Source organism: Nelumbo nucifera, chromosome 2, assembly GCF_055504915.1.
Source record: "Nelumbo nucifera cultivar China Antique chromosome 2, China Antique-T2T, whole genome shotgun sequence".
NCBI lineage: Eukaryota > Viridiplantae > Streptophyta > Magnoliopsida > Proteales > Nelumbonaceae > Nelumbo > Nelumbo nucifera.
In genome coordinates, this window is record NC_142650.1 from 19,307,039 (window position 1) to 19,379,127 (window position 72,089).

Below are 72,089 nucleotides of genomic sequence, written 5' to 3' on the forward strand. Positions count from 1 at the left end.
TTGCAATTTATAACGTATAATGATGGTACATGGTTTGGTCGCTCCTAGCTGGATGGTAGTTCAGATGTCGTTCATTTCAGGTGGCCGATCGAACTACAAGAGAGTATAACCAAAGGACCTAGGGTGTTTTACTCAGTGTGGGCACTTCGATGCTTAAATTTGCGAAGAGTAATTACGAGTTTGAAAGCTTTGTAAATGAGAGAGCTAGAGAGTTAAATCACACATATGCCTTTATATAGGTGAGTTGCTGTAGGCCTCATAAAACACACCCGAGATCCTCGATCTACATTACCCGGAGATGAACCGATAGGACTTATCGAGTCCGTCGATTCGGGCGGGATAAGGATAAGGCTCCTAGATGTGTGGTATGATCCAACAAATTTTATCCAACAAACAATTGCATGTACAAATCCTTTATTTATTTATTTATTTATTTCTCATCCAAAGTGGGGAAAAGAAGAAATAATATTCTTTGTTCTATCCATTTTTGTCATTTTAAAATATCATCACTTTATTCATGCAAATCTTAGAAAGGGTATTTTAATAAATTAATCTTTTTTGTTCAATCCAATTGATACAGAATGGATGAAGTATTAGAATCTGAAAATTCAAGAAGTATGGCCGTCAAAAAAAAAAAAAAATTCAAGAAGAATTTGCGTCAAATAAAAATTTGAGGGGTTAAGTATCATTATTCCAAGCACAGGTGTTGTAATCTGTAATTTAATTGCAACGTTAACACTAATAATAATATCTCGTGGACCTGCTCGCTCGCTCGCTCGCTCGCTCGCTCGTACACGTTGATGATGGTGCCTTCTCCGAAGTCCGAACAAAGTTGAAAGGAAGAGAGAAGTTGCAGAGATTTTGCGAGAGAGAGAGAGGGAAAATAGAAAACGTAAAGAAAAAGAAAAAAAAAAAGACTGAGAACGGCCATGACCAGGACTAGCCTTGACCTACGCACAACGGCGCAAGTTATCAAGCAGTCCTCTGCGTCTTTCCTCTCCGGCTTCTACACATTCCTCTTCCTCTCTTTCCTCCTCTTCTCCTTCCGTACTGTTGTCGAGAGCGGTACCCTATTCGTTACCTCCTTCATCGATCGGGATCCCTCCTTGAAGTCATTACTTTCCCGCCTCGATCTTGCCGGCAAGAATGTTCGATCGCCGGAGAGTTTCAAATCTCCGACCACCATGAGCCGTCGTCGCCGGCCGTTCCTTCACCTGAGCCGCGTCGGTACTCTTGACGATGATTTCTTTTCTGGAGACGATGATGAGGATCGGAGTCTGTTTGGATTGGGTCGTCCTGCTCCTGTAAATCGCAGTTTTTTGAATCTGAGTCATTTCTTTCGTGGCGAAGGGAAATTAGGGTTTCTGGATTCGGAGAAGGGCGATGGGATTAGGTTTTCGGAGATTGTTGGTTCTGGATTTCTGTTCAAGGCGGAGGGTTTCTCTTTGAATGCTGATATTGAAAATGAGGGTGAGGATAATGGTGAAAGGAACATGACAACGATTGAAGAGAAGGGGGAGGAAGGGGATCGGCCTGCAGATTTTCAGTTACTTGTTAAGGGTCTCGAACTGGGTCGACGTGACGCGGCGACTTTGTTTTTTCTGGTGAGTTTCTTGTCCGCAGCTTATGGTTGGGTGATTCTAGGGTTCTTGATTACGCATTCTTGTGTTCTTGGTATCGTGTTCTATGCTGTGGTTAATGACTATCTGAAGAAACATTATTTATTTATGAAAACGATCTGGGCTGGTTCGCGGCTGGGAATTCGGAGGCTTTCGGGCTTTATACTCATGAGATGGGCTGTTAGGGATGCTTTGACCCAACTCCTCGGTCTGTGGTATTTTGGTGAAATTGAAGACCAGTACTCATTTTTTAAATTGTTTGTGAGATTGAAATTGATGCCATTCTCCATATCTTCTCCCTGGACCCGGGGGTTTGAGACAGAGATCTCGGGCTTTCTGTCTACGTGGTTTTTCCTGGATGTTTTTGTGGCTTTTGTGTTTGCAGTGGACTGTTGGGTTGCAATTATGGATACAAGGAGGAGCGGGAGGGAAGTCATACAGGAAGGTTGTTACTTGATATCTACGATGTTGATACAAGCAATTCAATTAAAATGTTTGGAAATCCTTTCTGGCTCTGTTCCCAGATGGGTAGTGGCTCGGTTTTTTGGGGAATTATGTGCTTCTTTTTTCCAATCGATAGTGGAAGTCTATTTTATGGTGGCTTGGTTAATATTATACTTTGCTGCAAGGTGCAAGAATGTCAATCCAGAGGGAAGGAGGTTTGGTCGAAGAGATTTAGAGGACTATATTAATGGTCTCAGATGATTGTGGCTATGCTAGGGTGATGGTTCACTTGGGGTCTTTGAATGCAACTGTAAAATATTGATAACCTTTTGATGCTTTGCGTGGCCCTCTCTTGAAGTCCATGTGGATTGATCTCTGCCAACTTTGTTGGTGTACTCACCAGGACCCTCTGCCTTGTATGTACTTTATCAGTGAGTATATGAAATTGTGTATATTTTCACTGGAAGACTTCCCTTTTTAAAAGGTTCTGCCTTTTCTCTTGGTGATAGTGGCATAACACATTGAGAATGGCCATGATTTACGCAACTGAAAAGATAATCTTCACGTCATCTTTTGTTACAATGTTTTTTGGGTTCTTTGTCAGTTTTTAGTGTCTTTGGTTCCTTGTACATTTCTTGCAGAGATAAACACATTTGTTGAATGCCAGGCTCAATGGGTTGTTTTGCTTCTATTAACATCACATTCCATGTGGTTCATGTTTATTTGCATTGTTGCCTATGTGGACTTGAAAGCAAACTTTCTCCATTATCATTTATTTGAACATTTGTTCTGTTGTGGGATGTGGTGGTACTTAAGTCTCTCACTCTATCTAGTTCAACTTAGCACTGGATATCAATTAATCCATCCTGGCTGCTAAGATATTTTTAATTGGGGCTTCTATTTGGTTTTATCTTTCCACAGGTTCCAGAAAAGTGTAAAGGGATCACTTAGAGAACCTTTGCAGGACTTTTGCTGCCCTAAGCACACATAATGGAATATGAGCTAATGAATGAGCTAGTGAATCTCATAGGGAGCGCACTTGGGGCCATTTGGGAGGGCTGAAGCTTTTGAGAAGTTACTAAAAGAGGCTTTAACAGAAAGCTGCCTTTTTTGGCTGAAGCTTGAAGGACAGCAAGTTTGGGTTTTCCTAGTTTTTCACCAAACATTGCTTATAAAGTGTTGGGGTGGGGTTCGCCTTGCAAAGCCATAGGTCACCATGGGAAAGCCCTCCCAAACAGGCACTAAATACCTAAAAGAGCTAAAATGTTTCTCAGATATCTTTCTGGCTCTTCTATCTATTTAGAAGTGATTGACATTTTTGATGAGTGAAAAGTGAGGGCTTTTGGAAGGATTCATGCTCCTTTATCTATAATTCGTGGAAGATCAACTAACAACTAATGAACAAGACTGATAAAAAAAACTTGTGAATGAGAAATGCACCTTCTTGGAAGCAGCACTCACTATCACAGTATTACCAATAATACCAGATAATCTGTTTTGGTCCTTTATTGTATCTAGACGTGATTAAAATTTTATGGTTTCCTTGTCTAACATCCATTTGTAAAAAATTAAAAAAATGAAGATTATTAAGTTTAACTCTATAAACTAGATCTTCAGCTAAAGAATGGAATTCAACCTACCTGTTTGAAATAAAGATTTTTACTCATCAAGTTGGAGGTGCTGGCATCTCCAAGGCCCCAATGAAGATCTCCTGATAAATATATGATTTCCCTCACCCTAGTTTTGCGGAGTTGATTTTCTTTTATATAGTTGGTACTTGGTAAAGACTCCATGAAATTCTAAAATAACACTTTATATTAGTAAATGACATGTGCAATCTGGGAAAACCTAGCGGGCGTAAAGTTTCCAGAATACTTGCTCCCTCCAAAAAAGGCTTCTATTCTTTTTAGTAGCTTGTTATTATTCCAGTTCCTGGTGCTCAGAGAATAAACAACGAAGACAGTTCTTGTCAGCCCAGTGTGTTCTGTTCCAAATCTTGGAAGGTTAAAAGTATGACGAGAACAATTTTTTTTTCTTTGAAATACATTTACTCTATTACATTGTTGCTGATCTTTTTCTGGTCAGCACTCAGCATTCCATAGTTCTGTTATCTTTTCTTTTCTTTTTTAGCTGCATTTGGCAAGAGTGCAAAAGCAAAACTGAAGGAAATTTGCACTCAAGTTCAGTTTTGTGGGCATTTGGTGAGAATGTGTATTCATACTGAAAATGAAAGCAATTTTATTTTATCAACTGATTTTGTGTTCAAAATGAGAGCAATGGAAGCAAACTTTGCACTCAAAGTTGGTCAATGTAAAATTAGGTTGGTTCCAGCCTCAGATTTGTGATTGCACTCTTGGAACCAAACAAGACTCTGTTATGAATGCAAGATTGCAGGAATTGCATCCTTTTATTTGAACAAATTTGCATTTACATCAGTGCATTCACTTTTTCCACTCTTACCAGATGCATCCTTTGGAGTAAATATGATATTGTATTGATATGTGTAAGAAGTAGCCAAGCTCTATTACAAATTTATTATCTTCTTTGACTAATGTAAAATAGTGGATACATAAATCGGTAAAAGTTGTGCTGCATCAATGACCAAAACGTATGCTACACAGAATTCTGTTCTTGGGGAACCAACCAAAATCCTGGAGCTCCTAGCAGTGAAGTTGGGGATAGGGTTCAGTAGTTTCTTTGGTTTTGATGCCCCATCTTGAAAGGTATATCTTAGCTTGTTTAGGTGTTCTGACAGAAGGCTAGTTACCAGAAGCAGCAGACAAGTTGGCAGAAGGAGAGGAGACTACTTGTAATTAGGTGCAAAAGTATTCAGGATCTGAGTGATGTACATTTTCTATGTGCTCCTGCTGCTAATTCTGGAGGCAACTTTCATCAAAGCATTACCCAGCTGAGAATGGTATTCAATTGCTGCCACTTGACCTTGTTTTTGACTGTCTTGTTAGATATGACTTTATCTTCTCATATTTTTTCTGCTTGGGATATTACTATAGCATGCTGAATATTCTCAACTCTCTCTCTCTCTCTCTCTTTTTTGGTTCTGACTCTCCTTTCTTGACATGACTAAAGTTTCGCTTCAGGATTCTGTTCCTGCACCTCTAATGGTGAATATAGTTGCCTCTAGTTGCCCATGTGTAAAGATGATGCTAAATCTAGTTTCTTTTTTTCTTTATCAATTACTCTTCAGAATTTTATTAATGTAAATTAAAATTAAACAGTGCATCAGTACAGTATCATCACCCGAATGTTGGATAGCCTTAGTTAACTACTTCTAATATATTAATTGCATTTCACCTTTTCTCAATGCCTCTCCATATTGATGCTAAATCCAGTTCTTGTGCTGTACATTGTTTTCAGTTGCATGTGCTATCTAACAACTTCTGGAACTGTTATGGGATATATCTTATGGTGGGAAAAGAAATCTGAAGATTTTGCATTGTGATGCCAATGTTATTCATACATCTTAGTCGATTTAGGACTACAGATAAGGTCCTTAGCCAATTAAACTAGGGTTTGTCCTATTCCTAGTTGGTTTATTAGTAGTGTATCTTGGTTTTGGAGTAGGAAAACAAGGGAAAAGAGCTGGGCAACCTACCCTTCAGCTATGTGTTCATGCTTTAGTATGGACTTGGATACAAGTTTGGCAATGTGCTTGTGCTTGGACCTTGCTATGCCGCTATGTGCCTGTACTGCTATGCAGGCATGCCCTCCTACGTGTGTGACTGTAGTGCTAACATTCCTCTCCCTAAGATTCCCTGGCTGTACCAGTCTCTTGGGAAGCTCCCAGGAGATTTCCATCATATTGCACTCCAAAGATTCCTTTGTGGGCACAGGTAAGTAAGGGTGTCAATGGACCGGTTTTGGACTGGACCCCGTCCAGTCCAAATTCAATTTGGACCAATCCAGTCCAAATTATTTATTAGATTGGATTGGACCTGGTCCTTCTGTGATAAATTTATATTGGATTAGGTTGGATTAAGTCAATATCTGGTCCATTGCTATAAGATAAGAATATAGGTGTCAATGGACCGGATTTGGGTTGAAATCAATCTAAATTAAAATAAATTTGAACAGATTGGACGGTCCAGACATTGAACTGGACCGGTCCAAAATGGTCCAAAATATTTCATTGGATTGAATTGGACCCGGTCCACTTGTAATGGACTCACACTGGACTGGATTGGATCGGACCAAATCCAGTCTAATTGACACCCCTACAGGTAAGATCTCCAAGAAAGGAGATATGTTTCTATTCTTTTTCCTATTAATTGATCATATGTTCGTAGTCCTATATCTCCATAATTTCTTATTTGTGAAGCCCCATCTCCTTCCAAATGAATCTCTAGGACATACTCTGCTCCCTATTTAAGCCAAGATCTGTATCTGGGAACAACCTAGTTTTCTTTTCTGTGACACACCATCTCCACACCCAACAAATAATGGAACAGGAAGCCCGCTCTAACCTCTAAATCAAGGCTAATGCCGATGCAATCTATTTTCTTCATGGAACTTTAGAAAAACTCCAAATTATTGTTGCGAAGTTGCACCCAGAAAGTGGTTTGAATCTGACTCTTTTTCTGATTACTTCGCAATTTATATGATTGGATTTTTAATATTTTAGCTCCTTGTATGGTGAAAATGCTCATTGTCCCTTGGTTTGGATTAAATGACAGAGAAGGATCACAGTATGGAGAGTGAAAGGGGAAGCTGGGGTAAGGGGCAGAAATAAAGGAAAAAAAAAGAAATTGAATCCTTCTCAAACATGGTACTGACAAAGCCAGGTAGTCTGGATCTCTCGCATTTTCTTTTTTCCTCACTTTTTGTGTCTTCAGTAAGGTGGCGAAGATGCTGCTGCATCTTTCATTGCTTGCTAGAATGGATCTTTTATTTCTTGTTTTTTGATCAGTAAGAATGGATCTTTTATTTCAATGTTATATGGAATTAAATAGTGCATCTTTGTTATAAATAACTTGTGTAATATTGTCTACACGGCGGAGTAAATTAAATTCTCTTTATCATGATCAAAACTATGTCATATTCTGAGTGTAATCACTTGGTACAACAAACGTGCAAGTGATTATGTAATGCCATCCTCTATGGAGTTGATTACACTCTTCTCTGTCTCTGTATATACCTTCTCCCAACTATATGGGTTAGCTATGTGGATGATGAATCTTGTTCCACCATTCCATTTTATTTAATGCCATCCTTCTCTATATGTAACTATGTATTTATCTGTGACTGTGCACATGTTTTCATTTTATGGAGCTGCAAATGTAGAGTTTCATGGACTTAAGTGGTCCTACATAGGTTGTCGGTCTGCTATCTTATGGCTTTTCTGATTTGAACTATAAAATTTAGGTTATTTTCTTGTTTAAGATAGTCATTCAAAGAACACAAGGCTGTCTTCTTCTTCCTTTTTGGAAGCCGTAGGGTAGTCTTGCTTCACTAAATATATACTCACCTTATTACTGATAAAAAGAAGATATCTTATTGCATGAAAGGAGTATTATATTGCATATCCATATCAGGTTTTGTTCAGTGCTTGAGTGCTACAATATGGACAATCTAATGCAGAACTAGAGACACCAGAAAGATGAATTGCAGTAAAAAAAAGAAAAAGAAAAATGAATTATTGCAGAAATTTCCCTATATATTTCGCCCTGGGCCTGAAGAGTCTGGGAGTCTGAGACTATTTTATATTTTTCTAATAATATTGTAGGTGCTGTAAATTAATTAAGTACGGGTTATTGCTGAATTAACTGATAAAAAAGATTCTTGCTGAGTTAATTATATTTGTAGCTGCTATTCTGTGAATAATGGGGAAGAGAGAACTTCCTTAGTTATAATTAAGCTCTATATTTGAATCACACACTGCTGGAGAGAAGCTTCATTCCTCTTCAAGAATTGAAAATTGTCTAGTCGGTTTTATTGAGAAACAGAAAAGCTTTATTCCTCTTTAAGAATCAAAATTTTTCTAGTTAGATTTATAAAGAAACGGAATCTTATCGTTGAACTGTGTGAGCATCTGCACTAGAACAAATGGACCTATGATCCAATCAAGTCCTGGGGAACCATTACTTGGGTCAGTACCTTGGGAATCTGGGCCTTCCAGTGTAGGAGATATAGTAGTGTGACTTGGTCCTACTGGACATGGAGATTCCATTTGCATTAAGATACCGGCACTGCTATAGGGACTGAAGTCTGATGCTCTCGTTGGGTTACTCTCACGTTGAGGTGGGAGAGCGGATTCGGCTTGGACCCTCCCTATACCAGAGAGTCCAGATCATTGGCAATCCAGAGTGAACATCTCGTGCAGCTGGGTTCAAAGATCTGGCGAGGCGAGTCGCTGGCAGGCAGTTTGATTGGAGAACGGGTGTAAAGAAAGAGCTATTTGTTTGTCCTAGTTTTGCTTGGTTTCTGCTGTCTTTTTGGGTCTGCCTTGGCGGTGTAGGATTAATGCCTTTGCTGTACTAGGACGCTCATACTAAGCTCCATGTGGAGGGATCCTGTGGCTGATCCTAACCGTCAATCAGGTTGGCATTGATTGGCCATCATCCATATGATATAAAACTCAATACTCCCCCCTCCCACCTTGAATTGGAGTTTTACCTAGTTGATCATAGCCAAGTACAAGTTGTATATGAAATATGCCATTCATGTTTTCATGAATGGAGAGAGGGTGGCGGGGGCTATGGGCTATGGGCTATGGTCAAGTCAATATATTAATCTAATGATCTGCTAATCCATATCCAACCCAACCAGCTGACTTCCTACCGGTTGGTTCGCTCATGAGGATTGAGGAGAGCATTCTCAAATCTCAACCTGGGTGACGTAGTTCAACACGATCAATGCCTGCATGGAATGATGTGCTCCACCATTTCAAACGCAGTTACAAAGAGAATCAGATTTGAAGCGTCTGATCACCAATGGTTAGTTAGGGTAGACGAATGCTTGGAGACGTACAAAAAAAAAAAAAAAGGCTCCATTGCGTTTAATTTTAAATACTAGCTAGGAACAATCGGATTTTACTCTGTTTTTAGCGTCTGTATTATTACCCAATCATAACCTGTAAAGAAATCTTTTCCTGCTCAAGTTTTAGCTCATGTTCAACTATGAACTCAGTTTTCTCTGCACTGTTTTGCTATTGTCCATTTCCAATTTGATTACCTATCATATTTTTCTGGCCGATTTTAACCGCCACGTAGAGGCGAGTCCGATCTCCCTAGTCTTTACAGGGGAGAGGTTCCTGATGTGCAGCTATTAGGTGTTGTGGGTAGGGGTCGGCCCTGTATAGAAAATCCGAGCTCCCTACTGGCTACAGCCTGCTTGGATTCCAAGAAAAACCAAACCATTAGACTATATAAGGATTTCGGGTTAAGGAACTCATTTTTGTTCTTTGCAGTGCAATTTTATTTGCATTAATACAAATGCATGGGAGTGCAAATGAAAAGAATGCAAATTTTGGTTCAATTTTTTTTTTTTTTTTTTTTTTTGTTTTGTTTTTATTTATTTTGCTTCATTTGTACTGCAATGGAGAAAATTCCCGATTATTACCCTGTATTTTGGGCCTAGTGCCACTTTGGTCTCCAAACTTTAAAATGCGATAGTTCAATACCTGAATTTTCAAAACTTGACAATCTAGTACCTATCGTTAACTAGTCGTTAAGTGGCATTTGAAAAAGATACAAATGCCCTTTTGAGTGTCATCTAATTTTCTTTATCAACCATCCAAACATTGACAAAAAATTAACGGTCTCAAATCTTTGCCTCTTCTATTCAAGAAAATTGGGGTCACCAGAATGCCCACTCAAACGTGACCCCAACTTTCTTGAATGGAAAAGACAAAGATTTGGGACTGTTAATTTTTTGTCAACGTTTAGATGGTTGATAAAGAAAATTAAATAACACTTGAAGGGCATTTGTGTCTTTTTTCAAATGCCACTTAACGGCCGGTCAACAACTAGTTAACGACAGGTATTGGATTGTCATGTTTTAAAAGTTTGGGTATTAAATTGTTGCGTTTTAAAGTTCAGGGACCAAAGTGGCATTAAGCCCAAAGTACAGGGTACTAATCGGGAATTTTCCCACAAAATAAGGTAAAATTTGAAACAAAAATAAATTAGAACTCACGCTCAAATCATTTGCACTATCATAATTTTGCATCAGTTCAAATAGATTTACACTGCAACCTGACACATAGGCTTAGTTTGGAAAGAGTGTAAATACAACTATGTACAGTGTAAAAGCTTATATACGATATTTCTAAACCTTGTATTTGTACTATACATATTTGTATTTATGTTCTTCCCAAATTGAGCCTTATGTTGTGTTTGGTTGTAGTGCAATCTTATTTGCACTACTACAAATGCATGAGAGTGCAAATGAAACAAATACAAATTTTGGTTTAATTTTGTTTTGGGTTTACTTTATTCTGTTTCAAGTATTATCTTATTTCATTTATACTGCAGTTAAACAAAATAAGGTAAAACTTGAAACAAAAATAAATTAGAATTTATACCAAAATCATTTATACTACCATAATTTTGCATCAGTGCAAATTTATTTGTACTGCAATCAAACGCAGTATTAATCAAGGTTTTCGAACCGCCGTTGACCCGGACAGTTGGATCATTCAGCCCAGGAATCGTTCAAGCAACCGGTTCCATTTTACCCCAAACCCGATCTTTGACCAAAAATCGTTGAAAAAGTCAATAACCTGTTGACCCGGGCGGTCGAACCATCGACCTATTGGCCTGTTCAATGATTTTGACCATTTTTTATTTTTTAATAATTATTTTTAATTTGTTTGTCAGAATGGGCCATCTGTTCAAATCGGACGGTCGAACTGTTGACCCGGAAACCGATGGCCAGAATAGTTTCGTTTTAGGGTCGTTTTTTAAAACGTTGGTATTAATAGCAAATAATTGGTGTAACAATAAAATCCTGGGCTGAAAACCAAGGCTTAAAGTATCGATACTCTCTTTTCATTGAAACCGGATTTAGTCAATGCAAAGCCCGTTTAAACAGCCATTATAGCCTTGCATTGGGAATATCTCCCCATGAAATAAAGCACAAAAGTATAGAGATGTTCCTGATGCAAGGCTGTAAAGACTGTTTGAACGGGCCTTGCACTGATTGAAGCCGATCTTCTTTTCATTCCATTGAAACTCATTGTTATTTATTTATTTATTTGGTATAATATTCTGTCAGGGGATATATTTTATCACCCTATTATTATATTATTAAAAATTTAAAAACACCTAACACTTAAAAATTTAGGTTGTTGATGACCCTGAATATCAATATACATTGTATGATATACGTATGATACTTTGAACCTTGGTGGGAATGTAGGTTTGAATTTTAGGGTGTCCATTTTATTTAAAAAATGCCAAAGGTTAAGACTGTACCAGTCCACCCCCCCCAACACCCATATGGTTAGGAGCCTGGGACCAACATTGGGTAATGGGTTTTATTTTACTTTTTTATTTTATTTTATTAATACCACTAGCATGTATTGACTATTGATTTTAGGGCTGTTCACGGGTCGAGTTGGGTTGGTTTATTGATGTTTTTCCAACCGATCCGACCTGGTCGGTTTACCTAGAAATGAAACCGAAACCGACCCAGTACTAAGTAAAATCGACCTGGTCGGTTTGAATCGGTTTGTGTCGGTTTTGTGAATGATTCTCTCGGTGTGAACGATAAAGGATTCAAGTCTAACAAAGCAAAGGCTGGATGCCTAAAAATTAAAAATGATTTGATGGATTAAAACTAATATTTTATATATCAGAAATTTTATATATAACATGTATATTTCTGAAATAAAGCTGAACTATATATATTTCCATAAGTATATATCTGAAATATATATTAAAACTGAAATATATATATCTGAAATATATTATATATATAATATATATCTAAGTCGGTTCGGTTTATATTTTTTTGTAACCCGAAACCGACCGATACTAAAGAAAAACCGACCAACTCGGGTTGGATCGGACCGGGTTAGTCGGTTTGGTCGGTTTTGGTCTTGTTATGAACAACCCTAATTGATTTCATGATTTCAGACGATATTTTTATGAAACTAGTATACATGTATGTGCATTTTCACGTGACAGTATCTCTAAGACAATTATTTATAATTCATGGACAGTTTCTGAACAATTATAAATGGGCAATTTTTAAAATGAGAGCAAAGGACAGGGCATTCACTCTTTTATAAATAGTATAAACAGATTGAAGAGAAGAAAGTCTATTTATATACATCTCATAAAATTGTGGAAAATATTTCGGTCCTGTCCTCATCAAATTCATCGGAACCACTATTAATATCCGTGAGCTGACCATTGAGCTATCACAATCGCATCAAAATTAAGAAATTTTAGATAGTGGATGTGGATGTATGCAGAAATATTAAATATGGTTCTAGGTGGAAGGAAAACGAAACCATTTTATTCTTTACGTGGCCTTTTAACACTCACAAGAGAATGGATGATGACCCATTTCATGGTTTAGGTTGACTTTAAGAGTTCTGGTTCCATTTCTTTCTATTTGAAGAACAATTAATTAGCTGAGGGCCGGTTTAGCCTAGCTGATGAATCAAATTAGGCAGGGTTCGACTATGATATTGGAAAAGATATGGTATTTAAAAAACGTTTGATCAATTATAAACGTGGTGACCAATCAAAATTTATGGATGAACTTTGATTTGTCAAAATTTTTTGATACCACGTCTTTTCCGCATTAGAGATTTTCCCTTCAGATTAACATAATCTTGGGAGACTGTTTAGCATCATCTCTATGCTCAGTCTCTGTACGTAGTCTTTGCAGTCTGCTCTGAAAGAGATATGTAAATCAAATACCTACTAGTAGTAGTAGTAGTCTTATGGGTCTATACTCTTGCATACATAATAAGTCATTTTCGTCGTAGGATGTGAGTTTTGATCATGGACTATTATTATGGGCACAAGGGGCTCTCTGTGCCAAACGCTATTGGTATTTAGTATTGGCTAATGGCTAGTAGTTGAGTCCTGATGACCTTCTTGATTCTCAATTCAAGACAAGAGAGTAGACGACATCTTCTGGCTCTTGGCTCTTGTCCAGAAGGGGATGTACTTGCTGCGTCGCTCATGTGCTCCGTTGCTATCATAATTATGTCAGATTTGGACATTTGTTGTGTCCTTGGAGTTGGGGACGTCCTTAATTTGGAAACGGGTAAAAAGGCCTTATGCCATGTCTATGGACACTCTTACCATCCAACTGGAATAGGATTGCACAACCCTACAACTCATGTTGTGTTTAATGGGTTACAATTGGGCTGGTTTGTTTGTATTTGTTTTTTTAAAATTTTAACCGAGACTGTAGTTTTAAAATTCTAATCTTCGTTGATTTGGACGGTTTGGATTGTTCGGCCAGAAATGTTCAGGCAATCGGTTCTGTTTTACCCTAAATCCGGTCATTGGCTAAAAACCATTGAATTAGTTAGTGATCCGCTGAATTGGGTGGTCGAACCGCCGACTTGTTTGACCCGTTCAATGATTTTTGGCCTTTTTTATTTTAATTTTTTAAGTTGGAACAGGCTGTTCATTTGAACGGGACGATCTAAACCGGTGGCAAGAACAGTTTCGATTCTAGGTCGGTTTTTAAAACCTTGGGTCTTGCTTATCCCGAACTCGGTTGACAAAAGGTGTTAGGATAATTTTGTTGAGGGTAACAAAGGCTCAGTTTACGAAATAATACAAAATATAAGGTTTTGTAATCTACAATTTTGCATATGTACTCCTTTGAAACTAAGCAAAAAAGAGTTATTGTATAATTTGCCGGCAACCGAGTTCGGGACTTGCACCAATTCGTGACAATACATACCCACCTGTACAGACTGACTTAATTCCTTGTTTCAAGGGGGAAAAGAGAGGAGATGGTTATTATATCATATGCACCACCCTAGCTAGTCAGTTTGTTGCAGAAGCAGAAGCAGATAGAGAAAATTGCACCATCAATAGTTGATTTCGATCATGATTATTTTTATTAACATTTGCATGCCACCACCCCGGCCTCCCTCGTCTCAGAGGCCTCAGCTTCCTTCTCTCTGCCATTAATGTATATGTTACTACTCCATGTACATCAGAATTCAGAGCAGAAGGAATCAAATAATGGGCAGAGCTCGTTCCAAGTAAATATATATAGTTGAAGGAAGTCATGACATTGCTTTTCAGTGGCTATACAAAACCCTAGAATGGATCAAGCGACATTAATCATATCTTCAAGTAATTATAATTAGGTGTTATGATGTTCAACCAAATTGGGTAGTAAAGAGGTCGATTAGCATCAGCTGCAGGTGGAAAAAAAGCAAGATCAGAGGAACCGATGGATGGAACATCAACGACAGAATAAGCAGATCCTTGGATCCGGTGGAGACTTGGCGCAGCGAACAACGTCGAGGAACATGGTCTCGTCACAGGGAATGCAAAGCTTGGAGTCGGCGGCCATGAAGTCGTACTCGTCCCGAGCTCGATCGAGCAAAGCTCTGAAGAGGGGATGCTTGAGCAAGGTCACCTTGATCACAAACCTCTTGCAGTTTTCACCTACGTACACCACCAAGTGACCCCTGGGTACATCCTTAGGGATGGACACCTCCTCCTCCTCCCGCAGCGCCCATCGCCATCGGTAGGGGTAATCACAGGTCGCAGAGGGAAAAACTTTTGCGCTCATCCTTCTCCATTTTCTAAGCCATGCCTGCAGCTGGAAGAGCTTCGTCCCCTTCATCATCTTTTGGTTCATCTTCACGGCAGGAGAGGGAGCTGAGCGATCGAGCCAGAGAGGAACGTGGTGTGGAGCAAAAATGAAGCGAGGAGGTTTGTATATATATATACAGTTAGAGCTAACTAATAACTATGGATCTTGAGCATTTAATGACGGTTGAAGTGATGGGTGAGTATGAAACTTCCTTGCATGTATGATTTTTTTTTTTAAATTAATTAATTATAATAATAATAATAATTATTATTATTATTTTTTAATTTTTAGGGCTATCAACAGTATGATCAATGACAGTCGTTTGCTACAATTTTTTTTTTTTTTTTTTTTTTTTTTTTTTTTATATTTGAAAGAAGAGATAATAAAAAATTTGTGATTTTTTGCTTGTTCTTGTATATGTGATTGCAAAGAATTAATATTGTCCTGAAAAATTTGAGAAATTAATAACACTTTGACCTTTTTACCCCCAATGGATAATGTTAGTTTAACTATTTAATAAACTGATTAAAAAAATTCATCAAATAAGTGAAAATTAATAAAATGAATAAAAATAAATAATAAAATAATAAAATGTTCAGCCAGTTTTTTTTTGCTTAAGACACATATTAATTAATACCTGGCATGGCATGCAAATTTCGAAAACAAACAAGGGCAATTTAAAAGCATCTAAAAGCGACCAGTACCTCAACCTACATCTTGTCCTCTGCTATCATTGTTATTACTTTATTACTTGTTAGACTTTGTTAGGAAATATTGTTGGGTTGAACGACGGCCAAACTGGTTTATTAGAATTTAGAAATGTTGTTGGGTTGGCTTCATGAAAATTATACTAATTCATTTTTATATAAATAGTTATAAAAAATAATCTATATATATATATATATATATTAAATTTTATATAAATGAGTCAAATAACCAAACCGGATGGTTGGACGTAGGGGTGTCAACGGACCGGTTTTGGATTGGATTCCATTTAAATCAAAATTCATTTTGACGGATTGGACAGACCAATAAGACAGATTGAATTTGGACGGATTGGGCGGATCAATATAAAATATTGAATTGGACCTGGTCCATCTATAATGAATTTATATTGGATTGAGCCAATATCTGGTCAATTGATATAAGATAAGAACATAACTGTCAATGGACCAGGTTTGAGTCGAAACCAATCTAAATTAACATGAATTTGAACAGATTGGGCAGTCTCTGGACCGGTCCAAAATATTCACTGGACTAGATTGGACCAGGTCCATTTGTAATGGACTCACATTGGACTGGACCGGATTAGACCAAATCCAGTCCAATTGACACCCCTAGTTGGACGATCTGAATGTTCTCAGCCCACTTTAAACAGATTTAGTGTATTCACCAATTTATTAGTGTATTTACCAATTTATTATTATTATTATTATTATTATTATAATAGTATACGAATGAGCAAGACAATGAGAGTATCCATCCCAAGGCTGTCCCGAACTGATTATTAATCAGGATAAAATCAAAATAATACAAAATTTTGATAATATAACTTCAACAAAAATATAATAAAATAGTAAATTATTTATATGTTAATAAATTAAGTGTCATATATATATTATATATATATATATTCTCTACCAATATATTATTTATGAAATTTATCATTTCAAGAACAAAATATAATAAAAATTATAAGAAAACTAGGAATAGTATTGACTATTCTGTCGGATAGGCAGAACCGGGCCAAAAGCTAAGGGGGCCAAAATATAAGTTGGATTTAAATGAGTGCTGTGAGGATTTTGGGGCCATGGCTACCCTCGGCCACCCCTGGCTGCGCCCCTACCGGCAACCCTCGTAAATGTGGGATTCAATACCAGAATACCAATACAATCAGTAGCAGAGTCGGGAATTTTCTTTTTTTGAGGAGACTAAGTTAAACAAGAAAATGAGATAGGGAGTAGAAGTAGGATTTAGAGAAGATTGGACTGAGAAGATTTAGGTCTATTATATGTTTTTTGTAAGGAAAAAATTAACATTTTTTTTTTTTAAATTTTGAGAAGTAGAAGAACATTAGAAAGTGATCCATTACATTTGAATTCAAGTTTTGGGGCCCAAAAGACCTACTTTATTATGAGCCTGTTTAATGCGTCTTTCCGTAGGGTCTTTCGGCTGTTTATAAGCTGGGAAGACCGAAAATTGGTCTATTTCCATTTGACACGAAAGATTTAGCCGTCAAAACCCATTTTGAGCTAATTTCGGGAAGCTCCAAATGAAGCTTTCCACGTTTTAATCTCACGCGGAAAGACCCGAAATGATATGCATCTGCCCAACAGTCTTCGGGCTGCCCGAATCTTATGTCAAAAGTTCAATAGGTCTTTTGACTGTCAGAGCTATAAGAAGATCTTCTCCAAAGAGACTTGCCAAACGGGCCCTATGCATTCATCCAATTTCCTCTTAGTAATCATATATAAATAACAGTTTTAACAAAAAGTTTGTGGGGCCAAAGACCCCACCGATCAATTAGAGACTTTACTTGATAAAGCCAAAGATAAATTTATGATGGGCCAACGGCTTTTATTTTTTATTTTTTGGCTAAAAAAAAAGAAACAGTATTCTAATTAACGTTACGACAAGATACAGTCACCGATTCAAACTCAGTACTCAGTTGTTCACGTGTAAGAGTTGGAAAATTTATGATGGTTCAAGGGCTCAATCATGATCCACATATACATTCCCATACCATTCACGTGGCAATCAGCTATTAATCCTCACACTTTCTAATTAAAAATTATTATTTTACATTCTATGTAGCCAAAAATATTAAAATTAAGCCGTTTACACAATGGCCTAGAAGATTGAAACCACGTTCGCCCTCTGGCCTACCACTACATCGATCCAAATCCATATCCGAAAAACCCAGGGTTATATATCGCACTTTCAAATCTTCAATCACACTAGTTCTTCCTCTTTTAATTTTCTTCTGTTTTTTAGAAGAGAAGAGAGGAATTAATGCAAATAAATTGAATACAATTTTGGAAATGGTTTATGGATAAGCGGACTGCAATCCACCTTTGAAATCTAAATTGCACCCTCTTCTTAGCCTACTAGTAGCCCCCTATAAATTGCATATTGTTTCTGAATTTGGCATCAATCCACGGGCAGGATTCAGTCCACCCTTAGAAATCTTAGCTCCACCCTAAGGGTGGACTGAACTATAAAAACCTTAATGGTTTATCTTGAGGCCTTGTTTTATGGATTTTAGCAGTGAATGGGAATCACAATCTTAGGCTCCGTTTGGTTTGTGGGATGGGGATGGGAAAAAATGAATATTCTAAAAATATTCTCTTTTCTCTCATTTGTTTTGAGGGAAAGAGAGGGATGGGATGAAAAATATGTGGGATGTTAGATCCCAAAATCAAGGATTTGGGGTCGCACCAAAACCGTGCGACCCCAGTGGAAAATTTTGAGAAAGAGGAGGGAGTGAGGAATGGTTTGTGTGGAAAATACATAAGTGGAGCTGGTTCGGTGACAGTGACGTTTGAACCCAGAAGCAGGAGCTGGAGGGGTTACACCAAAACCATCGACGGTCTGCTACCTCCCCTTCCTTGAGGACGGTCGCCAGGTGACGTTCTTTGTCGATGCCCCTCGAAGTGAGAATTTTTCATTTCAGCAGAGAAGCAATGTTAAAGCTGAAATCCAGAGTGATAATAACCAGTCGAGGCTGAGATTAACAGGTCCAGTGATACTGAAGCTGAGATTAACAGGTCCAGTGATACTGAAGCTGAGATTAACCAGCGATATTGAAGCTAATAGTAACCCTCTTTCCAAGGCAACCACATTCTAAATGGCAATGAATTGTCATCTGCGAATTGAACCCAACAGTCGCTTCTACTGGGGATATGCTTTTAGGGGATTTGCGGGCGTGCACGTTTCTATTGCACGGAAATGTAATCACGTACAACAATGCGACAGTACAGTGGGTAGTGGAAGGCTGGGAGAAGCATTATTCATCATCTCCGACGGCACTGTCCTAAGGTAGGAGATGATGAATAGTGCTTTTTCCATTATTTTCTCCATATAAAACCAAACAAGGGAAGTATAAATTTTTACACTTTCCCATCCCACATAAATCTTCCCATGAACCAAACAGAGCCTTATTGACCAACTTTTTCACATTCTTTTTGAGGATTTAAGTGGAATCCACAGGGAAGTGTTACCCTTTTAATTTTCCCGAGTGGAGAACAAATGCTCAAAATACAATCATCCAAAAATACTCATTAAAACAAATATAATCCAAAAAACATGGACTTGGGCCCAAAGATAAAAATGACAAAAGATAAAAAAAAAAAAATTAACCACTTACTTGAGAAAGTGGGTGAGACAAAAGAACATGGGAAAGTATTTACTCGAGTAAATTTAACAAAGAAGAACATAGATAAATGCACTTATCCCCGGGTAAATGGCCTCTTGGTAAACGAACAAGGACTAAAAAACAATAAAATTTGGAATGATCATTGTTGAGGGGATGGTTTCTTTAATTAGGGACTTGGATAATTTTTTCTTTTAATTTTGAAAAATTCAGATGCTGTTTTACAAGTCTTTTTAATAAGATCTTTTGACAGTCCATATGGATATGGCCAAAAGATGTACTGAGGTTTTGGGGTTATATCTTTTAAAGATCACGATTTGATAAATATAATAATTTACCATGGTTCATAAGGCTGTTAAATGAAAGATTTTAGGTGTAAAAAGATGAAAGGCTTCATTTGAAACTTATTTTTGGTTGTTTTGGATTTTTGTGAGCCTTTTGAAGACCACGGATTTTTTCGATCATTTTGTCTTTCAGTGCTGATCTTAAAAAGATTAAGGATCTATTTAGTTCACAATTAAAATCAGAATTGGAATTAGAATCATAATGCCTTTGAATTGAAATTAGAATGGTCTATTTTCATAGACTATTTGGATTTTATTCTGAAGTAAGGAGGAGGGAATGATCATTTTCTCAAATGCGAGAATCCCATCTACCATCAATGAGAATGAGATTCCAATTCGACGTACTCAAATTAAAACACGACGTGCATATATAAAACCGTGCCATGTATTCCACGTGGTGAGGATAGATGACACGTGCAAACTAACCAGAGAGATAGTCAGGTAGACGCTAGCTAGGACGCAGCAGAGTTATCAGGCTAGTCCATGGTTTTGATTATTGAAGAGCCCGGTTCAGCCATCAAGTGCAGCTAATCAAAAATCAGTTTTGGGAATTAATCCAGGAAGTAGGGTTTTTATGGGTCGGGTTGAGCCATTAATTTTCTTTAATCGATCCGATTTAATGGGTTTACTTATTGACTAAATTGAAATCGACCGGCCTTTAAATAATTTGGATCAGTTTTATCATTTAATCAATTTATATAATAATTAAAATATTAATTTTAAACAGTCCAATGTGAACACCCCCAGTCGGTTCGGCTCCGAGAACTCCAACATGGAACAGTTGAAGATTCTAACTCTAAGTATTCAACAGTCACTATTTATTTAATCTCTCTCTTTCTCTTTTCTTTTTCCAATATTGGAAAGTGAAGACTCCAACAATTTAACATTTTTTGACAATAATGCTTGCTAAACCCAAAAAGATAATTAATAATTCCTAGGTCTTGGGAAGGTAAACATATATAAGCTGATGGGGAGATATAGTTAGTGGCTTCTCTTAGCTCAAGTTGATGAATACAGCCAGCAGCTTCACCCAACCATAATTCTTGAGGTTGAATGACATAAATTGATGAAGAGGAAGGAAAACCAGGTATGTGTTTGGTTCTGTTTATGCTTTTTCATTCAACATTTGTACTTTATTGCTTGTAAAACTGAGAAAGGTAATGATTACAATCGTTCGACTTTGACTTTAGTCGGGGCAAAGCCCATTCGAGCAGCTTTTATTGCCCTTGCATTGAAAATATCTCCATACTTGTATGTTTTATTTCATGAGAAAATATTCCCAATGCAAAGTTGTAAAAGGCTATTAGAACGGTGTGGGCATAGATTTGCCCTGATAGAAGCCGATCTCCAACCATTTATGGCAACGGAGAGCCACTAGGCTCTACATCAATGTAACAACGAAAAAACACTTAATCATTTGTGAAAGTTCTAAAAAATAACTTCCCCAAATAGTACCGTGCATAAAAAACCAAAGCCTACTTTTGCCATTTTTGATGCGTGCGGAAAACCAAAAGAGAATAACTGTTGAAGTAGCACCTATGTAACAGCATTTATTGAATAAACGCACATGAAATCAAACACCCTGCAACTATCCTTGGTAAATTCTGTGTAAAAGTTCAGTGACAGTTGACATTGACAATAGAATCAAGGAAACAAGAGGTACAGACCAATTAAAGTTTCAAACTTGTGGTATTCTTTGTTAAATTTCCTTACCCAACTACCAGAGATTGTGAAGTTTGAAATTTATTAATTGCTTCCTTGGGAGAAGGGCAAAAAGAGATAGAGTAGATAGTATAATATATATGTCATTAGATATTTCATTTAAGAGGGAAAGAAGGATGAGGTTTCTTCTTTTAGTTCAATTTTGTGTGGTGGATGGGCCACCTGGTTTAGACTAAGAGAAGAGTGTCAAGCACCCAGATTTAGAGGGAGAGATTCCTACGTCTACACCAAGGTTATTAAAATTGAACCGGACAACAAACAAGTCAGTGGTTGAGTTTGGACGGCCCACTCTAACAAAAAAAAAAAAAAAATTAGTTATATCGTTGAACGATTCGACTGCTCGAGTCATCAGTTTGCTGACTAAATTGGTTTTTGTGGAAATAATGGTTTTGAGGTATAACAGAGTGACCGGTTCTAGTTTTTCCGGTTCACCCGTCTGGTCCGGTCCAATTTTGAAAACCATGATCTACACCAACTGCTATACATTCATTATATATTCAATCACCCTTAACCCTTGGGCCATAGCTTGCTTCCAAAAGGTAAAAAGAGCCACACAGCTCTGCATCTACAATTCACTCCGGTCCGAGAGAGAGGGAGTAGTCAGGCGTGGAAAGCAGGTCGGTCAATTCGGTAGATCTCATGATGATGGGGCTTTAGGACCAATAAATAAAAGATCCCATATGTATGGGTCCTGTTAAGGGATATTTTGGTACAGTAAATTTGATGTACTTTGAGTTGAGAGATCAATGATTTTGTCTCAATGAGTAGCCGCGTGTGCGTGTGTCCTCTGTGGACCTATCTCGCCTCGGATACTGGCTCTTTTGCCATCTGGCAACCATCAATGAAATGGTTAAAAGCGTCCAAACAACTCTTTTGGTTATTACTGCTTCACTGCTTCTCCACCAAAATATCCTCTCTGTGTTGTCAGTTGTCACATATTCACTGGTCCCAGTAATTTGCAGACTGCAATGCAGGCATGAAGCATAAGATGCTTCCAATTTCCAACCAAAACATGAAGAGAGTTGAGAGGAGAAAGCCAGAAAGCCAAACAAATAGTCCATCAATGCCATCTTTTTCTTTTTCACAAGTGTTAAACTTGGACCGAGTAGTCCAGCGTCTACCTAATTGGTTTGAGTTCGTTTTGGGTTTTGGGCCCTACAGGCCTAGCTAGCCTAACCGACATGTGATTTCTGACATATGAGAATCATTCGAAGCTACTGAAAACCCTACTATGCGATTTCTAAATGAAACCATTTGATTCCACACAAATGAGATGATTAGATTTGTGAATATTTTGATTGCTTTATATGTATCTACGGTTTTTGAAGCATAGTGGATCCAGGCGGTTAGACCCCTTTTTGAATCGTTTTTTAGTTCAATTTGAAAAAAATATAAATACATATAAAATAATACAAAATACAAGGTTTTGTATTCTATATATTTATATTTGTAACTGAGCCTTTATTAAAAACTGTTGATTTGGTCAATGATTTATCAATTCAGTCTGTTGAATTATCGACTTGTTTGACTTAAACAATAGTATTGATTATTTTTTATTTTAATTACTTTTTTACTTTTTAAATTACAATAAGTCATCCATTTGGACCAAATGATTGAACTACTGCTTCAGAAACCAGTGGCCAAAGCGATTCCAATTTTGGATCGATTTTTAAAATATTGATATCAGATAAATCTCTTATAAGTCTCTTAAACCTTACTTGCTTATTTCATCAAACACCAAGAGAGAGAGAGAGAGAGAGAGAGAGAGGTGGGAGGAAATTGGGTATGGGATGGTGCCAAATTGCCAACCAAAAAGGTCACAACCACCCCACCGAATTAAAGGACCAAATGTCGGGGTACAAAACAACACTAGATGGAGGCATTAGAGTCCTGTTCAAAGGACCCAAAAAGTGTTTGATCCTTTGGAATTTGGAACACTTTTAGAAGCAAAGCCAGCGCCAAGAAAGAGACAACACAAGTGCACATATAAACCCTAGTATTAGCTCAAGGATTCTGGGAGGAGCAGCACATGCATGTCCAACTTGTCAAATACTTCAATTCCATTTTCATAGCAGACTGAGAGGGTGGTTTTGGAAGAATCAAGATGAGCCACCACACCACTCTGGTCAATGGACATGGTTTCTATTATTATAGTTGATATGATCGATACAGCCCATGAGAGCTTAATTTGTTTGCTTCCTGTCTGTTGAGTTTTGTAATGGGCTGGCCCACAAGACAGCGAGATATGGTACCACCATGAAACACTAGAGTATGGTGAGACCCTGAAACCAGAACTCCTTTTTGTACCACTCAAAGCATTGAAATGGGAAGGTGTATGGATCCCTTTTTTTCTGCTCCATCTATATATATCATTGCTATTTGCGGGGGATGTTGGAGCACGTCAGCCCCACCCGCCCAGACTTGTTCAGCGACCTTTTAATGTCGCTGTTTTTGAATTTTGCAGGCTGCTGGCCCATTTAATCCCTATACAAAATGTCCGACTCTGTAGGTTGAGAATCTCATCATAATTATTCCATCCTTTTTCCTTGAAGGAGAAGCGTGGGGGAGGTAAGTTTCATAGAATGGGTCTCATGAAAAAGAATGATTTTTTAGCCGCTCATTTACATTGGGTGGGAAGTAATACTCTCGTCAGACTTAGATAAATTATTTATGCATGTTAAAAATTTCTAATGTGAGGGACAATATCATTCCTTCGATAATTTCACTTTTTTTTCGGATAATTCAGTCATTGTACACTTTTACTTGGGGAACAAAAAACACTGTTAATAATTCTTATCAGGATAAGTGTTCTAAGAAACACTTGTCCATATAAGTGCATTTACCTAGGTAAAGCATTTACCAAGACGAGAATGAGGCTTGACACTAACTTGTTTCTTAGTGAATCACTCAATTGCTCAATTCCATTAATGTCATCAGTCAATTTAGACTGCACCACTGTATGGCTGAATCACCTAATAGATGCAGGGGTGGAGCAAAGTATATTGGTGGCCTGGGTCCTTGGTCCACCCAAAACTTGAACTAAAATGCAAAGGATTACTCTCTAAGGCTCTTCCAACTCTCAAAATTAAAAAAAAATATTTATTTTTTTCTGTAAAAAAAATCTTAATAGACCCAAAACTTCTCAAACCATTTCTCTCTAAACCTTACCTCTTCTACTCTATATCTCGTTATCTTGTTTAACTTGACCCTCCTAAAAGAAAATTCCTGGCTCCGCCATTGGATGGATGTACACAATCTTACCCTAACATACAGATGTGTGGCGGGGTCACCTGGGAAGTGAAATCTAAAAGCTCGGGGTTAGTCGACAAGCTCCAATCTTTTGGGCTTGTATGCCAGTAGGCGAACCAAAGCCATGCTTCCCTTTTCTCTCCTTTCTTGGATTCCATGGCCCATTTGCAGACCAGATCATCGGAGGCCTTACAACAAAAGGGAACTCCCGGGGGACCCAATTGGGATATTAAGCTGACCCAACTAGTACACTTCCCGTGCAACATGTATACCCTTTTTCTATTTATTGGGTAATCTCTCAAAGTCTCAACTCAAATTTCCCTTCATTTTCTTTTCAAACCATTTTCAATCTAAGATTTGAAACTCTCAATGGCGACCTAGCTAGAAGACATATATATATATATATAATTTCCATAAGAAAATTTGAGAGAAGATAATTACGTAGATAGATTGTTCATGCTAATAATGAAAGGGAGCTAACGAACTAACAAACCTTGGAGATTGCAGTTTATGTAGTGGTTGCCTAGTCCAAATGTTATTGCCACATCACAATCTCCTTAATTAGGTGACATGTTTCTATCCAAATAAACATCCTTTTCAATCTATTCAGAGCTAAAAACAAGAAACTTTAGCTGTATGAATTTAGTGGAGTAGGCACTGTACATGTAGCCTCTATATGGTTATCTATATGATGAATGGTCTATATTATTTTCTACTGAAGAGTACAGATATGTCCAATGCAAATTTTTGATTTCTACTACAGAGTTATAAACATTCAAAATATCATGCACTAACGTCCGCCCATGAATTGGCATTAATTCCGAGCTGGCACTTACCCCAACAGTACTTTGGGCCTATAAATTCTGACCCTAGGCTGAACCTTCGTTCCCCCTATTTTCTTTGCTATTGCCTTCCAAATGGATAAACAAGAGGGATTGATAGTGAAAGGATGTAGGTGAACTGTATACAGAACCCTGTTCTCTACATTTTGATATAGTTATGGGGTTGGGTTTTTCTTTCCTCTTTGAACAAAGCTACCTTTAGCTTTCAACCCTATTTATTCATTCAAGTCTTCAAACCATTAATTAATTAGAGATAAGATGGGAAATGTGGCTGCTGTATTTGTCCATATTACTTCTTTTCCCATGTGCAAATTCCAGCTGAACTTCTCTCTCTCTCTTGAGTTGCAAAGGATGTAATTATTTCCTTCTTTCTTTGAGAAGATTATAGAAATATTTATGTTGTATTTGGTTTAATAGAAAAATAAGAGTTTCACAAAATTATTTGAAGAACTTTCTCTCAATTTTCTGTTTTTCTTTTATTTTCTATCAAACTAAATATAGCCGTAATTGAGGACCGTTTTTGTTCATTTGTAAAGAAACACAACATACCTAGGGGGCTTATGGGTTACAATTCTTTTTTATTTTATTTTATTTTTTTGAAAGATAGAAATAAAAGACATGATACTGGAAATGCGTACAGCCAATCTACTAGTATCATAAAAGAGGTGGCTAAGGTTTTCACAAGGGTGCTTTGATGGGTCAAAGATCTCCCGGTATTATAGATTTTCCCAATTATACGTATTGATAAAAAAGGGGGAAACACCCCAATATATTGCAACTTTGATTAGATTGAGTTGGGTTTAGGTTCAACCGAAGCCCAAGCTAACCAAGGCTCTAACAAATTGGCCCGGACAGAACTAAGCTCAATTTCAAGTGCCAGTTTCCAAACGCAAATACAAATAGGGTTTATTGTTGTCAGGGTTATATTGAATATGCATGGTTTTTAAAATTGACCCGGGGACTGACCCGGTCAGGGGTTCGGTTATCGGGTCAAACGGTCTGACCGTTCGAACTGAATGCTCGGCCCGTTCTGATAGAAAAATAAGAAAGTAATAATAAAATTTCAAAAAAATAAAAAACGGTTAAAAACGTTCTAACAGTTCAAGCGGTTAACCACCCGATTCAGTAGTTCACTGACTAAAATCAACGGTTTTGAAAGAAAATCTGGTTTTTAGAAAAAATGGAACCAGTCAAGTGATGGATTCCCAGTTTTTTCTGGTCCGACTGTCCGGTCCAGTCCGGTTTTAAAAACCATGGAATTTGGCTTGAGATCCAATCTTATGTGTATAACAATACCCAGGTCTAACCTAATTAAGTTGCATCCCTATCTGTTGGGACTGTGAAATTAGGCACTTGAAAAAAAATATGGTCTTGATTGAATACGCCATTGAAGCGAATTGACTCGCCCAAGTTTATCAAGTTCTCTAGAATTAATTTTTGAAATCGATCTGGGTTACACTATATTGAATTGGCTGAAATCCAAACTAATTAACTTTGTCGAATTTTAAGTTATGCATGATTCACTTCAAATATGTAGCCTATCTGCTTGAAAGAGAAGATTAAGTAGAAGAAAAAGTAACAAGGAATAAATGTTTCCGATGAGTTCATTTTGCTTCTTTTCAAAAAATGGGGCAGTGGATGCTAAAACCACATCACCTAATATTGTCAGAGAAGTTCAAATTTTTGGGAAACATGGGAGACGTGGCCGAGATTGGATCTGCTTCTCACATAGCGTGCCTCACACCAATCTCACAGAGCATCACTGCAAGCATGCATTGAGAATATCTGCTATACATGATGTTATCATTCATGCGAATGCGAAGATATTCTCAATGCACAGCTGCGATGCACTATAACCATGATTTGAGGCATGCTAAGTGAGGAGAAGATTGGAACTCACCGTGGAAAGGACCATTAGAACCTTTGTTTTTTTCAGGAGTATAAGCTAAAAAAGAAAATAATAAAAACTTCTTTTAGAAATAGACGACCTTATGGAGCCCATGAGCCCATTAATGATCAACTCAGAAGTTGTAGATCCAGGATCATGACTAACTAACTAGAAAGGTATCCCAATCTTTGAAGTCTTTCAATTCAAAGTCCAAAGACAGAAACACACATTTATACATGCACGCGCATACACACACAAACGGAGAGGTCTACTAGCATTTGTGTTGATTTTACAAGTCCATTTGTTATTATAAGTGCAACTTTGATGAGCTGCAAGCCTCCAATTGGGATTTTGTTAAAATTCGTAGTGATGGCAGTTTTCTCCGTCCCCATTGGGTACCTGACTTCCCTGATCCCATCAGGTCGTGATGGAAATTGCTAATTGGAGACAGGGGCGGGAATGAAAATTGATAATTATAAATAATTGTAATTTAAAAATTTGGGGATTCGGGTCCCTGACAGGGAACCCATCTCTATTAGGAATTGGGAATGGAGGATCATTTTTATCCCTGGTGAGAATCAGAATCAAGAATGGAGATTTGCTTTAAAATCAGGGTTGGGAACAGAGAATATAATCCCCACCCCAAACCCACCCATTTCCATTCCTTGGCAATGCAACCCTATTTTCCTACTTCGGTCTCTTTCCCGATTTCTAAGGCATGGTGTTATGCTACTGATTATATATGCTTAAAAAAGACCAATCAGAAGACGGTTTTTTTTAGCTGTTGACCCTGAAATGCCTATGTAACACTGATGTGTCACTGTAATGAAAACGCAACTCATCCTTACCAAACATGCCCTTAGTCTGAGATTTTACCATTTGCACTAAGCAATGGCTCAATTTGTCAAAGGATATAAGTGGTAGTTTTCAGTATGGCATATGCAAGGTTAATTAATTATCTGATGAATAAGAGAATAATAATCCTTATAATAATGGTGATGGGGTCATCTTAGGCATTGCTTCTCTCCTGTGATGATTCAATTTCAACCACAAACTTCCTTTAGTATAATATTAAACATTAGCTATATACATATAATTAGTAGACTTAATATATATCATAACCATGCATTATACATGCTTTATTAATAATACAAGTTACAACGTAAATACAGAACCATGACACTTAGCTTGATCAGACTGACAAGAGACAGACTACAGCCACACTGTAATACGATATATCCAAGCAAACGTAACAACCAGCTTATATATTTCTTGCTACGTACCATCATGCATATGCATGCATGTTTATATGACTGATCATATCGATCACTACTAGTTATTTGGCTTAGGGTGCTGCTTGCTCCATGTCTGCAAATCAATGGAATGGTGACCATCAGCGCTTGCCTCACGATATGGTCCATTTGAATCTGTTGATCGATTGGCTTCTGTGTTGATGCCGTTCATATTCTCCTCTGACCTGAGACTCTCTATCTGCCGGTGCTTGACCATATTAGCTCCCATCTGATCAGCGTGTGGATTCAAAGGTCCGTTCTCTGTGATCAATTTCATTTTGCGATTGTCTCCTCCATATGATCCCATGACGACAATCACAAATACAAGAAGCAGCCCCAACAAAACAAGGTTTTGGGGTCTGATCATGGTTTCACCTGATGAGTTCTTCGATCTTCTCTCAGTTCCAGACAGCTAGATATGGATTGCAGAAGTCGATCAATCTATCAGGAGCTTTTAATTTATAGACTTACAGCATTAATGAGCCTGCTGATGGGTAGTGGGTTAGGAGGATTAAGTGGGGGGAACACCGAACACAAACCACCAATATAATGGGGGGCTTCTTGTCAAATCTAATCAAATCGGCTTAAACTTATAATTATTTGATATGGGTGTAAGCATCTGTTTGTCACTACTACTCTACTAGGGGGTGAATTGTTAAGTGAAAAAAGCTCAATTTCAACAGTTTTTATTGTAATTAAAGCCTCCTGATGAAAAGTGGAGCAACCAACTTAGTGGGAGTTCTGTTGTCATATTATTTAGGGGATGTTTTAATAGTTTTCCCTCTAAAATTTTGTTTAGCTTTTTAAGCTTTTAGGTCAATTAGTGACCCTCCTGCAGAACCATATCTAACTCCACAATTGTCGAATGGGTCCAGGAATTCCCATATCTGTTAAACTACCACTCAATTATTCCTCTACTCTTGCCCACTTTTTTGTTGATGCCTAGGGTTTTCTTAGGTTCTTAATTAATAAGTAAATAGGGTTTGGATAATCTGAACGTACGTTGTCCCCTTAGAGGGGCACAATTATCATTAAGCCAAAGATCCTGCTTTAGTTTTAAAAGAACTGTTCATTCAAAAGAAGGAAACATCTAGGAGCTGCTTAAAAAACCTAAGTAAATACAGATGGTCCAACCAGTGTATCAGGGATGCCCTTTATTATTTCTTTTTAAAAGCCTTTTATTTGGACTTCACTAAATGTCAATTATAGTGAGAAAGGTGCCCACTGGTTGGTTGGTAAGGCCTCTTGGTGGTTGTAGCGAAGGTCATAGGATGGGGGTAGGACTGACAATCTTGACCCAACCCATTTGACCCACTCAATCCACCCAATCTATTGGCGGGTCAATATGGGTCGAGTAACCCATTAGGGTCAGTGGAAAAGTGTCAGGGTGGGTTGGGTCAAGGGTACTCATTAGGGTTAGGATGGGTTGGGCGCACGGATCAATGATGGGTTGGGTCAAAGTCAACTCTATTTATATTCACTAAATTTAAAAAGACAATAGTTGAAGTGACAGACTTAGACCCTTTAATAAGGATTGATGATGGGTCATGATGGGTCAATATGGGTGGGTTGATATTCAACCCTTACCCAACCCAACCAACCCACCCATTTGCCACCCCTAGATGGGGGATGGGCTAGCCCGTTGTGTAACCCCATGAAGCCAAAGAAAAGAAAAGAAAAAAAAAAAAACGAAAGCACTACCCTTAAATTCATGATTTGCTCTGCCCAACATACAGAAGTAGTTAATATTAGCATACACAATTATAAGCACGAAGAAAGTAGGAATGACAATGGGGCGGGGCATTCATTTCTCATTTGGGTTAGGGAATTTTCGAATTTTTCTGCTGCGAGGTAATTGCCTAAAAATAATATAATTGATGGATATTTTATAAATAGGATTATGAGAATTTAAGGGTATTTTAAAAATGGAATTATAAGATCCTAGGATTTTAAGAATTTGGAGATATTTTAAAAATCAATATCTAAGGATATTTTATTATTAATTTACCATCTGATTCGGAGAATTATATGCAAGCCCCATTTCCGCTCCATCCCCATTTAATATTAGAAAAAATTGCCATCCCTACAAGGAAGGGTATACAAGCGTTAGTCCATTAAACTTTTTAGAATTGTGACATGCAATTAATAATATTAAAATCAAATTGATTACTAGAAATGCAATCTATACATGTTAATGGAGTTTGGATCTGCTACCCATAATACTACTCACATGATACTGCAGCTACACATCCCGAATGTCTCAACTGTCATTCATGGGAGATGTTAGCAATGCATGGCTGTAGTGTCTTGTGGGTAACAGATTCGATCTTGTATTATTAATCATATTAACATAAACAGTGACAATAAAATAAGTGGAAGAGGTTTCAGAGATGGTGTACGTTACAACTGTCAAGTGAATTTTCTTTTGGCTATATGTGAAGGTAGGAGCTCATCATATCTAAGGGATGATAACTAGAAACTTAAGAGAAACTTCTTTCAACATATGCATTACTACTGCTGGTTAAAATCATTTAGAGAACAGTACTTGTGCTGTTTTAATCAAATAAAAATACTTAATTGATCAAAGGTAGTCTAGTGACTTGGAGGTTGTTTCTAAAGCATATGGAAGAGGGAAGATAGTCGTCAATAAGTGAAGAAAGTTCAAATGGAAAATGATTTAGATGTAGTCATGTAGACTATATATTATGGTGAAGAACTAGACATAATTGTGAAATCTCAATGAAAGCCTGTGTTATTTTTATCTAGGTGGTGACTAGGTGAGGCTTGGGTTTGCCTAATGATATCTCCAGAAGTTGTAGGCTTATTCTCACTGGATACTTCAATGCCTCGCTCTTTCCTCCCTCTAGGGGTGCAACTTTGGGCGGGTTCGCATTGGGGTTTCTCAAAGTTTGAATGGGCCTAGCCTGAACCAGTGTAAAATGTTAGGGCCAACCGGAGTTGCAGCCCTACTCCCCTCAGCTTAAACATGGAAAAACCAGGGACTAGCACTTTCAGACTCTAGCTCTCACGAAAATATATAGTAGTAATCCTGCTTAATTATGCACTAAGTTCACTTAATTACTTTAGGAATTAAAAACTTAAAAGAATACATTGAATGTCAAAAGGATTCTCTTGTTATTGCAAGGTGCCAACCAGCTGGTTGGTTGGTAAGTTCTCCTGCTGGTTGTAACGGAGACTTTGGGTCGAATCCCGTCTGTACCCGGGTTGAGAGATGGGTTACCCCCGTTGTGTAGCCCTTCAAAAGAAATAAAAAAAGGGGTTCTCTTGTTATTACAAGTGGCAGATAATGGTGAAGGGATCCTAATTTTGTTATTAGGTTAAATGTAGGACACAAAGGCTCAGTTTGGAAAGAGTGTAAATGCAAATATGTACAATACAAATATATACAAAATAATACAAAATATAAGGTTTTGCAGTCTACATATTTATATTTGTGCTCCTTCCAAATTGAGCCTAAAGATGTATTTGATACCATGTTAAGTATAAAAGGTGTTTCAACCTAGAACACTTTTAGGTTGAAATAGTAACAGTACCAAACGCAACCTAAATTGGTTCGAAGTGTGATAACTAAGCTTGATAACCTGTCTAAGGCAATTGACTTTGAGAAATCGTGGGAGGCTTCCTCTTAATTACTATATGAGATATAATGGCCCATGAGGCCATGATGTCCCTTCGATCAAGAAAGCATTGAACACTAAGAAAAAAGAAATGTTATTGATCACTATGTAGTAGCATTAAGAAGATGATTCCAATATGTCAGCATGACCTAAGGCCATGTTTGGTTTGAAGAAAAAGATAAGGAAAGAAAGGGAAAGGTAGGGAAACCTATATCAGCATTAAGAAAATGATTTCAATATGTCAACATGACCTTGTATAGGTTTCCCTACCTTTCCCTTCCTTTCCCTTCATTTTCCTTCAAACCAAACATAACCTAAAGGTTTTGATCTTCAGTACAATTTCTTCAGCTCTGAAAAAAAAAAGATGAATGAGTTGAGAGGACCTCACCAGAAGAAATATATCTATTTATTATTATTATTATTATTATTTTTTAAAGAGATAACAATATGGAGGAAGGAGAAGTATTTTAGGATAAGAGTGCCATCATGGTTGCGTGTCATCATATAATGCTGAGATGTATTGATGTTGAGGTGGATTTATAGACAAATCAAATGCAAGATCAGATGATGATGATGACAACGACGACGACGACAACGATGAGGTCGTATAGAGGACATGCATACCACATGGTGGACTGGGGGCCCAATGCTTGATTTCATGTACATCTCTCAATTTTATGGGCAGAGACAGCAGCAGGAATAAGCAACCAATTCTTTAGCAAGATATTTAGGATCCGTTTGGTTTACATTCGGAATTGGAATCAGAATCTGAATGGTCTATTCTTTTCATATATTTGGTTCAGGTTGGAATTGGAATTGGCTGAAATGCATTTTCATTCCCGGGTGAAGGGAGGGAATGGCTCTTCCCTCAAATGGGGGAATGTCATTCCACTAAAAATGGGATTGAGATTCCAATCCTGTCCAACCAAACAGTTGGAATTGACCATTCCCGTTCAGATTCCAAATGCCTATTCCCACAAACAAATGGACCGTTAGTTCTATAGAGATTAAGGGCAAGTAGATGGAATCACATAAGAAACCAACCCGAGTTGATCCAGAAGGCTGGCAGGTTGGGCTGGTTCAACTGGACTGTTAGCAAGGCAAAATAAAAGACTGTAATGAAGCTTGTATAACCTAGAGCCTGTTTGAGAGGGATGAGCTGAAGATTCAGATAAGCTAGTTCAGCTGTTTTGAAGCACTCTAGATAAGCTATTACAGAGACCGAAATGGACAACCCTAAAAGTGACTGACGAACAGTTGATACTCTATAGATCTTTGCCCAAACATAACTTATAGGCTGTCTGTATGGGGCCTACCTTGGAAATTAATTAAGCAAAATTGGGCTTTTTAGATCTTCGGCCAAACAGGCACCTATTTAAGCAAATTTTTGCTTTTCTGGTTCAACTATGATATCGGAAAAACTTGTAACAAGTAGGGGTGGCAATTTTTCACCCAACCCGCTAACCCCGCCCAACCCACCCAGAATCTAACCCGCCCAACCCACTCATTTACTTGGCCCGCCCAACCCACCCAGAATCTAACCCGCCCAACCCACTCATTTACTTGGCAAGTTGTGTGATCAACCCATCACCTAACCCACCCATTTAAATTGGTGGGGTTGGGTTGGGTTGTGGATAACTGTTGGGTTAACCATTACAAACATAAACATTAATTCCTTAGCTTTTTTTTTTCTTCATTTGAATTAAATAATTTATAATTAATGCATTAATTGTTGACTAAATTTAGTTTTGTCTTGAATCAACACACTTCACCCAATATAAATACAAATCAATTTCACCCAAGTCCGGTTCAGTTCAACGTAGTTTGACCCGATCCAACATATACCGGTCCGGGTCAACTCGAATTTGAAATAGACCTCAAACGGGATGGCTCGGTATCGCTTGCTTTGCCCAGTTTGGGTCATCCGGTCCAAACAGTATTCACACAGCCCGGCCCGACTTGACACAAGATGATTCGGGTCGACCCAAATCTGAAACGGGTCGGACCGGGTGAAGTCCAGACGCTAAACCACCCACTTGCTTTTCCTGGTTCGGTTCGTATCCATACAACCTGACCCGAATCCGGCCCGGGTCAACAATGCTAGCTGACCTAGATCCTATGGAGCCTCTGGTCTGGGACTGACCCGAATCCAGCTAGGTCTGGTCCGACCGAAGTGAACTGGTCCATCCAGGGTCTGGACCGACCAAGCTAAACCGGCCCGGTCGGATGTGGTCCCGACCGGACTGAATCCGATATGTTCGGTCTGGTCTGACCAGTCCGAACCGGTTTACTTGGGCCCTAGTCCAACCGGACTGGTCCAGATCTAAGCGGTTCAATCACTCTTGATGTGATTAGCTCAAAGACAATCCAATTAGATAGTTCAAGTTGATCTAACCGGTTTGAACCTAAGTGGTTCGTTAAATCCGAAGCCCGAACATAGTTAAATGGCTTTGCTGCTTGTGTAAAAATAATGCATGTAATGTGATTTGAACCTTCACCATTTGTGTAAATAACAACTACTATTACTACTAAGCTATAACCAATTTATTTATGAGGATGGAGTTAGTTTTTGGTTTTAAGTACATAAATATAAGATTAATGGGTTTGGGCGGGTTGGATTAGATTAAAGCGGGTTTTGATTGAACCCAACCCATTTAGTTTTACATAATAGAGTCATTAACGGGTTGGCGGGTTAAATGGGTTGGGTTGAAACTCAACCCAAACCCAACCCAACCCAACCCGCCCAATTGCCACCACTAATAAGTAATAACCAATTAATTGGTATCATAAGTTGGGTCAGGTTAGTTGGTCACAAAGTAGATGATAGTTGAATCGTGATGCATGTTAAGATTGGTGGGTTAGGTGTTCTGTGATATTTGAGGTGGTATGGATTTTTATTATGTTTTTTTATTCTACATAATGTACTACGTCACAAGAACACCTCCTACAAATACAAATACATACGAAATAATACAAAATACAAGATTTGACACTATATATTGATATTAATTTGTACTTCCAAACTGAGTCTTAAGTTTTTCAGAGAGCATCGAGCTTGAGGAAATAGCTACGAAATTATCCTCTTAAAGATTTAAAAGTATAATACAGGAGAAGGATCAGAAACTTAGGTGGTTAAGAATTATTAAGACATTATTATACTTCATAGTGGACACACCCTTGTGAGAAAACTGAGTAAGCATTATATTGAATACTGATAGCTGTGTTGGAAATTTGCTTTGAAAGTTAACCGAGTGCTTACTCAGTTTACTCACCGAGTGTGACTCCTCATCCGGACTCTTCTTTTATATATGTTATTTGGTTAGTGTATGGATGTGGGTTTCCTCTTTTCCCCTTTTTGGCAATTTATTAGGGTCGGGATGATTTTGAAGCTATTAATTAATTAAAGGGAATTGTTGCGTCTGAATTGGGTTAAGAAGTGGTTTCTCACTTGTCTTCAATGCTATTTGGAGATGTAAATAAAATAATGATAAATGTATGAACAGAACGCCAAAGAGGGAAGAACACTATTCTATGGTGAAAATGATGATGAATGAAAGATGTAAGAAACAATATGACAGATGTATGGCCAGCCTCATTAATTTCCTAAAGAGAAGACAACATGAAATCTGTGGATTTCTATTATGTTCCTAATGGCTAAAATGGTTTGGCTTCACATATTCCAACAGTCCTAGGGCTTTTGGTATATATATTGGTCAAGTATATGACAATTGGTATTAGAGTCTACCCCATGTCTCAAAATGAATTACAGAAACAAGCTATCTGAAACAAAGTGAAAACTACCAAAGAGAGATCGAAGACTACTATTGCTGCCTAGAGTGAGAGCTGATGTTATGGTCCTGATGAAAAAATTAAATGGGTTTGGCTTTAGGCATTCTAACAGTAGTCCTTGAAAATTTTTGCACTGATTCATATATTGGAGACAGAGACATTTTATATGCCAAAAGAATGACGTTTTATATGATAGTTTTTAGTGTATCTTTCTTTGATAACATATAATATGATAAACTCTTGAGGTATTTAATAAAAATTAAATTGAAAGGCAGAGAGAAATGATATGGAAACAAGTGTACTGTATAAATTGACAGATTGAGGAAAGTATTGACCTTGGATAGTATTTGATAATCGATGAAGTTAGTTAATTGGTTTATGTGGTAAGATAGGACTGGCACTAAGACGAATATAGATAACTGAATCACTTGAAACCAAAGTAATCATTGAAACAGCAATTGGATTAATTTACAGGTGCCTATCCAGAAACTAAACTTCTCCATGAATGACAGGTTTCTGGGAGCTAGAAACTTTAATTCCTCTCTCTATCTATGATTGACATCAGAAAGCAATGAAATATGGAAATTACTGTTCTTCGTTGACTTTGCTTTGGCTAGTTGCACTGGTAAAATGTAAGGTGGACAAAGAATTTCCTCAACCCATCATTTAAATGGCATTAAAAAACAATTTAATTGACAATTAAATATGTTCTACCCACTCCATCTTTGTTAATTTCAGTGCAGATGCCAAATGCAAATTCTTTTATATTAATTGTCAGTGTATCAGTACAGTAGCTCTCTTGCAAAGAGCACTTTCGCAAAAGCTCAGTGTTGTGGATTTTGGGTGAGATAGGGAGATCATTTTAACAGAGGCAATTAATGACACTGTTTAACTGACATCAGACTTGAATCATCTCATCAAATGCCCATGTCTTTGTCATAGGAACCCACCAAACACCAAGCTCCAATGTCGAGCAGATGAGAGGTTGAGAGCTCTTGCACAAATGGCTTTGTTTACGTAAGTGCTCTTATAAACTTTGCTCTTTCTATATAAGGATCTTACATTCTCTCTCTCTCTCTCTCAAAGTACTCGTGCCCATCTGCTCTTGGCTTCTCTTCTGTGTTTTGTAAGTAGACATCTTCCAGTGAATTGAATTATAAATTTTTATGTTATCTAATATTCAATCAAACCATTATTTTCTTTGAGGGTTTTTTTGCTGTCTGATCCCAACTAGTCTGAATTAAGGTTTGATTCAGACTGAGCTGCCATGGACTGAACCATCCAATGTCTCAGTCATTCTCCAGTTCATATTGGGCATTCAACAGAAGAACTCAATCAGATCAGATTAATTACTCATATATCTTCCGTCAAATACTCACGTCTGGTTTTGATTTTTATTGTATAACAGCAGCAAGCAACACTTCAGAATGAAGCTGTTGGCTCTTCTTCTTGTCCTGTTGATGGTGAACTTTAGCATGGCTGTGCAGAGGAAAGCTCTAACAGATGAAGTGCAGAGTCAGGAAGGACGACAACTTGTTAACAATGAAATTGATGATGAACAGGATGCAGATAAGAACAACGTAGCTGGATACTCCGGAGGTGGTATCAATAACCATCACAGTATACCTAGACAATACTTTGACAATTATGGCAGCAGCCCCAAAGGAGAAGATGGCAATAGCTCTAGAAACAAATAATGGATAATACTGATTGATGATCAGTAGTTCTTGCTCTTTCTAATGGGTGTAGCACATAAACAACATAAGTTGGGGCCGGAAGTGATATATATATATATATGTGTAGCATATGATACATGATGTAAGGGCTACTGCAAGCGAATTATCAATATAACAATACATATTTGTAGCAGAAAATGTTCCATTAATGTAGAAATGAATGTGTATATTTCTCTCTAATACCACCAAAAAGCAACCCACAAATCCATGGGTCAAGGGCATGAAGGATCTGTTTCATTCCAATATCAAAGCAGTTTTAGTTCATGGGTACAGCTAACCGAATCATAGAAGAATGTATGCATTTTGTTTCTAGCTTTTTCTTTTTGTGTGGGTTTCTGAGCTGAGATATTGGGATTATGAGTTAAGTGGAGGACATTTTTAGAGACAGTTATTTTGAAGTGAGAGATCCATTCAGAGATGAGATTGGGTTCAGCTGTAGAAGGCCATAGAAGGCAATTACTTAATGGCTACTGGGAGGATAAGAGGATAATATATAGAAGAAGTTTAGACAAATTAAGCAGTTTCCACAGCAGATCCTGCAGCTCGCCGGGTTGTGCTGGGAGAATAGGCCGAGCCAAGCAGTGGCAGAGTGGGAGTGGCGCATAGAGATGAGGTTTTAGTGGTGGACCGGGGAATGGCGGGTTGGTCACTTGGGTGTGCTGTAGCCCTTCTGGTTCTGGGGTTTAGGGTTGGGGGCTTGATGGTGTTTGGCCAGAACTCTTTACCCATTTAGGAGGGCAAACCGGACCAATAGGGTTTCAGAACCAGTCATGATGCGGACCACAAAATGGGCACATGAATGAGACAAATGGGACACTAGCCGTAAGAGTCCGGACCTTCTCCTCAAATCAACCTCACAACACGTCAACCTCACAATACGTCCTAATTGTACATCGAGAATATCTCCTAATACTTATGTGTTATTATTCATGGGGAGATGTTCTCAAGCCACAAGTGTGATGTGAGATGCATTCTGCGTGAGGAATAAATCCCAATTCGTAGCAGTAGGCAATGGGCGAGGAAACATACTTGTGACCTTTGTTGCAGAAGCATTGAATTTATTACAAATGGTGGCGTTCACTTGCAACTGTCTATTAAGAATATCTCTCCATAAATAAAAATATATAAATATGAATATTCTCATATATCTCTATGCACGGCTGCAGAAGTCTGTGAATACGGTGTGAGGACTGAATCCATACTCCACTTCACAGCGCTAGGTTGGTGCTCATCAACTGTGGTAGATGTTGGCCGCCCACTAGGGCTGGTCGGCCAATAGGTCAGGATTTTGAACTTTATATCAGCTGCCGGACCAACTATATATCACAAAAAAAAGGAACAAATAAAGGAAAAGAGAAGATTTTACAAAAATGAATGAAGAGTTCACTGATTAGGGCGTTTTTTTTCTACTTAGTTGTGTTTCATTTATTTGTGTTGGGCCACCAATCTTCATCTAATCTGATATGATTCAGTCCATAAAATTTAAAAAATACACTTAACATGTATTTATTAATAAAGTTGGTTTGAATATATAAGTTCATCAAAGCCAATTATTTTTAGTTCATTTTATTGAGAATGAATAATATTTTGATTATTTTTAGCTTAACGATAGAGATGGTAATTTGACCTGTTCTCATGGGGCCCCACCCTGGTCGGGGAGGGTTTTTTTACCACTGGTCAGGGTTCGGGGAGGGTTTAGGGAAAACCCAAAACTCTGGGGTCGGAGGTGGGGCGGGGACAGTATTTGTCTACCCTGACCCCACCCCAATTATATTATATAACATAATACATATAAAATTGTTAATATATGCTAATATATATTATATCATAATATATTATTATATATTATATTATACTATATTATATTACACAATATAAAATAGTTCTAAGTAGATTTATAAGTAAGAATGACTGGGGCAAAATCGGGGATCCCCGTTCTCCGTGAAGATAGGGATGGAGTTAAGATTTTTTGGCCTCATCAAGGTTCAGGGGTGGGAACAGGGTAGAAATTTCAATTCAGGGTCAAATACGAAACAGACAAAACCCGACCCTACCTCGCCCCATTGCCATTCCTACTTAGCTATATACGTCCAATATGAATCCATTGGATAAGATTTTTATTAATTCAATGACAATATTTATGATGGCAGAACTAGAAGAGCTTTGGCCAATCACAATCCTAGTGAATATTGTTGAATACCAGTTGAATGGATACCATTTTTATTTAAATCTAATGTTATTCATTTCCGTTTCATCCCTATCTAATATGTTGGTTGATGGGATGGATATGATCTTGCACATGGCAAGTTGGAGGAGCCTAACCTACAATCTTAGTCTATAAATACTATTGGGTTGAATTTGATGTTAATTATTGGCCCAGTTAATGATTTGGCCTGCCCATTAAATGTAGGACATATGTTAAATTATGGGCCTTATGGCCTTGGTCCCTGCAGGATCCTGTGTCCCTATTTAGATCTACGCTCAATTCTATTTATATATCATAGACATTCGGAATGAGGACTCCAGTTGAAACAAAAACCTAGCCCGTATAGTCCTCGCTTGAGACCCACTCCATGAGAAAAAGGCTAGGGCTGACCAAGATTCAATGTATATACATGCATTGGAGAAAGATATAAGGTTCTAATTATCATGATATATGCCTCATATCATATCAGTAGGGTGCCAATATATATATATTTTAAGGATATTTCCCCAACTTTTTATTTTATATGTTAATTAATTTATGCTTAAACCTAACCCCTTAGTTTTCTTTTTGAAAAAATATAAAAGGCATATAGTAAAGTGATGATACATCCCACCAATCAAGGGCCGGTTTGTTGACGTGTCAGTTGGTTAATTTGTTTCAGTGTTGACGTGGAATCAAATTCTGCAATCAGTACTATAGAAAAAAAAAGGGTTAGGAGAAAGTTATTAATGATGCATAGCATCGAATAAAAAAAAAGGTACACATACATCCCTTCTATTGTATCAGAGAGTATTGATACTTTGAACATGAGAGAGAGAGAGATTGATTTGCTGAAAATTCATGATATACAATTTTTGCATATTATGAGTGTTGATACTTTAAATGGAGCTGAGCCGAGTTTGAGCTTACTAGCTTTTGACTCAAGTCGAATTTGAACTCATGTCTCTAGGTCAAACAAAGCTTAAGCCTCATACTTTCTGGGTATACCTACAATAAATTATTAAGATGTATTTCGAATATTGGTTGCATGTAAAATCAAAATTTTAACCTATCATGTTAAAAACACCACATGTATATTAAATTTATTCACATTTTACAAAGTATATTTATCAATAACGTAAAATATTTAATTTGTCGTTATATCATTGGTTCAATTTTTTTTTTTTTTTTTTTTTTTTTTGCTTCATGGTGCAGCTGCTAGCTCATGCACCATAGAATTTGCCTAATTTAGAAATGTCTCTCCCAATTTGCTTCACATTATTGTGTAATGCAACGAGTTCAAATCAGCAGGAGAACCACTTTTGCTCCATAGATGATACATAGGTTGTGGGGTAATGCAACAGGAGAGCCAATGCGCTCGGTTGACTTTGTTCCTAAGCTAATTGCACTGATTGCTGATAGGGTTCTAGATCCATAAATAGTAGACTCCCACTATGGACAGAATTTTCTTGAACCCATCATTTAAAGAGGCACTAAAATCAATCTTTTTTCTCATTTTGGTGGAGAGTGGAGACTCCAAAACCGATTTCTTTTTATATCAATGTCAGTGAAGTAACCCTAGTTTCTTTTTCTATATAAGGAGCTTACACCATATATCTCTGTTAAGTCATTAACTCATCACACACAGTCTGCCTTCATCTGTCTCTTGGGATCAGTTGCTTCAAGATTGTTTGTAAGTGGACAGTACTATAACGTAACTACGCCATATTGATGCTTAAAAGTTTAAACCTTTCTGTGTTCCTAGTTGTAGGGAACCTGCATATTTAGTGTACAGAGAATTCTACTATATAGACTTCTATCTTATTATCTTATTTATATCTGTTTGTGCATGATCGTAGCTTCTGATTAATCTAATTTGTTGGTATATATGGTATGACAGGAACCAAACTAATTACAACTCAGAGAAATGAAGTTGGTAGCTCTTTTTCTGGTCCTGATGATGGTGAGCTCTTGTCTGGCAGTGAGCCGGAAAGCTCTAATGGCTGAAATACATGGACAAGACCAGAAACAGCTTGTCGAGAGTGGAATATTTGGAGGAGAAGTTGACAAGGAGACAAGTACTGAAGTCTCGTACCGAGTTGGGGCCAATGTCAACAACCATCATACCATTCCTCGGCAAAACTACAACAGTTGGAGTGGAAAAGGAGATGATAATAATGGTGGAAATTAATTAATGGAAGTGGGTATTAATTAATCCCGATCTTCGGCTGTTCATTGATGTTGTGACGAGTACTACTGTATGTGTATGCACCATGTAATATATACATGTTCCCATCGAGTCTATACATATATTTGTATAACTAATAAATATATATATTTTACCTATAAAATTTAACTTCTTAGGCTTAGTTTGGGAGGAGTAAATGCAGATATATAGAGTGCAAAACCTTATATTTTATATTATTTTGTATGCATTTACCCTGTGTATTTTTGCATTTGTACTCTTTCTAAACTGAGCCTTAATTGATATTAACACTAATAAATTACTGAGTTTGTGCAATTTTTGGAACAAAGTTTGCAACAAGAATGAAATAGGGAATTTGCTGGAAATCTCGGCCGATGAGAGTGTCGCCTCAGCTTTTGATGAGGTGTCATGGCAGCAACACAAATTATTAATGCAAATGGAAAATCAATTACATACAATGATTTTCCAATGAGAAGATTAGGGAATGAAAAATATAGGTTTTAACAGTTTAGTCCACCCCTAGGGTGGAGCTAAGATTTTAGGGGTGGATTGAATACTGACCGTGGATTGATGTTAAATCCACGGGCAGAATGCGGTTTATAGAGGGGCTACTAATAGATTAGGAGGGAGCTGCAATTTCAGATTTATGAGGTGAATTGCAGTCCACTTATTTCAAATATATATGGTAGCTAGGAGATGTGGGCACAGGTTTTGCGGAAAACAAAACTGATGAATTGAGATGTTGTGGCTTTGGTCTCCAAGATAACATTTGGGAGCGGAGTAAAAATGCATCAGCCAGCTACATTGATTCAAGCTTTTGGATTTGCAAGGTTGCAACAAAACATAACATGTATACATGGTAGATAACTAGGAGCCAATTTGGTTATATATACGTAGACGAATTTGATATGGGTGGTTAGGGGTGTAAACAGATCGAATTTGAATTCGATTAAAAAATTCGATATCTGAATTTGATTCGATATTCGACGGATATTGAAAATTAATATTTGAATTCAAATATTTGATTTGATTCGAATTTGACTAATTAATTATTTTAGGTAATTAATAAATATTTTATTTATATAAAGTATATAAATATATAAATTATTTATATAATTTAATTATTATATATATAAATTATATAAAACATTTAAAAATTAGTATATTATATATAATAATTGAATAATCGGTCAAATTCGGATATTTATCGAATCGAATCAGGTCATATCCAAATTCAAATCCGATTAGTTATTCGAACTAATAGGATATCCGAATTTGATCGGTTAGATATTCAAATTATCCAAATTCAATTCGATTATGTCAAATCTCGAATTCGAAATCAGATTTTTGAATACCGTTGACACCCCTATGGGTGGTAGATAGTGTGTCTCTACTTGTATTTTCCCTTTATGAAAATGCAAAATATTTGAGAGGGTGGAAGTTTTTGTCATGGTTGTATCACGTAGTATAGAGAAATCAAGGGATATTTTAGATAGGATTATAGATATTTGTTTGTAGGACGTATTTCATTTGCACTGTTGTGAATGCATGGGAGTGCAAATGGGCTGAACTCAAATTCTGGTTTATTTTTGCTTTGGATTTGGCTTTATCTTATTTATCCATGAGAAGTGAAATAGGGTTGAACGCAAATGATACGGTCCCTAAATGAACTGCAAACAAAAATGGAATGCAAATTTTGTATCAACAAGTACAATTACAAATAGGTCTGTTCATGAGCCGGGCTCGGGTTTGGATTTTGCCAAATTTTAAATGAAGCCTGGCCTGAAGCCCGAACCTGACATAGTGTAAGTCAGACCCGAAGCCCGGCCAGTGAACAGGTCTAATTACAAATAAGGTTCTATATTGGAAGAATGCAAATGCAAATATGTTCAGTGCAAATACAAGGTTTAAAATACAAATATAGATTAATTGTATACGAGGTTTTACACTGAACATATTTGCAATCTTCCCAAACGAAGCCTAAAGGGGTGCAACCGTGCAAGACTATACCGATTTAGAGTATTTTTAGGAAGTGGGAGAGAAATTTAGGTTATGTAAAGAGTAAATTAGTTGGGATTAAGAAAGTTTCAAAGAGAGAATTAATAGAGGTATTTCATTCTCTTTAATTAACAAAAAATTAAAATAAAGAAGATTTGAAGGGTCGATGGAGAGCCAAGACTAATCCACGATAAAGAAATTAAAAAAAAAAAAGGAAAAGAAAATATGAAGGGTTCAAATTTCAAAAGAGTGGGAGAGTGCGAGAGAGATAATTGGATCTGGCTTTACACCACAGGAATTTACGGGTCTCTTGGCTAAACTGGAGGAAACCCCTCCATGACCCACAACCCATTACCCGTATAAATATCACCTAAACCTCTTCTTCTTCTTAATCGTTATTGTCTGATTGCATTGAAGCTTCTCAGAGAAGATCTGATCTTCTAGTTTCATTCACAAATCACAACCATGGCAACAAGCTCCAACAAAGTATTTGCAGTGTGCTTCATCTCTGCATTGTTCATGATGGCGAGCTTCCAAATGAGCGAAGCCATCTCCGAGTGTGCACAACAATGTGTGCCATTCTGCATGAAGGATGCTGGCAACACTGTCCCCGCTTGTGAGGTAGCCTGTGAGAACTATTGCAAGCAATCGGATGGAGATGTTGCTGCTGTTAATGCCTTGATGCAATCAAAATCTAATTGAAGATATCTTCTTCTTCACTTCTCTTCCTTCTATATTTATGTACTATCTGCAGATATCCTAACTCTGAATTTAGATCCATGTGATCATCCTCTTATTATATGGCTTCTCTTTTTCTAAGATTTAATTAATAAAGAGAGGTTTACATTTGCTTTCCATCAGGCATTACATTTATGCTGTATGATGATCAACTTATTATTGATTGGTTGGCTTTAGTTTTTGAGTACGAAGAATTAAAGTATATTATGGGTCCGTTTGGTTTACAGCAGATATCGGAATCTGAATCAGAATGGCCCATTCTCATAGTAAGTTTGGTTTAAATTGAAATGAGAATGGGAATTAAAATCAGCAGATATGGAATTTCATTTTCAATGGAGGGGCAGGGAATGACTATTCCCTCAAATGGAGGAATGCCAATCCAGTAGAAATGAGAATGAGATTCCGATTCTTCCAACCAAACAATTGGAATCGGAATTACCCATTCCAATTCTAATTCCAACCCCTATTCCAGAGAACCAAACGTGGCCTATGTCCTTTTTGTCTCTTTAGATTCAAAGGGATAGCAGCATGGTTCAAATCAAAAGCTTATTGCTCTGTCTTTTTGCAGTGACGAATAAGTCTTGAAGGAGGTGGTGGGCTCCTTAATTAATAATTAATAGCTGAAAACTGAAGCTGGGCACATTGCTATACCGTTGGATATTTTATTATTTAATCACTTTATATTAGATTAAGCGAATAGAGTTCCTGGGTTCTAAAGAGTAAAGGCTTCTCTAATAGTAATTCTCATCCGACTTGCCTATATGAACTAATAAGGTTTAAAGAAATCGCATTACCTTCGATTTGTAGGTCGCAGAACACTAGTGAAATGCAAATACGATTTTCCCTTGCAATATATTGAACACATTATGTCAGTTGTTTTTTCATTTCAAATACTTACGTGCTCATATTTGATTGGGGAAAGGTCGTTGAGTTGTTCTCGACAACGAGGTTTGTAGGTCATTCGAGATTTCTTACCCACTTTCTACCCGTCGTGAATTGGGTCACAAATCATTATTATGAATTGAGTGATGTATGGCTGCTATGGGTTGGTCGTTGGTAATGTTTTGTTAGTTTTAAAGTATTGGAAACAAAAAAAAAATAGAGTGACAGTCTTGATAGATGTATTATAATATACTTCATATACATACGGATGTTGATGAGAGCGGATTTGGCCCCCTAGTGAAATTGTGACACCTGGCACCTCATGCCAATTGTGCAGCCCCTTGACAATTAGACAGCTCGAGCTAGCCACAGGCAGCTCGCCATAAGGTAGCTCGCCATAGGCAGCTCGCCACAGGTAGCTTGCCATATGCAGCTCGCCCTTAGCTTGGCCCAAGCACGAGCTAACCTTGGCACGAGTTGGTAGCTTGGCCCTGGCGCGAGTTGGCCCTGGCACGAGCTGGCAACCTGGCCTAGACACTGACCTGCCGCCTGACAAAGGCGCCGACCTGACAACCTGGCCCAGGTGCCGACCAAGCTGCCTGACACAAGCGCTCGCATGACAACCCCGAGGAGCTCACCACCGTTCCTCGGTTCTAACGGGATGTGACGAGTCCTACCGTTTGAAGACTTTTCACCCACCTAACACGCAACAGGTCCCAGCACAACAGGGATCCAGTGACCATTACACTAACCCACGAGGACTCTAGTATATAAATACCTCACCCCCCAGAAGGGAGAGGAGGAGGAAAAATGATGGTAACCCCTGCTCCCTAGTTCTCTCATTCTCTAAAATTATCTTCAAGCTCTCTACTATCATAGTGCTAACTTAGCCATCGAAGTGACCCCGCCGGGTCAACACCCCGGGTTCTCTGATTCAGTTCTCGCATGTTTCTCAGCTCCCGTCATCTACAAAGAGGATCAGATCATTTCATGCAGGGAACAGTCGGGTTGCACTACACTAGGGAGCACGTCACCAAGGCAGCTCACCACCAGGCAGTTCGCCACCATGTAGCTCACCACCAGGCAGTTCTCCGCCAGAGAGCTCCACTTCATCCTCTGGGCCGCTAGGCCACCTGGGAGCAAATCGAGTGACGAGGTACTTAGCCAAAAAATTGATACATCACGAAAAAAATGATACGTGGCCGGAAACGGTTACATCAATTGGTGTCGTCTGTGATAAAACGATACAAAAAGCTAAGTTCTTATCTTACAAAAATCTAAGTCCTCTACTCCCAGAAAGCCAAGTCCTCACCTTTTTAGAAACTGAAGCTCTCGCTTTATAGTTTCCATTTTTTATCAACTCAAAGACTCTGTAGGGAACTAACAGGCTAAGTAGCTCCAAAACGCCCCCCCTGGTGGCCTGCGCGGCCCTGGCGGCTTGGTGCGGCCTAGGCGTGGCCCTGGAGGCCTGCCCACGACCTGGCTGCCTGGCGCAGCCTAGCGGCCCGGCGCGGCCTGGCAACCTGGCCCTAGCACAGCCTGGCACGGGTGCCAACCTGGCGGCCTAGCCCAGGCACGAACTAACGAACTGAAAAGGCACCAGCCTCAGGAACAAGTAAGCAAGTTCTAGCTCTTAGATTATGATTTCTAGCTCGTATTCTACTATAAGAGTATTGACTTAGCCATTGGAGCGACCTCGCCGGGTTAGCCGCCCTGAGTTCTCTGACAATTAGTTCCTTGCAGAACACTAAGGAGCAACAAAGTTCAGGAGCGGACTACGAGTCCCTCCCAAAGCCTACGAGCCACAACAGCACTTCTGAAAGACCCAGTCACCTCTACGGCATGGGCACTACTAGTGCCAAAAGACCCAGTCGCCTCTACGGCATGGGCAATACTACTACTGAAAGACCCAGTCGCTTCTACGGCATGGGCAATACTACTGCTGAAAGACCTAGTCGCCTCTACGGCATGGGCACTATTACTGCCGAAAGACCCAGTCGCCTCTACGGCATGGGCAATACTACTGCTGAAAGACCCAGTCGCCTCTACGGCATGGCCCTATTACTGCTGAAAGACCCAGTCGCCTCTACGGCATGGGCACTACTACTGCCGAAAGACCTAGTCACCTCTACGACATGGGCAATACTACTGTTGAAAGATCCAGTCGCCTCTACGGCATGGACAATAGTACTACTGAAAGACCCAGTCGCTTCTATGGCGGCCATTAAACTACCAACTCAAATCTATGGTCGGCATAAGTTGTATTTCATTTAATCGATGTTGTATCTTAGGCCTCCAAGATGACATCCGGGGCCTAGAGAAAAAATGCATTAACCAGATACACTCGTTCAAGGTTTTGGATTTGTAAGGTTGCAAGAAAGTTAACATGGTAGATAAGTAGGACCGGAACAAATACGTATGGCTATATGTAGATGCAATATTGGATATGGGAGCTAGGTAGTATATCTCTAGTTTTATTTTCCCATTTTTTGTGGGTAGGAGGTCGGTGGAGAGTTATAACAATTTTGGTTAGTTATTTCATTTTTCATATTTTGAAAGCTGTGATAATTCATTTTCACAAAATAAGAAAAGGAGTTGAAAATTTTGAAGGGTTCAAATTTCAAAATAATCAAAGAGAGTCTGAGAGAGATTATCAGATTTGGCTTAATTTATATGTCCACAAAGAGTAGCTAAAGATAGCAATCCAGCGGTGTCGTCTCATCCGACTTGTGAGTCCATGTCTTCCTCAACACCACATTAATTTACGGGTCTCTTGGCTAAACCGGAGGAAACCCCTCCATGACCCACAACCCATTACCCGTATAAATATCACCTAAACCACTTCTTCTTCTTAATCGTTATTGTCTGATTGCATTGAAGCTTCTCAGAGAAGATCTGATCTTCTAGTTTCATTCACAAATCACAACCATGGCAACAAGCTCCAACAAAGTATTTGCAGTGTGCTTCATCTCTGCATTGTTCATGATGGCGAGGTTCCAAATGAGCGAAGCCATCTCCGAGTGTGCACAACAATGTGTGCCATTCTGCATGAAGGATGCTGGCAACACTGTCCCCGCTTGTGAGGTAGCCTGTGAGAACTATTGCAAGCAATCGGATGGAGATGTTGCTGCTGTTAATGCCTTGATCCAATCAAAATCTAATTGAAGATATCTTCTTCTTCACTTCTCTTCCTTCTATATTTATGTATTATCTGCAGATATCCTAACTCTGAATTTAGATCCATGTGATCATCCTCTTATTATATGGCTTCTCTTTTTCTAAGATTTAATTAATAAAAAGAGGTTTGCATTTGCTTTCCATCAGGCATTACATTTATGTTGTATGATGATCAACTTATTATTATTGATTGATTGGTTTTAGTTTTTGAGTAAGAAGACCCATTTTGTAAGTCTTTTTGAGAAGATGATACATGGAGATTAAAATGCGAAAGACACTGGAAACTTCATTTGGAGCTTTCTGAAATTAGCTTAAAATGGGTTTTGCACGTCTTTTCGACGTCTCATCTTTTGGTGGTTAGATCTTCCGCGTGCTAAACAGAAATAGACCAATTTTCGGTCTTCCTAACTTGTAAATAACCGAAAGATTGCACGAAAAGACATGCCAGACGGGCTCTTAAGTATTAAAGTACTGCCTCTTTTTGTCTCTTTGGAATCAAAGGATAGCTGCAGGGATGAAATGAAAAGCTTATTGCTCTGTCTTCTTTCCTTGTGGGCTCTTTAAGCTGTGTTTGGTTGCAGTGTAAATTTGTTTGCATCAGTACAAATACATGGGAGTGCAAATGTAAAAAATGCAAATGCAAATTCTTATTCAATATTGTTTTGAATTTACTTTATTTTGGTTCATGTCTTAATTTACTTCATTTGTATTACAATCAAACAAATAAGCTAACATTTGAAACAAAAATAAGTCAGAATTTACAGTCAAATTATTTGCACTGCCATGGTTTTGTATCAATGCAAATTTATTTACATTGCAACCAAACACAACCTAATGGTTGAAAACTGAAGTTGGGGTACCTTGCTATGCCCTTGGATTTTTTATTGTTTAATCACTTTATATAACCATGCACCAAAATATAACTAGTAAGCCATTCAATTCAGCAATGGTAATGAAAACCAACAGACTAAGCCATTTCAGCTTGCATATTAGATTAAGGGCTTGTTTGTTTCCTCTCAACTCTTATTTCTTAAGAGGAATCTTTTAACTTTAAGAGAAAATTTGTTGTTTGTTTCCTCTTATCTCTTATTTCTTAAAGTGCAATAATACAATTTTTTGTTTTTCAATGATACCCCCAAAAGGACAAACAAAAACTCTCATATATGGGGTCCAAATGGATATTTGATAATTTTCAGAATTCAGAACAACATTCTCTGCATTTAGAGTTCAAAAAAAAGAAAAGTTCACCAATACCAATATACCTCTTAATGTAATTATTACACTTTCAGATGTCAGGTTTCAGAGCAAACGAACAGGCCCTAAGTGAGTAGTGATTGCATTATTGCGACTGTGCCGGTCGCAGAACACTTCAACGACCTCTAGTGAAATTTGAACACGTTGTGTTTGCAATAAATTGAACAAATATATCACAATACTTGCTTTTTCATTTCAAACACTTAATTACATGCTCATATTTCATTGGGGGCGTTGAGTTCTTCTCGACGAGGGTTGAAGGTAATGTATTTTTCTCAGGTTTAAAGTATTGGAAACATAAAGGCTCAGTTTGGAAGTAGTACAAATGCAAATATGTATAACGCAAATACATACAAAATATAAGGTTTTGCACTCTACATATTTACATTTATATTCCTTCCAAACTGAGCTAAAAAAATATTAGAAAGGCAATTTTAATAGATGTACTACGATATACTTCATATACATATGGATATATATATGGTAGAAAAATTAAGATATATATTAAAAAACTCAAATAAATCTCAATAAAATATAAGTTTTAAATAATCATATATTTGCATATGAGAAATATATACTTTAAGGATGTATTTGGTTTAAAAGAAAAGGAAGCAAAAGATTTCTTTACCTTTTCTTTCAAGTAAAACTAGCAAAGGGGCCCCTGCAACACTCATTATTTCAGTCGGCCTAAACAAAAAATATAAAATTGTGATCTTTATAATTTTAATGAATTTGTACAAAAAGAGTATATTTGGGACTTCATTAGTTGAGATACAAACTCGTGAATGGGAGATGAACCATCCAAGTTATAAAAATGATCATGATTGACCACTCTGTTCCACCATGAGGAAGAAACAATTTCAGACGTAAAAGCATTTTTTTCTTTGTTTTTTAAATGGTTTTAAAGTGTTGAAGCATTGCCAACAGCTTGGCTGCTAGTAGGGGTGTCGATTGGACTGGATTTGGTCCAATCCGATCCAGCCCAATGTGAATCCATTAGAAATGCACCAGGTCCAATCCAATCCAATGAATAATTTGGACCATTTTGGACCAATCCGATTCAATGTTTGAACCATCCAATTTGTTCAAATTCATTTGAATTTAGATTGGTGTCAACCCAAATCCGGTCCATTGACATCTATATTCTTATCTTATATCAATGGACCAGATACTGGCTTAGTCCAACCAAATCCAATATAAATTTATTACGGATGGACCAGGTCCAATCCAATCTAATAAATATTTTGGACTGAATTGGTCCAATCCACTATATCTTTTTGGTCGGTCCAATCCATCCAAATTGATTTTGAACAGGACGGGGTCCAGTGCAAAATCGGTCCATTGACACCCTTAGCTGCTAGGGAGTATCTCATTAGGCTTTGCCTTTTGAGTCTCAATCTTTAAATCTTCCATTCAAACCATACCATGTATAAGCCTCCTTGCACCTCCAATCTGCTTTTGGGTCGTGTATTATTAGGATACCGGCTATTGACTGAAGTCTAGCCATGGTTAATTTAGTTTATAGCAGAAGTTTATATTTATTGAGAATTATTAGAAAGACATTTTAACTAAAATTTGAAGTTTAGGATTTTCTGGGCATTCTACCTAGCTTACTTAACCTCGATCTGCATCATTCTCTCCATTTCTTTTATATATTATTCAAATGCAATTCAAAATTAATATCAATTCAATCAACCATTTCAGCAATGTTATAGAGATTTATACAAGATATGATTTAAAGGAATCGGTAAACAAAAATTAAGCAATTTAGAACTATCAACAAATAACAATAAATGGAGTCTATTAGGGAAAAAATATCCGAGTTGATAATAGAAAGTTAAACCCACAATAAATAACATATTAGACAAATAAGATCAATAAATTTAAACCAGTTACAAATTCACAGGTTCAAAATGAATCCAGATCACATAAAAAATATGTTGTATGAAATACAGATAGTTATCCATCTTGATGCCTGATTAATTAGAAATGAGATTTGCAAATATTTAAAGGACATAAGGAAGAATGAACTGGAATAAGAGATCAAGCCTCAACGTTAAATCTTTGAGTGAGAATGTAAGATATGTAGCTGAATCAATTGGTAAGAGATCAAGCCTCCTTGAGAACTGCTTCGTTGCCTTCACTCAGGAGCACATGTTGGTGAGGCTTCCTAGGGAGAGCAGCATAAGAGGGAAACGGCTCGAGTGACTGAAAAGAAGAGGGAAGGAGAGAAGACGTATTGCGAGCAGGAGAAGAGAGAGAGATAGGGCGGTAGGGAAACCCTAGAGAGAGAGGGCGACAGAAAGGGGGAGCAGCAAAAGGGAGAAATCGGATGCAGCAGGGAATCTTTACATGGGACTGGGGGAGGGTGAGGGAACCGGGAATGTAGAAACTCCAGCGGCACGTTCGGATGATGTTATACGTATAGTACCATTCAATGAACTTTGCACGTTCGCTTTACAACTCACACATACCATACTTGTGGATATGGTTTTCTCAATGGAGAGGCTGCTACGAATGAATTCGGTTTTAGTCATGACAAAGCCCATTTGAGTAGTTTTTACTGCCTTGCATTGAGAATATCTCCGTACCGATGTGCTTTTTTTCATGGGGAGATATTCTCAATGCAAGGTTGGAAAAGGCCGTTAGATCGGTGTGGGGGCAGGTTTGTTCTGATAGAAGTCGATCTCGCTACGAATCAACCGATCCTATTAATATATATATATATATATATATATATATATATATATATATATATATAGATGCTGCCTATGGTTTATGTGAAGTATGAGCTAATTGAGATGCAATTGGAAAACAATGGAATTTGATGGAAGAAGTATATCTTAATTCTTAGAAACTAAATTAATATAATTTCTATCAATAATTATAAATATGTAACTTCTAATAATTGTTTTTTAACATTTATTGACAAACATCTCTAATACAAAAAGAACATTTAAAGTTTAAATTTAAAATCCATGTAACTATTACAAGTAAAATATATTGGAGCACCAACACGCCCATATTATCCAATAATATAGATATGGTTTGGCACATCCTCTAATAGTCACCGGATTGGATAAATATTGGATCCTCTAATCCAGTTATGACAAGTAGATCAAGCAAATAGATGATGGGTTGGGTTGGGTTTGGACTTGAGACCAACGCATCCACAAACCAATCACATCGATCCATTAATAATCCATATATCTAAGATGCACATAGGTTGGAAGCCAATTTAGCCCACTCACTTGGACGCGTTTAAATATTTAAACATATGTAATATCAATAAAAATATTTAATCAATGTAAATATTCAAGAAAAAAAATATTTTGGGCTTTCATAGTTCTATGTATCATTATTGCATTGGTTCGACTAGATATATAAAATGAGATTCAATTTAAAAACACTACGAGAGAAAAAGGGTTATACTAACAGATCAGGGATCTATAGTGATGAATAAATGACAAAATTTTATTTATCGTTCGTTTCCTCTTGACTTTTATCTTTTAAGAGGAATCTTTTAACTTCAATAGAAAAATGATTGTTCGGTTCCTCTTATCCCTTATCTCTTAAAGTGTAATCATACAATTTTTTGTTTTTCAATGATGCCCCCAAAAAGACAAACAAAAACTCTTACATATGGAGTCAAAATGGATATTTGATAATTTTCAGAATTCAGAACAATATTTCTGCATTCAGATTTATGAGAAAAGAAAAATTCACCAATATCAATATACACCTCTTGATGTAATTATCGCACTTTAGATGTTAGATTTCAAAGCAAACCAATAGGCCCATAGTTTCAATTCTTACTATAAAGTCTTGTTATAGTAACAAACAACATATGACCGTCACTATAGATACTTACCTATACGAACTCTGTAAAAGAAAGAACTTGTGCTTTTGGTGATGCATATGTCCATTCAATCACATTGGACCTTTTACTTAAGTTCTTTAGGAAATTCCTTTTATATGGAATCGATCTGAATGTGTGAGTGTATAAGAAAGATTTAATCGTCAACATGCATGCATGTGTATCTAATTTATTTCTGATAATTGGGAGCTACATGGTTTAGAGAATAAACATCCATATAAAGTTTAGATTACAAAAAATTAAAAAATAATAATAAACTATTTCTCTTTCTTTCCTCTCTGCCTTTTATTTTTTCCTATTTTCGTTTCATTAAGAGCTCGATGTATGGTTTAACAGCATGACCTTACCATGTATCTTAACAACATTTGAGTTCACTTGAAATGGGCCTATGTGAAGGAAAATCAATTATATTATACAATGAATTCCAAATGATCAGATGGTCACATTACCTAACGAAAGACATGTCATTCCTTGCTACTAATATTAATATTTGATGGAAAATATGGTACCGATATCTACAATACATACGTATAGGCTTTGGGGAATACTAAGCTGATGAATTCATTTTTTTAACCCCGAACTTTATTCTAGGTGGAGGGATGTCCACCTAAAAATTTTTTTAGAAAACATTAGCAAATATAAAAATAGCAGAGGACTTAATCTGCCTTGCCCCAAACTCAAGAACTTCACACTCATCTCATCTCGAAAACAGTTACAAATATCTAGGGATAGGTAAGCCATTCAAATCGTTTTTCACCATCAGTTTTATATGGTTGATAGTGAATTCTCCAGGGTTTGTTGGTTCTTTGATAATCTACCTTTTTTTTCATTGTCTAAGCCAGTGGTTTTCGCCAACTTATGCATAATTGGACAGAGGCCCTAAGGCAATAAATTTTGAACCGTTTGACAAGTCTTTTTTGAAAAATCTTCTAAAAGCTCTGATAGTTAAAAGATGATGCAAGATTTTGTATCAAGATCTTAACAGCTTGAAAACCATTAATTTAAGTGTGTATATAGTCCACGAATCTTTCCAATGAAGATAAACTGAAAAAAAAAATGAAAAACTCCAATTAGAACTTCCCGAAAATAGTCCAAAATGGGCTTCTTGTATTTTTTGAGATTACGGCTTTAAGTGGATAAATCTTTTCCAAACTATACGAGAAAATGCCAAAATGTAGACTTTCGGACTTCTAAAAAGTTGACAGCCCGTGCAAAAAAACACGCCACTTGGGGCCCTTGTCTTGGCTGGCTGAGCCAAAGTCGGCGGCCATTGAACTGCCAACTCAAGTCTATGGTCGGCATAAGCTGTATTTCATGTAATCGATGTTGTATCTTCGGCCTCCAAGATGACATCCGGGGCCAAGAGAAAAAATGCATTAACCAGATACACTCGTTCAAGGTTTTGAATTTTGCAAGAAAGTTAACATGGTAGATAAGTAGGACCGGGCCAAATACATATGGCTATATGTAGATGCAATATTGGATATGGGAGCTAGGTAGTATATCTCTAGTTTTATTTTCCCATTTTTTGTGGGTAGGAGGTCGGTGGAGAGTTATAACAATTTTGGTTAGTTATTTCATTTTCACAAAATAAGAAAAGGAGTAGAAAATTTTGAAGGGTTCAAATTTCAAAAGAATCAAAGAGAGTCTGAGAGAGATTATCAGATTTGGCTTAATTTATATGTCCACAAAGAGTAGCTAAAGATAGCAATCCAGCGGTGTCGTCTCATCCGACTTGTGAGTCCATGTCTTCCTCAACACCACATGAATTTACGGGTCTCTTGGCTAAACTGGAGGAAACCCCTCCATGACCCACAACCCATTACCCGTATAAATATCACCTAAACCTCTTCTTCTTCTTAATCGTTATTGTCTGATTGCATTGAAGCTTCTCAGAGAAGATCTGATCTTCTAGTTTCATTCACAAATCACAACCATGGCAACAAGCTCCAACAAAGTATTTGCAGTGTGCTTCATCTCTGTATTGTTCATGATGGCGAGCTTCCAAATGAGCGAAGCCATCTCCGAGTGTGCACAACAATGTGTGCCATTCTGCATGAAGGATGCTGGCAACACTGTCCCCGCTTGTGAGGTAGCCTGTGAGAACTATTGCAAGCAATCGGATGGAGATGTTGCTGCTGTTAATGCCTTGATGCAATCAAAATCTAATTGAAGATATCTTCTTCTTCACTTCTCTTCCTTCTATATTTATGTACTATCTGCAGATATCCTAACTCTGAATTTAGATCCATGTGATCATCCTCTTATTATATGGCTTCTCTTTTTCTAAGATTTAATTAATAAAGAGAGGTTTACATTTGCTTTCCATCAGGCATTACATTTATGCTGTATGATGATCAACTTATTATTGATTGATTGGCTTTAGTTTTTGAGTACGAAGAATTAAAGTGTATTATGGGTCCGTTTGGTTTACAGCAGATATCGAAATCTGAATCAGAATGGCCCATTCTCATTGTCAGTTTGGTTTAAATTGGAATGAGAATGGGAATTGAAATCAGCAGATATGGAATTTCATTTCCAATGGAGGGGCAGGGAATGACTATTCCTTCAAACGGAGGAATGCCAATCCAGTAGAAATGAGAATGAGATTCCAATTCTTCCAACCAAACAACTGGAATCGGAATGACCCATTCCAATTCTAATTCCAACCCCTATTCCAGAGAACCAAACGTGGCCTATGTCCTTTTTGTCTCTTTAGATTCAAAAGGATAGCAGCATGGTTCAAATCAAAAGCTTATTGCTCTGTCTTTTTGCAGTGACGAATAAGTCTTGAAGGAGGTGGTGGGCTCCTTAATTAATAATTAATAGCTGAAAACTGAAGCTGGGCACATTGCTATACCGTTGGATATTTTATTATTTAATCACTTTATATTAGATTAAGCGAGTAGAGTTCCTGGGTTCTAAAGAGTAAAGGCTTCTCTAATAGTAATTCTCATCCGACTTGCCTATATGAACTAATAAGGTTTAAAGAAATCGCATTACCTTCGATTTGTAGGTCGCAGAACACTAGTGAAATGCAAATACGATTTTCCCTTGCAATATATTGAACACATTACGTCAGTTGTTTTTTCATTTCAAATACTTACGTGCTCATATTTGATTGGGGAAAAGTCGTTGAGTTGTTCTCGACGATAGGTTTGTAGGTCATTCGGAATTTTTTACCCACTTTCTATTCGTCGTGAATTGGAGTCACACATCTTTATTATGAATTGAGAGATATGTATGACTGCAATTCATTCATGGTGAATATCGAGTGGGTAAAAAAAATGGATAGAAAATCTGGGTTGGTCGTAGGTAATGTTTTGTTAGGTTTAAAGTATTGGAAACAAAAACAAAAAAAAAATAGAATGACAGTCTTAATAGATGTATTATGATATACTTCATATACATATGGATGTTGATGAGAGCGGATTTGGCCCTCCAGTGAAATTGTGACACTTGGCACCTCATGCCAATTGTGCAGCCCGTTTACAATTAGACAGCTCGAGCCAGCCACAGGCAGCTTGCCATAAGGCAGCTTGCCATAGGCAGCTCGCCACAGGCAGCTCGTCATATGTAGCTCGCCATATGCAGCTCGCCACAGGCAGCTCACCCTTAGCCTGGCACAGGCGCGAGCTGACCCTAGCACGAGTTGGCAGCTTGGCCCTGGCAACCTGGCCCAGACACCGACCCGCCGCTTGACACAGGCGCCGACCTGACAACCTGGCCCAGGCACCGACCTGGCTGCTTGACACAGGCGCCGACCTGACAACCTGGCCCAGGCACCGACCTGGCTGCCTGACACAAGCGCCAGCCTGACAACCCCGAGGAGCTCACCACCGTACCCTGGTTCTGACGGGATGTGACGAGTCCTACCGTTTGAAGGCTTTTCACACACCTAACACGCAACAGGTCCCATCAAAGAAGGGATCCAGTGACCGCTATACTAACCCATGAGGACACCAGTATATAAAGACCTCACCCCCAGAGGGGAGAGGAGGAGGAAAAAGGATGGTAACCCCTGCTCCCTAGCTCTCTCATTCTCTAAAATTATCTTCAAGCTCTCTACTATCAGAGTGCTAACTTAGCCATCGAAGTGACCCCGCTGTTTCAACACCCAAGGGTTCTCTGATTCAGTTCTCGTAGGTTCCTCAGCTCCCGCCGTTTACAAAGAGGAGCAGATCATCTCATGCAGGGAACAGTTGGGTTGCACTACACTAGGGATCTCGTCACCAAGGCAGCTCATCAAGGCAGCTCACCCAGCAGCTCATCAAGGTAGTTCACCACCAGGCAGTTCGCCACCATGTAGCTCACCACCAGGCAGTTCTCCGCCAGAGAGCTCAACTTCATCCTCTGGGCCGCCAGGCCACCTGGGAGCAAATCGAGTGACGAGGTACTTAGCCAAAAAATTGATACATCACGAAAAAAATGATACGTGGCCGGAAACGGTTACATCAATTGGTGTCGTCTGTGATAAAACGATACAAAAAGCTATGTTCTCATCCTACAAAAAGCTAAGTTCTTATCTTACAAAAAGCTAAGTCCTCTTCTCCTAGAAAGCCAAGTCATCACCTTTTTAGAAACAAAAGCTCTCGCTTTATAGTTTCCATTTTTTATGAACTCAAAGACTCTGCAGGGAACTAACAGGCTAAGTAGCTCCAAAACGCCCCCCCCCTGGCGGCCTGCGCGGCCCTTGCGGCTTGGCGTGGCCTAGGCGTGGCCCTAGAGGCCTGCGCACGACCTAGCCGCCTGGCGCAGCCTAGTGGCCCGGCGCGGCCTGGCAACCTGGCCTTAGCACGGCCTGGCATGGGTGCCAACCTTGCGGCCTGGCCCAGGCATGAATTGACGAACTGAAAAGGCACCAGCCTCAGGAACAAGTAAGCAAGTTCTAGCTCTTAGATTATGATTTCTAGCTCGTATTCTACTATAAGAGTATTGACTTAGCCATCGGAGCGACCTCGCCGGGTTAGCCGCCCCGAGTCCTCTGACAATTAGTTTCTTGCAGAACACTAAGGAGCAACGAAGTTCAGGAGTGGACTACGGGTCCCTCCCAAAGCCTACGGGCCACAACATTACTGCTGAAAGACCCAGTCGCCTCTACAGCTTGGGCACTACTAGTGCCAAAAGACCCAGTTGCCTCTACGGCATGGGCAATACTACTACTGAAAGACCCAGTCGCCTCTATGGCATGGGCACTACTAGTGTCGAAAGACCTAATCGCCTCTACAACATGGGTAATACTACTACTAAAAGACTCAGTCGCCTCTATGGCCTTGGCAATATTACTGCTGAAAGACCCAGTTGCCTCTACGGCATGGGCACTATTACTGCTGAAAGACCCAATCGCCTCTATGGCATGGGCACTACTACTGCCGAAAGACCCAGTCGCCTCTATACATATGGATGTATTACAAGTAAATATATATTGGAGTGCCAATACACCCTTTTTATCCAATAATATAGATATGGTTTGGCATATATTTGAGGGGTGCTATGGCCATTCTACCATTGCCAGGAATTGAAAACCTAAACCCATTATATATCAGCCTAAATACATCAATACTTCAAAAGATGAATGTAGCATGAATATCTGAGCAGCCCTAAGCACGTTTGGCAGATGTACGATATTAAAACGCGAGAAGTTTCATTTGGAGCTTCCCAAAATCAGTCCAAAATGGGTTTTTCGTGTATTTTCAGCATTCCGTCTTTTGGTGACTAGATCTTCCATGCGCCAAATAGAAATAGACCGAAAATCAGTCTTTACAGATTGTAAACAGCCAAAAAACCATGCATAAAGATGCATCAAATGGGCAATTAGACAATTATCATAAATAATAAAAGTACTTTAGAATAATATGTAAACAATAAGAATAGAATTAGTTAATTTACCATAAGAGTAGTTTAAGAAATTTGTTCATTTTATCTATGATAACTGGAAATTAATTACATGGTTTAGAGATTAGACATCCATCAAGTTGAGATTATAAAAAACAAAAAATAAAATAAAAAGCTACTTCTCTTTCCCTTTTTCCCTATTTTTCTTTCCATGAAGAGCTCGATGTATGGCTTGACGACATAACCTTTTCATGTATTAACAACATTTGAGTTCACTTGAAATGAGCCTATGTAACATATGGAAAATCAATTATATTGTACAATGAATTCCCAATGGTCAGATTATCTAATTGGACTAGGGCCCTATGGCAATAGTTTTTGTCTTATAGGCCGGTAGAGCCAAAGCTTGTGGCCACTGAACTGCCAGCTCTTGTCTATGCCAACTGTTTTTGTTGTATTTCTTGTAATCGATGTTTAGCCAGCTACACTCATTCAAATTAATTTGTACTGATCGATGCAAAATTATGGCAGTGCAAATGATTTTAATATAAATTCTGATCGACTTTTGTCTCTTTAACTTATTTGATTTGATGGAAGTACAAATAAGTAAATTGAGATATGAAACAGAATAAAATAAAACCCAAAATAAAACTAAATGAGAATTTACATTTTTTTCATTTGCACTCTCATACACTTGCACTAGTGCAAATAAAATTGCACTGTAACCAAACATAGCCTTAAATGAAAATGCAAAATATTTGAGAGGGTGGCAGTTTTAGTCATGGTTGTATCACATGGGAGATAAGTGGCTGAAAGAAAGACATTTTAGATACAAGGATTATAGATATTTTTTAAGGCTCAGTTAATTTGTTTGTAGTGTTTGTTTTATTTGCACAGTTGTAAATGCATGGGAATGCAAATGGGTTGGCTTACTTTTGCTTAAGATTTGAATTTATCTTATTTATTTTTGTTGAAAGATTTTATATTATTTATTTGTGATAAGTGAAGTAGGAAGTTAAATGAAGCGGTCCCTACTTTAAACAAAGTGCAAATGAAATGAAATACAAGTTTTGTATCAGATAGAATTGCAAATCATAATTACAAACAAAGGGATGCAAGGCTATATATACTAGGCTCAAATTTTGTATATGGCCGGTTTAGTTTTGCATTTAGAGTATTTTTAGGAAGTGGGAAAGAAATTAGGTTATTTAAAGAGGAAAGTATTTGAGATTAAGAAAGTTTCGAAGAGAGAATAAATAGCGGTATTTTATTCTCTTTAATTAAGAAAAAAATTGAAATAAAAAAGCTTTGAAAGGCATTGGGAATTAGACTTGTTCATGGGCCGGGTCGGGCTTTCACTCTATATTAACAGATTTTTTTTTAAACCCGAGCCTGGTCTGACCATCGGGCCTACAAATCGGGCCCGAGCCCGGCCCTCGTAAAAAGCCCGAAGCCCAAAGTATATAGCTCATGCCGCTGCTGAAGCGGTTGAAGAGAGAGAGAGAGAGAAATTATAAAAAAATAAAAAATGTATATACTAAATTATTAATATATATTATAATAAATATTATATATTTTATATTATATAAATGAGTCAGAACGGGCTTTTTACAAATCCCGAGCCTGGCCCAACACATAATCGGGCTTGGTGTTTTGGGCCCAAGGTCAGGCCCACATGCCTAATTACATGTGCGGGCTGGGCTAGGCCAAGCTGTCGGACTACCTGGCCTATGAACAGGTGTACTGGGAATCTCCTACCCATGAACTGTTCACACATCCATACTCATAAGACATTACAACCATGCACTTGGAACATCTCTCCATGAATGACAAGGGAGATATACCTATTGCACACTTGTATTGTGTTTGGTTTGAAGGAAAAGGTAGGGAAAGGAAGGGAAAAAGTAGAGAAACCTATACATAAAGGTTTGTAGAGAGTTCCTTTTCATTCCTCTCCTTTTCCTCCAAACCAAACACATGTCCGGTGGATAAGAAATTTAAGCAGTTTGAAGGGTCAGTGGAGAGTTACAACCCACAAAATGTCTATAACAATTTTGGTTAATTATTTCATTTTTCACAAAATAAAATAAAAGGCGTAGAAAATTTGAAGGGTTCAAATTTCAAGAGAATTGGAGAGTCCAAAGAGAGATAATCGGATCTGGCTTTACATATCTACAGAGAGTAGCTAAAGATAGCAATCTAGCAATGTCTCATCCATCTTGTGAGTCCATGTTTTCATCAACATCACATGAATTTACCGGTCTCTTGACCAAACTGGAGGAAACCCTTCCATGACCCACAACCCATTATTCATATAAATATCACCTAAACCTCTTATTTTTCATCATCATCGTCATCGTTGTCTGAATGCATTGAAGTTTATCAGAGAAGGTCTTCTACTTTGACTAATCACAGACAAACAATGGCAACAAGCTACAACAAAGTATTTGCAGTGTTCTTCATCTCTGCATTGGTCATGATGGCAAGCTTCCAAACGAGCGAAGCCATCTCTGAGTGTGCAAAAAGCTGTATGCCATCGTGCATGGAGGTGGACGGCTCCACTCTTGGCGTTTGCGAGGAAGCCTGTGAGAGTGGATGCACCCAATTGAACGGAGATGCTGCTGCTGTTAAAGCCAAGTTTGAAGCAAAAATTGTCTAAAGATATATAAACTTATATGGCTTCTTCTTCATTTCTCTTTCTTCTATATTTATATATCTGAGATAGGATTATGCAGATATCCTAACTCTGAATTTGGGTCCATATGATCCTCTTGTATGGCTTCTCTACTTATGTATGTAATTTTCTAAGATTTAATTAATAAAGAAAAGTGCTTTGTTGCTTTCCACCATGCGTATATACATTTATGTATATGATGATTAACTTATTGATTGATCGACTCTTTTTGTTTGTTTGGAATCAAAGGATAGTTGAAATGGCCGAAATGAAAAAGTTCATTGCTTTGTCATTTTCTTATGGAACAAGTCTTTAAGGAGGTTTGTGGGTTTAATGGCTGAAGTTGAAGCTGGGCACATTGCTATACCCTTGGATGTTTTATTATTTAATCGCTTTATATATCCATGCACCAAAATATGAGTAGTAAGTAATCCAGTTCAGAAATGGTAATGAAAACCAATAGATTTTGTATATTCATGGGTTTTAAAGGCTTCTCCAGTGGTAATTCTTAATTATCAGATTTGTGTTAACTAAGGTTTAAAGTATTGGAAGCGCAAGAAGTATTAGAAACTAAGACAATTTAAATAGATGGTATTATGATATATACTTCGTAAACATATGGATATGGTAGAAAAATTAAGATATGAATAATATGCTAAAAACTCAAATTAATATATCCCAACGAAATATAAATTTTAAATATTCATATGCATATGAGAAATATATACTTTTGAGGTTGTGTTTGGTTTGAAAGAAAAAGGTTGGTGATGAGGGTGGATTTGGCCCTCCAATGATATTGTAACATATGGCACTTCGAAACAACTAGGTGACACCCGGAACCACTTAGGCAAAAATTTGCCTTAGTCAAGTTGATGGTGTCCCACCTGGCGGCCTGGCCCAGGCACAACCTGGCAGCTTGGCCCAGGCACGACCTGATGGCCTGGCACGGGCGCCGACCTGGCGGCTTGCGAGATGTGCTCACCAACAAATTCGGCACGCATATCTTAACACTCCCACGATCCTTGGAAGTTGGCCCACGTGCCGAACGATTCGGAGGGTGGTCAACGTGCATGGCGGTTACCTCCAGGAATCTCAGACCACTTAGACAATCTCGCGAAAATATCGGATGTGGTGCGTGAAGCCCACGCCAAACCATGCCTATATAAAGGCACCAACCCCAATGACATGGGGAGGGGCAACTAAGCATATTCTAGCTCTCATACTTTGTGATTTTTAGCTCGCAATCTACTATGAGAGTACTGACTTAACCATCGGAGCGACCTCGCAGGGTTAGCCACCCCGGGTCCTCTGGCATTGGTTCCTTGCAGGTCTCTAAAAAACTACGAAGCTCAACAATTAATCCAGCTCGCCACCAACCAACTCGGCACTCTGGTTAGCTCGGCAACTAATAGATAGCTCGACACCTAATAGGCAGCTCGGCCCTCTGGTCAGCTCGTCACCTAATAGGCAACTCGGCACTCTGGTCAGCTTGTCACCTAACCTGCCTAGCTCGGCCTTGTAAGCTCGGCACCTAACCTTCTAGCTCGGCCCAGTTAACTCGGCACCTAATCTGCCCCCAGCTCAGACCAAATGACGAGGTACTTAGCACAAAAAAACGCTACATAACCAAAAATTGATTCGTCAATTGGCGTCGCCTGTGGGAAACGCTACAAAAAGCTAAGTTCTCTTCCTCCGAAAGGCTAAGTCCTCATCTTCCAAAAAGCTAAGTTCTCAACTTTTAGAAACTAAAAGCTCTCACTTTCTAGTTTCCATTTTTTATGAACTCAAAGACTATGTAGGAAGTTGATGGTCAACAGACTAAGCAGCTCTACCAACTTTATTTCAACTCGGATAAAGCCTCATTAGTCCTCTTCACGAGGTACCCTCTACAAAGATGAGCTCTTTGTGGCTTTCGCGGGAGTAGGTGGCCAACAGACTGCATGGATGCCCTTTCCGGTCGAGCCTTCCAAGGCTCTCTTGCGAGCTGGCGACCTAAAGTCAGTAGTGTTGCTCCTGTAGGTAGAGCTCCTAGTAGCTTCTTGTAGGAGTGGGTAACCGACGTCACTAACGAGGCTGATGCAGCACAGCCGTAGCTCTAAAGCGCGACCTGGCGGCCTAGCCCAAGCGTGAACTGCCGAACTGATAAAAGACTTTGGCACCACATAAGACCCAGTCGCCTCTTCGGCATGGGCAAAATCAAAGATCAAGGAGAGTGGACTACGAGTCGCTCCCGGAGCCTAAGGGCTAAAGTGCCAAACTGGCAAAGACTTCGGCACCACATAAGACCCAGTCGCCTCTTCGGCATGGACGAAATCAAAGATCAAGGAGAGTGGACTACGAGTCGCTCCTGGAGCCTAAGGGCTAAAGTGTCAAATTGGCAAAGACTTCAGCTCCACATAAGACCCAGTCGCCTCTTCGGCATGGGCAAAATCAAGGGTAAGGAGAGTGGACTGCAAGTCGCTCCCAGAGCCTAAGGAATTGAATCGACGCTTACGAGCTCATCGAATTAGTCATTTCAGGCCAAAAAGAGCAATCTACTCCTTTCGCCGAGTTACTTTCATCTTGGGAGTGGGGGGCAAATGATGAGGGCGGATTTGGCCCTCCAATGATATTGTGACACATGGCACTTCGGAACAACTAGGTGACACCCGGAACCACTTAGGGAACAACTTGCCTTAGCCAAGTTGATGGTGTCCCACTTGGCGGCCTAGCCTAGGCACGACCTGGCAGCCTGGCACAGGCGCCGACCTGGCGGCCTGCGAGACGTGCTCGCCGACAAATTCGACACGCATATCCTAACACTCCCACGATCCTTAGAAGTTGGCCCATGTGCCGAACGATCCGAATGGTGGTCAACGTGCTTGGTGGTTACCTCCAGGAATCTCAAACCATTTAAATGACCTCGCAAAAATCTCGGATGTGGTGTGTGAAGCCCACGCCAAACCATGCATATATAAAGGCACCAACCCCAATGACATGGGAGGGGGGGGGCAAGTAAGCATATTCTAACTCTCATACTTTGTGATTGTTAGCTTGCAGTCTACTATGAGAGTACTGACTTAAGCATCGGAGCGACCTCGCCGGGTTACCCACCCTGGGTCCTCTGACATTGGTTCCTCGCAAGTCTCTAAAAAACTACGAATCTCAACAATCAATCTAGCTCGCCACCAGCCAGCTCGACACTCTGGTCAACTCGACAACTAATAGACAGCTAGGCACCTAATAGGCAGCTCAACCTTCTGCCAGCTCGTCACCTAACCTGCCTAGCTCGGCCCAGTCAGCCCGTCACCTAACCTACCTAGCTCGGCCCAGTCAGCTCGGCACCTAACTTGCCCAGCTCGGCCCAGTTAACTCGGCACCTAATCTTCCCCCAACTCAAACCAAATGACGAGGTACTTAGCACAAAAAAATGTTACTATCCAAAAATTGATTCGTTAGTTGGGAAACCTCCTACCAACTTTTGGTTGATGTGAAGTATGAGCTATTGAGATGCAATTGGAACACAAAGGAAATTGATAAAACTTAAATATGCACATATACTTAGAAAATTAACATAATTTGTGTTAATAATTGTAAATATATAAATGTTAATAATTAATTAACATAATCAGCCTTTGGTTGGCATGTAGATGTTTGAGTTTTTCCTACTCTACATGTATTGGGTTTAGGTTATAGATTCCTAACAATGGTGGAATAGCCAAAACTCAACCTCTAAATAGCCATGGGACTGGATAAATATTGGATCCTCCAATCCAGTTATGACATGTAGAGCAGGCAAATAGATGGATTGGGTTGGGTTGGGTTGGGTTTTATTGGTGTGGCCGGGCTGTGGGAGACAGCCTCATCTACGAACTGATCGCATCGATCCATTAATAATCCATATTTAAGATGCATATAGGTTGGAAGCCAACCCAACCCACTCACTCTGACCTATTTAAATATTTAAAGATATGTAAGACCAATAAAAATATTTAACCTATGTAAATATTCAAGAAAAAAAACATTTTGAGCTTTCATAGTTCCATGATCATTATTGGATTGGTTCTATTAGATACCCAAATGATATCAAAGCTTATTAAGAGTTAATAACTCTTGAACTACTTATTTAATGACTCCAAGACTTAGATATAATTAAGCCGATTAATTAAACAAATATATATCTATACTATTTATAAAAGTATGATGAGTCTCACTTTCTGAAATTTTCTTTGGATAGAATTTATCCCTTGATCTTGAGTTGTCTTGGCGCAAATTTGTATTTTAAAAAGCTTTAATTGATATAGTAAATCAAAGGAACAACAGTTATCTATAGTACTATAAAAAGCGAATGGCCTAATATTGTTTTTGGAATTTTTATTTGACATAAAATACCCTCCTCTTTTCCCAGCAAATACACATTAAAAAGGGTAAAAAAAAATTTTTAGAATCTATTTAATACATTTTGTTAAAAGATAATATTGCACTATTAATGGCCTACTAACTGCATTAGAAGACTATTCAGATCCCTTTATTACTAAAAGCTTCAATATTTATCAAAAACAATACCATGTGGTGTAGTCCAGTTTTTAAGAGCAATAATTATACCCTCATAAGCCATTAATTCATTTGCTTTCCAAATCATCAAAGTCAATTATTAATAATTTATTGCTCAATTATCACTGATTCCACTTGCTATAAAATCTTTTTTTTTTTTTTGTGGAAAGCTAAAATGAGAATAGTTGAGAATAAATATATTTTTGCTGAATTTTTGAACTTTGGGAGGTGAAGAAATAAATAAGATCAATCCTCTCAAGTCTCAATCACACAGACCATCCCTAATCCCCATTAATGGGTTGGGTTAAATGGTAAACCCGGCTTGACCCAATCCTATAGGGTTGGGTATGGTGGTTTTATTTCTTTGACTCGAGTCAGGCTCCAACCTTGCATATATGCATAATATTCTTATAACTTTTTGACTTATAACTCCATATCCTTAAAGTTTAGGAGTTTTTATATGTTGATTTTGGTTTTCTTCTTCTTTTAAATGGAAAAAGCGACACCTCAAAAACTATAAAAATGCAATTGAAATGCTAGAGGTTGGGTTGGAATAATAATAATAATAATAATAATAATAATAATAATAATAATAATAATAATAATAATAATAATAATAATAATAAAGGGAAAATTCCTTATTAGTACCGGCATGTACTTTAGGGGTTGTCCCAAGTAACTTTAAAACGTACCCTTATAGTACCTAAACTTCCAAAAACTGTCGAATAAGTCCCTATTTGTTAATCGATGTTAACAGATATGTGAAATAACAAAAATACCCATCAGATGTCATCTAATTTTCTTTATCTGCCACTTACACATAAACCAATTTAAACAAAACTTCTTTCGTTTAAATCTTGACTTTCAAAGACTATTTTTCTAGGTATGATTGGAAGTGCTCGTCAAACTAGTAGAGGGCTAATGGTTTGGAGCTTGTTGTGTGTATCAGTAAAGGTGTAAATTGGATTGTTCCACCCGCAGCGCAACATGATTTTGGGCCAGCCTGGCATAGCAACATGATGGAATGCAGGTCGTGTCGAGCTTGGGGTTTCAGGTCCATGTTGGACTTAAAAACTTATTGTTCTATGGAACTACACAACCTAGGGGTAGGGATGGCAATTTTCCACATCCCTGCCAAGTACCCAGCCTCCCCGATCAGGCAGGGGAAGGGATGGAGATTGCCTTAGTGGGGAGAGGGTGGGGATGGAATTAATAGGAATACTTGATTGGGGAAGGGGAGTGAAGTCCGCACCCCACCCTAACCCCGATTGTATATATTAAATATATGTGTGTATATATATTATATTAAATATATAATATTATTTATGTTATTTAATTTTTTTTTCATATTATATATAAACATATATTTAAAATATTTTTTGCATTTTAATTTTTCCTTTATTTTAAATAAATACCTTTCTATAAACAAGCTTTTATTTAAAAAATTCAGGGATTCAGGTTCCTGATGGAGAAGCCCTCTCTATCGAGGACCGGGGATGTATGCTAAAATTTTTGACAAAGATTAATTTAAAACTCGAGGTCGGGATAGGGAGTAAGATCCCCACCCCAAACCCTCCCATTGCCATTCCTACCCTAGGGCTCATCCCCTAAACCTATAACACCCCCCAAACCCATAAATATAGTTCCATTAATTATGGTAATTATAAATGTAATATCCAATACTTATGGAAATTATTAAAATTTTCCAATTATTTATTTGAAAATTTGGAAGTTTTATAATTTAAGTTTCACTAAATTAACAAAATCACTAATTATTGATAAAAAATTATAGTAAATATCAAAATTACTGAAAATATAAAAAATAAATTTATTATTTATTGAAATTAATTTTCCACTAGAAAATTATTGAAAATTTTTAATTATTGTTTGATAATATCATTAAATATTAATAAATTGACCAAACTAACATATATAAACAATTGTATACATCAAAGTTCATATAAAACAAAATTTTAAGACTTTTTTTAATTTCTTGTTTATTTTGTTAGTTTATTTTAATTTTTTATTATTTTTTCATTTTTTTTAAAAATATACCTCTCATGGCTTGGCTCGATCCTCGGCCCAGCCTAGTCCATAGCTCAACCCACGGACCAGCCAAACCCACTGTATGGCATGGGTCCACATGGGCTGGGGCCATGAACCATTCTAGGCCAACCCCCTAAAGTATATCCCAAGGGAGAGAAGCACTTCCAGGCTTGGCCTGCGGGCCAAATGGCACAGCCCGCCAAAAGCATGAATCACCCATGGGTCGTTCCATAGTAGCCCAGCACGGCCAGATTTAGACCTCTATGTAGGTGCTGGGCCAGAAGATGGTTTTGACAAGACCGTCTAACCCCCAGATTCCTTCCCTTCCAACCATTATTTTTGCTGAAAAAAAACAATAACAGCTCTGCCTCCTCGCTGTTAAAATTAAAAAAAATATATATATATATATATATATATATATATATATATATATATATATATATATATATATGTCTTCTGTGCGTTGAAATCAATCACAATTCTCTGCCGCACACCAGGACCCACGCTGCTCGACCTCAATTAGTAATTGCGAAAGCCTTCAGCCCTTCACTATCAGAGTTGCCCTGCTCCTTATATAGAACAGAGATCAGAAACCATAAAACCTTCGATAGAAACACCGAAACTATATAGCTACTAAAGATGCATGAGAACCTTTGGATTTTACAAATTTTAAGATCCTCTGAAGAAGGACCAGAATTTTGAAATTGACGTCTTGAAGTGGACTGAAGACGAAAAGTAGAATCTTCAAATAAAATCCAATTTAAACCAGGAATCGCAGAAAAAACCAAAACAAAATGGTAAAACAAATATTTCCACTCAGTCTTGATGAGTGCGGATTTGGCCCTCCAATGACATTGTGATGCATGGTATCTCGGAACAAGTAGGTGACACCCGAAACTACTTAGGCAACAACTTGCCTTAGCTAAGTTGATGGTGTCCGATCTGGCGACTTGCAAGACGTGCTCATCGACAAATTCGGCATGCATATCCCAACACTTCCACGATCCTTGGAAGTTGGCCCACGTACCGAATGATCCGGAGGGTGGTCAACGTGCATGACAGTTGCCTCAGGGAATCTCATACCACTTAGACGACTTCTCGGAAATCTCGGATGCAGTGCGTGAGGCCCATGCCAAACTATGCCTATATAAAAGCACCAACCCCAATGGCATAGGGGGGAGGGTAAATAAGCATATTCTAGCTCTCATACTCTATGGTTTTTAGCTCGCAGTCTACCATGAGAGTACTGACTTAAGCATCAGAGCGACATCGCCGGGTTAGCCACCCCGAGTTCTCTGACATTGATTCCTTACAGGTTTCTAAAGAACTACGAAGCTCAACAATCAATCCAGCTCACCACCAGTCAGCTCGGCACCTAATAGGCAGCTCGGCCCTCTGGTCATCTCGGCACATAATATGCAGCTCGTCACCTAATATGCAACTCGACACTCTGGTCAGCTTGGCAGCTAATGTGCAATTCGGCACTCTAGTCAGCTCGACACATAATATGTAGCTCGGCACCTAACCTGCCCAGCTCGGCACCTAATCTGCCCCCAGCTCGGCCTGGTCAGCTCGACATCCAGGTCCTCATCCAACAAAAGTTCTCCACTTCGGCATCTGAGTCATCAATCACTTGAAAACATACCAAATGATGAGGTACTTATCATAAAAAATTGATACATAACTAAAAATTAATTCATCACTTCTCATTCTTTGTTATTCCAACAAAAGAAACAGAGATGGTTAATCCTCCACAGAAAGCATGAACTGGGTGTTATTTATACACGAAGTCCGACTTAATCCATCACTCAGAAACCTAACTTTTCCAACCTCAACGGCTCGATCGACTTGCATTTTGTGACACGCACCAGTAGAACGAATCAAAGAACACAAGAAGAAAAACCCAACCACATCCACATGTAGCTGTGGTGGGTGCATTCCGTTAACTACAAACAAGTGGCAATGCGGCCACTAGATGAAGTAACCCGTCTAACCCCCAGATTCCACGATACATATCCACATATTTTCCTAATAATAAAAATAATTTCCAACTCTAATGGTGGATCCCCGCCGCTGCCGTTGCTACTTCTGGCGACAAAGAAGACGCATCATCTTCTTTTCATTTCTCTCCTCTTCCTATGCTTATTTATTAACTCCTGCATTTCTTTTCCTTGCCTGTTCTATAAGGAATTTTGGGTTATTTTCTTTCCTATCATTATGCCGACATCGTCACCATCCCAGTTCTCTCATTTGACAACAATGGCAACCGTGAATGGGGTTATTGCTTCTTCAAGAGTCTCCCCCACTCCCCACCAAAGTAATTGTTGACATTGTGCTTAGGCTTAGAACGGGCAAGAATGAATAACATTATTAAAGTATTTTTGTTACAAAATTCTTGTCATGCCCCATATTCTTAATAGAATGGAAAATCAGCCCGCACAAAAATTGAGGTACCCACAGCATGAAAAATAAGCATGCCCCATCTTACTCATTTTTATTATTTGAGGAAATTTAGCTTACAAAACTGATGTTTACTAGCAGACTACTGTGGAAACCCTACAAAAGTGTTTTTTATGAAAGTAAAGTACTTTTACGAAAGCACTTTCATAAAAGTACTTTTACACGAAAACACTTTTATAAAAGTGTTTTTACGAAAATATTTTTATAGAGCCACTTTTATGAAAATACTTTTATAAAAACACTTTTATGAAATCACTTTTACGAAAGTACTTTTATAAAAGCACTCTTGTGATCAAAATACTTTTATGAAAGCACTTTTACAAAAGTACTTTTATTCATTCACTTTAGATTGGATTGGACCCACTCCGATCTGTTTGCATTTTAATTGGACCAGATTGGATTGAAGTAGGTATTGTAGTGCTTTTTTATATATTTTTTGGATTTCTCATGTTATTTTGGCATTTAATTCAATTTGGATTAAATTGGACCTAATCCAGTCCATTTGCATTTTATTTGGATTGGATTAG

At 38.1% G+C, this 72,089-nt stretch overlaps 2 protein-coding genes and 1 long non-coding RNA gene across 8 annotated transcripts; 2 read left to right on the top strand and 1 right to left on the bottom strand.

Moving 5' to 3' along the window:
* The first annotated feature begins 760 nt into the window (after nt 1-760).
* Nucleotides 761-7,108, top strand: LOC104595054 (uncharacterized). Of its 6 annotated transcripts, none has more exons than XM_010255617.3 (3): nt 761-1,604; nt 4,819-4,980; nt 6,755-7,108. In XM_010255617.3, exons 1-3 carry the CDS (start codon nt 930-932, stop codon nt 6,851-6,853), a joined length of 936 nt encoding a protein of 311 aa, XP_010253919.1. In that variant the 5' UTR covers nt 761-929; the 3' UTR covers nt 6,854-7,108. The 6 variants fall into 6 exon arrangements, 4 of the variants coding, with proteins under 4 accessions (XP_010253919.1, XP_010253920.1, XP_088753304.1 ...); XM_010255618.3 differs by having other exon boundaries at nt 4,822-4,980; XM_088897178.1 differs by lacking the exon at nt 4,819-4,980 and having other exon boundaries at nt 762-1,604.
* A 7,360-nt stretch (nt 7,109-14,468) lies between these two features.
* LOC104595055 (auxin-induced protein 15A) lies at nt 14,469-14,870 on the bottom strand. Its single transcript, XM_010255620.2, has one exon. It carries the CDS (start codon nt 14,868-14,870, stop codon nt 14,469-14,471), a length of 402 nt encoding a protein of 133 aa, XP_010253922.1.
* Nucleotides 14,871-36,801: 21,931 nt separating this feature from the next.
* On the top strand, nt 36,802-37,835 carry LOC104595056 (uncharacterized). The gene is made up of 2 exons (XR_734823.2): nt 36,802-37,087; nt 37,370-37,835. It is a non-coding gene; the product is annotated as an uncharacterized LOC104595056 (long non-coding RNA).
* The last annotated feature ends 34,254 nt before the right edge of the window (nt 37,836-72,089 follow it).

What these genes read in the sequence shown, in the direction of transcription:
- LOC104595055 (XM_010255620.2), bottom strand. Translation starts at nt 14,870, where the DNA reads ATGAACCAAAAGATGATGAAGGGGACGAAGCTCTTCCAGCTGCAGGCA.
- LOC104595054 (XM_010255617.3), top strand. Translation starts at nt 930, where the DNA reads ATGACCAGGACTAGCCTTGACCTACGCACAACGGCGCAAGTTATCAAG. An exon ending in CGGCGACTTTGTTTTTTCTG is followed by an intron (nt 1,605 to 4,818) that starts GTGAGTTTCTTG and finishes GTGTTCTGACAG; the next exon opens with AAGGCTAGTTACCAGAAGCA. An exon ending in GCATTACCCAGCTGAGAATG is followed by an intron (nt 4,981 to 6,754) that starts GTATTCAATTGC and finishes ATTAAATGACAG; the next exon opens with AGAAGGATCACAGTATGGAG.